Here is a 72,089-nt window from a genome sequence, read left to right as displayed (position 1 = left end):
TATTTGAATTTTTTAGAAGACCAGTTATCCTTACGGGGGATCTTTCCCTCCAGAGGAGAATGGTGGGAGGTGGTGAAAAAACGGACGCGTTTCCTTTTCATGGGACAGGCACGGAGGAGGGGAAGGGAAAGGACACGTTTGGGGATGGCCTTGAAGCAAAGGAAGGATTATTTGATTTCCAAGGGAGGGAGGAAAGAGGATATCCAAGAATTACAGTCTCTGTTAGAGAAGACTCAATACGATCGGTATTCCTCTTTAGTTTATGAGAGGGACTTTGGTAAATTGATTAGCCCAGATCCCTTCGTTTGTTGTAGGGAAAGAAGAGAGCATAGGGTGGTGGAGGGTTTTAGGGATACTAGGGGGGTGATGCAGGATTCCAAAGAGGGAATATTGAAGGTGGTGGAAGAGCACTTCAGGGGTTTTTTTTTCGGATCAGCACTTGGATGGGGGGGAGGATGGATCAGTATGTGGAAGGGACTCCGGGGGTGGGGAATTGGGGGTCTCATCTCCAGGCCCTTTCGTGCCCCTGGACACTGCAGGAGGTTGAGGAGGCTATAGGGGCCCTGAGAAAGAGGACATCTCCGGGGCCGGACGGGCTGCCGGCAGAATTCTATCATACGTTTCGCAGGCGCCTGGCTCCGATTCTATTGGATCTCTGGGAAGAGGCACGTCAGAGGGGGTCTCTTCCAAAATCCTTGTTGGAGTCTGCATTGATTTTGTTAAGTAAGGGCAAAGATCCGCAGCTGTTAACTAACTGGAGGCCTATTGCGCTACTAAACTGTGATCGTAAGATCTTTGCGCAGATGCTCTTCAAGCGTATGCGGCAATTCTCGGGGGACTTGTTGGCAGCCTCACAGGCTTGTGGGGTGCCGGGTAGAGGGGTTCTGGAGGCTGCGACATGGGTGAGGGAAGGTTTAGAGCGGAGTCGGGAGGAGGGGTCAGGGTGGCTGATGGTGGCGCTTGACCAAGAGAAAGCCTTTGACAGGGTCCAATGGGAATTTCTCTGGCGGGTTTTAGAGTATTACGGGTTCCCTAGGGATTGGGTGGCACAATTACGATTGTTATATTCTCATGCACATGCATTTCCATTGATCAATGGGTGGAAAGGGGGGGAATTTGAGCTGACGGCAGGGGTTCGGCAAGGGTGCCCTTTAAGCCCTTTGCTGTATGCATTTTCTATAGACCCTTTTATTAGGCGTCTGGAGCAGGGTGGGGTGGGAGGATTGAGGGGGGTGGAGGTAAGCACGGGAGAACAGTTGCGGGTGGTGGCATACGCAGACGATATTACTGTGTGGGTGGCGAACAAAGCAGAAGGGGATAAACTTTTGGAGTTCATCCACGATTTCGCAGGGGCTACAGGGTCACGGGTGAATATCCACAAATGCAACAGTTTGTGGTTGGGGCCAGGAGGGGAGCAGTTTGAATTAGGAGGGGGTTTCCCGGGGGTGGTGGATAGAATGAGGGTTTTGGGGATTTACTTTGAGATAGGAGATTATGCTAAATTCAACTGGGACAGGTGTCTTCAGGAAGCAAAGGGGCGGGTGGACAGGTGGAAGAGGTGGAAAATGTCCATGGAAGATCGGGTGAAACTCATCAAGACCCATTTGGTGCCCCTCTTTTTGTTCATCAGCTACATTTGTTTGGTACCTGAAAAGTGCTATGCCTCGTTGTATAGCATTTTCTTCCAGCTGCTGTGGGGCAATCGGTTGAATCCAGTTAAACGAAACACCACATATCTATCTAGGAAGGAGGGGGGGGGGGGGGTAGGGATGATCAATCCGGTTTTGTTTTTTAGTTCTTTGTTTGTGCACTTTAATCTAGGGAGAGCGGTGGGTCAGGCTCCTCCAGGGTGGGCGAGTAGTGTGCTGGGGTGGTGGGAGAGGGTTTGGGTGGGGTGGAGGAGAGGGGGAGAGGGTAGGGGTATTGCGGAAAGGGGCTCCGGAAAGGGTAGGGTACTATAAAACGTTAGTAAAATTAGTACGGGTCTGGGGGATTCTAGTGGGGGAGATTAGGGATGGGAAGAGAGGAATCTGGGTGGAGAGAGTGCACTCCCAGATGTTCTCTTCCCCTCTGGTACTTAGGGATGCTCCTAGGGAAGTGCTGAGGCAGGGGCTACGGAATATCAATTCGGAGAGGATTCCGGCTAAATATCGGGACATTGCCTGGCTGTCCCTACACGGCAAATTATATGTCAGAGAGAATCTGAGAGATAGGAAGATCCAGGACAGGAACTGTCCAAGGGGGGAATGTGTGGGGAAGTTAGAAACCATGGACCACTTTTTGAAGGACTGTCCCTTTTCCCGGGGGGTGGGTGACAGGGTTTCTGCTCTCCTCCAGATCCCCACGTTCCGTTCCTATACGTATGCGGACTGGGTGTATGGATATCGATTCAAGAGAGGTCAGCTGGATCCGGGGACAGGGTTCTTGATTTTGCTCATTCTCCGGTTCTGTCTTTGGATGGCTCGTTGCCGGGTATCCTTGCACCAAGAAGATAGATCCATTGAACAGGTCAGTTGGGATGTGGTGCGGGCGGTACAGCAAGTGGCGCAATGGGAAAGAGTGGAGAGGGATTCACCGATGGTGTCCTTGTGGTGGAAGCATGTGAGGTTAAAGGCCTTATGATTATAGTTACTGTGATGTTGTGTTGGTTTTAATTGTAGGGGGGGAATAAGGGGGGGAAAGGGAGGGGGAGGGGTGTATATACGTATAGGGGAAGAAGGGATTGTTTTGGTGATAGAATGGTTTGTGTTAGGCATGTGAATAGTGGTATTTATATGATTTCTGTATTTTTGTTATTCGTTGCTGTAAATAAAGAAATCTCCAAGTATCCACCACTCTCTCCGTGAAAAAAATACTTCCTGACATTTTTCTTGCGTCTGCCCCCCTTCAACCTCATTTCATGTCCTCTAGTTCTACCGCCTTCCCATCCAATGGACTTACTAGGGTGACCTCAGAAGTTACTAAGGAGGTAGTTCTATAACTGTTTATCAATAAGTGTCCCCGCTTGTCCCTGGGATCAGTAGCACCTCTTACTCTCAAAGGATTGAGGACTTCAGCTCAACAAGCTTCCTACATGGACCTCTCAACGGCAGGAAGGAAATGATAAAAGAAGATCATAATGGAGATACATAAACTTTTATTCATGCAAATAGTAATCTCCTGAAGTGGAGGAGTGGCCTAGTGGTTAGGGTGGTGGACTTTGGTCCTGGGGAACTGAGGAACCGAGTTTGATTCCTGGCACAGGCAGCTCCTTGTGACTCTGGGCAAGTCACTTAACCCTCCATTGCCCCATGTAAGCCGCATTGAGCCTGCCATGAGTGGGAAAGCGCAGGGTACAAATGTAACAAAAATAAAATAGATACTATTGGAGATTCTACATGGAATGTTGCTATTCCACTAGCAACATTCCATGTACAAGGCTGCGCAGGCTTCTGTTTCTGAGAGTCTGACATGCAGGACGTCAGACTCACAGAAGCAGAAGCCTGCGCGGCCACATTGGTGATCTGCAAGGGCCGACTTCTAGTGGAATAGCAACATTCCATGTAGAATCTCAAATAGTAGCAACAGTGGAGGAGTGGCCTAGTGGTTAGGGTGGTGGACTTTGGTCCTGGGGAACTGAGTTCGATTCCCACTGCAGGCACAGGCAGCTCCTTGTGACTCTGGGCAAGTCACTTAACCCTCCATTGCCCCATGTAAGCCACATTGAGCCTGCCATGAGTGGGAAAGCGCAGGGTACAAATGTAACAAAAAAAAAAAGGCAGCCAGGAAGGAGGGTCACAGACATGTTCTCACAGGCAGCATGTTGGTTGTGTAATACCAGGAACATGAAGCAATATGAGAAAAAGAGGACAGCTGCTCAAGATGGCACCCCAGTGACATGCAAACAGGAAGAAGTAGGAAAAGAAGCCAGATAGGATGATTCCTTCATGACAGCCGGAAGGGGAAGGAAGCTGGAGAGAAGGTGTAAGTGATGGCTCCCTATGGAAAGCTGAAGGAGACCATATAAGAAGAAAAACCACAGACTACTACTACTATTATTTAACATTTCTATAGCGCTAAAAAAGCGTACGCAGCGCTGCACAAACATAGAAGAAAGACAGTCCCTGCTCAAAGAGCTTACAATCTAATAGACAAAAATAAAGTAAGCAAATCAATTAATGTGAAGAGGAAAGAGGAGAGGAGGGTAGGTGGAGGCGAGTGGTTACGAGTCAAAAGCAATGTTAAAGAGGTTGGCTTTCAATCTAGATTTAAAGATGGTCAAGGACGGGGCAAGACGTAGGGGCTCAAGAAGTCTATTCCAGGCGTAGGGTGCAGCGAGACAGAAGGAGCGAAGTCAATGGTTCCCTGATGACAGCTGGAGGGGAAGGAGGAAGGAGATAGACTGCTTATCATGATAGGATGAAAGAATCAAACCTAGATAAAGAATGATTTTTCCCAAGTTACCTGTGTAGTTATCAATGGTTTCAAATTGGCAACTCCACACTGTATATCTGAAGTGATGCTGCCACCTGTTGGCCTCTAAGTGCATCACAATCCCCAAGTTTGCACAGGGGAACTTACCTAACAGAAACCTTTATATTAAGGACAGGACTAATATAACGTAAATATTAAAGTGTGGACATTGCCCAACAGACCTCAGCAGTGACTCATTTCACACTGGGAACACTGCCCAGTGACTCACTACGACGTCATCGGTCTTCCAACTTTAATGAATTCTAGAAACTTTTTATAAATTTTTAATTTTCAATAATATGCTACTTAGCTTTATTTGCAGCGTAGTCAAATGTAAGCGGACCCACACTGGCATGGTCCATGTTTCAAAAACCTACTTCAGGGTTTGGTCCTGCAAAACAATTAACATAATCAAGGGATCTGTTTCCCAGTCTGAAAAATTTAAGGTCTCACCTCAGTCACCACAGCTGTTACTTACTTTTTAAAACCAGCTGCCTGTAAGGTGACATCCTGTGTCCAGGACACCACCCAGCTTTTGAGAGATGTTGAAAAGATCTACTTACTTTGCTACGTTGGACATCAAATCTTTATATACTCAAATTTCTCAATGAGATGCATCGGAAACTATTTCTACAGTTTTGCACAGGCGAGAGAGGGAAACCTGAGGATTCCAACTTCTTTTTTGATGGAACTGGCACATCTGCTTATTACCAAAAATTATTTCTGGTTCCAAGGGACATTTTATGAACAATGTCAAGGTGTGACCACGGGGGCTTCCTTGGTGCCTTCAGTTGCAACTTTATTTGTAGCAGATTTTGAAGAGCAATTTATTTATCCTTCTTAATGGTTTCCAAAAATATGATTTTTGGAAAAGATTTTATTTTTCCTGCGTTTGGGTTCAGAGAAAGAATTGAGAAGGTTTCTGGATTGGATAAATACCCTGACCAACCATCTCCAGTTTATAATGACCTTTCACAACACTGTCATAGATTTTTGGGATGTGATCTGAGCAAACCACACGAACTCTCGTCCATGCTCTCATTACCTCTCGCCTTGACTACTGCAACCTACTCCTCACCGGCCTCCCACGTAGCCATCTATCCCCCCTTCAATCCGTTCAGAACGCTGCCGCACGTCTTATATTCCGCCAGAACCGATATACTCACATCACTCCTCTCCTCAAGTCACTTCACTGGCTCCCGATCAGATACCGCATACAATTCAAGCTTCTCCTCCTTACCTACAAATGCACCCGGTCTGCAGCTCCTCACTACCTCTCTACCCTCATCTCCCCCTATGTCCCCGCCCATAACCTCTGCTCACAGGACAAATCCCTCCTGTCAGTTCCCTTCTCCACCACTGCCAACTCCAGGCTCCGCTCATTCTGCCTTGCCTCACCCTTTGCCTGGAACAATCTTCCTCAACCCCTACGCCAAGCTCCCTCCCTACCCATTTTCAAATCTCTGCTTAAAACTCACCTCTTCAATGCCGCGTTCGGCACCTAACCTCTCATGAAATATAGTATCACCTACCAGACGGACTCTACACTTGTCTTTAGATTGTACACCTGTCTCTTAGATTGTAAGCTCCTTGAGCAGGGACTGTCCTTCCATGTTAAATTGTACAGCGCTGCGTAACCCTAGTAGCGCTTTAGAAATGTTAAGTAGTAGGAAATTTCGACTTTACACGTGTGCTTTAAAGAGCATCGTTTAATAGCGTGCCAAAGAGGAAAAAACGTTGGCGACATACTTACTTCCAAGTGCATAGATGTCTCCTGGCTTGTGTGCTTTTAGGCAAAGACGGATAAGGAAAATAGGTTGCACCTTCATCGTGAATTAACCTATAAACAATGGTGCATAATTTGAATAAACTAAAGACTCGATGATGAGGAAGAATTCCCTAACTTGCCGACTTGCACATTCACTATCAAGGGTATTCTCAATTATAGACACACTAATGTTTAAGGAGGAAAAGCCTCGAGAAGCTCCTAGATTATTGACATAGCTGGACTTCTTCATCATCGGCGAAAACCTCCGTGAAATGGTAGTATGACTCGTGACTTAATAAACAGTTCTAAATAATGAGAAGAACTTAACTTAGTCAGTCGATCTCTGTATCGGTCTCTGTGTTACTCTGTATCTCAACCTTGATCAACAATGGCCAGCGTATGGAATCTCAGCTTCTGCTTCAGGAGTCAATATATCATATTACCATTTCACGGAGGTTTTTGCCAATGATGAAGAAGTCCAGCTCCTCATGTCAATAATCTAGGAGCTTCTTGAGGCTTTTCCTCCTTAAACATAAATGTGTCTATAATTGAGAATACCCTTGATAGTGAATGTGCATAATTTGAATAAACAATGCACACGAATGGAAAGCTAGTGAAGTTTGACCAGGAGACAACGCCATGCAGCAAATATCAACCTATCAGCTGCATTCTGTAAGATTTGAAAATGATGAAAAAAAATTCTTTCAGTGCAACCAACACATAGAAGGTTGCAATAATCAAATGTGGAAAGAATAATTGATTAAGAAGCAAAGGCTCATGTGTAGAGCAGTGTTTAACTCACCTAAGTACTTTCAGCATTATCTGCCCAATATTGTGCATTATTTAACCAGACCAGGAACGGTTCCTGGCCAGTTAAATAGCCTAAAACTGGCAATCTCGGCTGAATATTAGCATTTAGGGGGGAGATTTTATATATGGCACCTGGAAAATCTGTGCAGAAATCATTTTCGCTTAAGCGTATTCTATAAGATTTAGGCGTGGTATATAGAATACACTTAGATGATGTTCCCAGCGCCTAAAACTACTCGCATTCATTTACACCAACAAAAACATGGCGTAAATCCCTGCGCGTAGATTTGCGCAGACTGGGCCATATTCTAAAACAATGTACCTAAATTTGGGAACGGCCATAAAACACCCATTTCCCTTCCAGGGACGTAGCCAGACATCTGCGGGAGGGGGGTCCAGAGCCCGAGGTGAGGGGGCACATTTTAGCCCCCCCGCCATTTTTACCCCCTCCCCGCCGCTACCACCAACAACTTTGACCCCCCCCTGCCGACGACCCTCTCGACCCCCCTTCACACCGCCAACCCTCCCCCGCCACAGCCATCGCCATTGGCTACCTTTGCTGGCGGGGACCCCAAACCCCGCCAGCCGAGGTCCGCTTCTTCTGGCACAAGGCTTCGTTCTGTTTCTGTGAGTCTGACGTCCTGCACGTACAACATGCATGACGTCAGACTCACAGAAACAGAATGAAGCCTTGCAGATTAGCCAGCAACGCAGCCGCTGGCTGCTCTGCAAGGCTTCCTTCTGTTTCTGTGAGTCTGACGTCGTGCACATTGTACGTGCAGGACGTCAGACTCACAGAAACAGAACGAAGCCTTGCGCCGGAAGAAGAGGACCTCGGCTGACGGGGGTTGGGGTCCCCCGCCAGCAAAGGTAGCTGACGGCGGCAGCAGGGGAGGGTTGGCAGCAGGAGGGGGGGTCGAGAGGGGGTTCAGGGCCAAATCTACGGGGGCCCAGGCCCCCGTGGCCCCACGTAGCTACGCCACTGTTCCCTGCCTACAGGTACCCCACTTTTGAACTGCATGTAGTTCATTACAACATACGCTTAGTGAGTTATGCACATAAATTCTAATTATTGCCAATTAGTGCTCATTGTTGCTTGTTATGTGCTGTTAACAATGCTGATTGGCTTGTTTAGCCAAATTAAGTTATGTGCATTATTATGGAATACGCTTAGATTTAGGTGCGGAACCGCTAGGCGCGATATATAGAATCTCCCCCTTAGCGGTTAACCTGGTCACCGGCTATGTCCATTTCTGGTGGCCAGCACTGAATATCCGGTTTAACTTTGGTCGGTCCAGTTTTAACCGGCCACGCTGATATTCAGCACTTTCCGCTTAAAGTGAGATCGGCCAAAGTTATTCCACCTATTGTGGTGGCCATATTTTGGCCAGCTGGTTTTTAAAAATCGAGGGATAGCCGGTTAGATTGTGCAATACAGTAATACCTCGGTTTTCGTTGACTTCGGTTATCGTCGGTTTCAGTTTTCGTCGATTTTTTTCGTGAAAAATTTGTCTCTCGGATTTCATCGGCGTCCCCACGTGACCTCGCTGCTAATTTTGCGAAAACAAAGGGCAACCCATGCGTTCTCCTGCTCGGTGTGGCGTTGTTTCTTGTTGTGTTGGCATCACCCCGCGCGTCTAGCCAAACAATTCCATTGCTTACCAGTGTTTTTGTGCTCAAATCTCATTGCCTAGGTTTTCGTCGGTTTTGGATTTTGCCAATTGTTTTCGGATGGATTATCGCCGAAAACCGAGGTATTATTGTATAACCGGCTATCTTTAAGCCGCTTTCCAACGATATTCAGTGTTGGACATCCGGATATCTGGCGCTGAATATGGTCACTTAAGTGCCGTTTTTGTGGTCTTTTTGTTTTAAATATTGGGTGGTACATTTTCAGTGGCCAAAAAAAAATGGAAATTCAAAGCTGGTCACTGGATACAGCCTGGCATTGTATTTCTGGTTTCGCCGCCGACCATGGGACGCAGACCAGCTAATTCCCACAGTCTGAATATCAGGCCCTATGTCTGCAATTGCCAATTAATGGTACCACTCCAACGCGTATGTGATACGCAACACATAGAATTTGTTGTTTATTGCTGACTCACTGTAGGAACAGTTTCTGTTGCGTTGCTCTTTGACACAGATGTATCCTGGGAACCCTCTTTCCCACTGCTGTGCCGGCCAGATGAATCAAAATGTTTTACAGGAGTAAAAACAGCACAAGCTGTAAATTGCAATGAGTCTTAAATCAAATGGAGTCGTTCAGGCATTATTTTTTTTTCTTATCCTTCAACGCTAGAAGCAAGGTGGTGGTATGCATATTAATTCAGCAGAACTTTCCAGTTCTGATCGGCGCACTCTTTTCAGCTGTGTGGGTGCTGAGCACCCCTAACTCTGAGCAAGTCCCTTCGTTGTTGTGTTTTGAACCTGAAATATCTCTCAGTCTGCATCGAATCTGTAGTAAGTTTTCTCCCTTTACAAACTTAAAAAGAATTGGACCAGCTAACTTACCAACCAGGAATTCTAAAAGATCATCACGTACATTCCTGAATCTCCACTACCCCAGCTGCAAAGGACTAAAATATAAACTAACATATTTAATTTTTTTTGTTACATTTGTACCCTGCACTTTCCCACTCATGGCAGGCTCAATGCGGCTTACATGGGGCAATGGAGGGTTAAGTAACTTGCCCAGAGTCACAAGGAGCTGCCTGTGCCTGAAGTGGGAATCCAACTCAGTTCCCCAGTTCCACTTGACCAAAGTCCACCACCCTAACCACTAGGCCACTCCTCCACTGTTGCTACTATTTGAGATTCTACATGGAATGTTGCTATTCCACTAGAAGTCGGCCCTTGCAGATCACCAATGTGGCCGCGCAGGCTTCTACATGGAATGTTGCTAGTGGAATAGCAACATTCCATGTAGAATCTCCAATAGTAGCAACATTCCATGTAGAATCTCCCATAGTAGCAACATTCCATGTAGAATCTCCAATAGTATCTATTTTATTTTTGTTAAAATTGCATCCTGCGCTTTCCCACTCATGGCAGGCTCAATGCGGCTTACATGGGGCAATGGAGGGTTAAGTGACTTGCCCAGAGTCACAAGGAGCTGCCTGTGCCTGAAGTGGGAATCGAACTCAGTTCCTCAGGACCAAAGTCCACCACCCTAACCACTAGGCCACTCCTCCACTCCAGCTTCTAGCTTCTTCTACATAAGCACGCAACTATGGAATGCACTACCAAAAGCCACAAAAACAACACACGACATAACTAATTTCCGAAAACTACTGAAAACCAACCTGTTCAATAAGGCATACCACAATGATCCATCCTAAATACCAGACAACAAAACTCATACCAGAACTGTACAAAACGGAACTCTCTATTCTGGACTGCTTAAGTTACTCTATCACGACCGAACTTTAATGAATTACCTTTTTATTTTTATTATGAAAATGAATTCTCTTTACTTGAATGCCTAATCCACTCTGTCACCTGCAATATAACTCTGTATTTCTCATTCCGGAATTGGCGATCGCCAACACGGAACAATGCAAGCCACATTGAGCCTGCAAATGGGTGGGAAAATGTGGGATACAAATGCTACAAATAAATAAATAAATAAACTTACACCCAGATAGTCAGTGCAGGCTACATCCAGGTGCTGACATTGAGCATTATGCAGGTGCATCCGATATTCAGTGCTTCACCCACATAGTTAACTGGGGGACACTAGATCTGCTATTTATGAGGTCCCGTTGGTCCAGTTGGCTATACGGGTACCAACAGTGAATATAACCAGTGCCTGTAAAGCTCTTGGCTCTGCCCAGACTCTGCCCACCCCCCCAGAAAGCCCCAGCACTGTCCATACACTGCCCAGATAGGTGCCCCTGAATATCCCCTCCTGACCCGCTCAGCATGATTTACCTAAGCAGGACCCTCTCCTGCCCTGTTAAATCATTTTGAATATCAGGCAAATACGACTAATTGAGGCAGTGGTGTAGCCATGGGTGGGCCTGGGCCCACCCAGCTTAGGCTCAGGCCCACCCAAAATCCTGGCACCTTTGTTATAGCTGGAAGGTCCGCCAGCTGGAAGAGGTCCTCTGATGGCCAGAACAGGTCATTCTCTTCCTTGCTGCAGCCGGTAGCACTGTCTATGTGTTGCCACTGTACCACAACCCTCCACCCACCCACCAACCCCCGCCCCCACACACACACACATACATGTGTGAAAACTGAACATGTATGGGAGGGGAGAGGCCAGCACAGCAGCAGCAAGTAGTGAAAAGAGGACCTCTTTCAACGGCCGGGGCTTGGGGATTCCTGCCAGCTCGGGTATTTATTTTTTTGGGTGTTGCTGGTGCTGGATCAAAGGTGGGGGCAGAAAGTGCGAGGGGGGGGGGGTGATTGTGTGCACTTTGGGCACAGGCCCACCCAAAATACCATGTCTGACTACACCTCTGGAATGAGGTAGCCCTAGACCAGAAGAATCAATATACAAAATTTTAATCTGTCTCCCTTATTATATTTATTACAGCATCAAACTATATAAAGGTTCGAAGGAAAGAGTTTTATTTAATGAAACAATATTTTTCATATTAAAATAAATGGCAAAAAGCAGAGGTTGGATGGCCTCGCCCAATGCAGAGGAATTTAATGGGCTGTGAATTTGGCTTCTCTCAAAGTATGGATGTATCTCTCTGACCTGTCTTCAGGGTGATCAATCAAAGGAGCTTTCTTAGAAGGAGCAGGAATTGTTAACACGATTGTTTATGGCTTTTCACTGCTTCTAGTCCACAGAAGCAGTTACAGTCTAGGCAAAAAAGGTGCTGGTACTCAAATGCCAGGCCACCCTTCAGGGGTGGGGTGATCACTGAGGGACCCACCCCATAACAGCCAGGCCCCCTGCAACCAGTCACAGAATCTATGACAAGGCAGAATTGGTGCATAGACCCTGAGCTCTTTCATTAAAACTCGGGGACCATGGCTCAATTTTAGCAGACAATGGAAAAGGTGACGGTACGCAATACCCCCAAGTACCCCCTCAAAAAAAGCCCTGAGTCTAGGTAACATGGCAGCTGTTTACATTTAGGCATCTAGGTAGGGATAAGTCTCTGGTGAGGTCCCATTTAGAGTACTGCGTGCAATTCTGGACACCGCAACTATGGAAAGATATAAACAGGATGGAGTCAGCCCAGAGGGCGGCTACCAAATTGGTAAGCGGTGTCAGTCATAAAAATTATAGCGATAGGCTCATGAACCTTAGCATGGATACACTGGAAGAGAGGCGGGAGAGAGGGGATATGATAGAAACGTTTAAATACCTCAGTGGCGTTGATATACAGGAGGTGAGCCATTTTCAAATGAAGGAAAACTCTGGATCGAGAGGGCATAGGATGAAGTTAAGAGGAAATAGGCTTAGGAAGAATCTAAGAAAATACTCTTTCACAGAAAGGGTGGTGGATGCGTGGAATGGCCTTCCGCTGGAGGTTGTGGAGACAAGGACTGTGTCGGAATTTTAAAAAGTATGGGACAGGCACGTGGTATCCCTTAGGAAAAGGAGGAGTTAGTGGTTACTGAGGATGGGCAGACTGGATGGGCCATTTGGCCCTTATCTGTCTGGTGTTTTACTGTCAAGCGTCTTAAGACTTGTTAACTGTAAAGTCTCAATATCTTGAAGTATAACCTTAGCACACCAGCACACACCTGAAGTCTCTTTCTTTTCTGAAATTTCCTTTATTGAATAAATATAGATAATTTACTCACAGTCAGATGTTCAGAAGTGTTGCCCCAGGGCACAGAGACTCCAATGATCTGTTCCTAGCCAGATCCAAAGGTCTCTATTCTATCCTCATCCTTCTCGATCTACCTGCTGCTTTTGACACTGTTGATCACAGCCTACTCCTTGATACGCTGTCCTCACTTGGATTTCAGGGCTCTGTTCTTTCCTGGTTTTCTTCTTATCTCTCCCAGCGTACCTTTAGTGTATACTCTAGTGGATCCTCTTCTACTTCTATCCCACTGTCAGTTGGTGTACTTCAGGGATGTGTCCTGGGACCTCTTCTCTTCTCCATCTATACTTCTTCCCTTGGTACTCTGATCTCATCCCATGGTTTTCAGTATCATCTTTACACTGACTCCCAGATCTACCTCTCCACACCAGAAATCTCAGCCGAAACCCAGGCCAACGTATCAACCTGCCTGTCTGACATTGCTGCCTGGATGTCTCAGCGCCATCTGAAACTAAACATGACCAAGACTATCTTTCCCCCTAAACCAACCTCTCCTCTTCCCCTATTCTCTATTTCTGTGGATAACACTCTCGTCCTTCCTGTCTCATCAGCTCGTAACCTTGGGGTCATCTTCGACTCCTCCCTCTCCTGCACATATTCAACAGACTGCTAAAACCTGTTGTTTCTTTCTCTATAATATCAGCAAAATTCGCCCTTTCCTTTCCGAGCATACTACCAGAAACCTCATCCACACTCTTATCACCTCTCGCTTAGACTATTGCAACTTGCTTCTCACAGGTCTCCCACTTAGCCATCTGTCTCCTCTTCAATCTGTTCAAAATTCTGCTGCACGACTAATATTCCGCCAGAGTCGTTATGCTCATATTAGCCCTCTCCTCAAGTCACTTTACTGGCTTCCTATCCATTTCCGCATACAGTTCAAACTCCTCATATTGACCTATAAGTGCATTCACTCTGCAGCTCCTCAGTACCTCTCCACTCTCATCTCTCCCTACATTCCTCCCCGGGAACTCCGTTCACTGGGTAAATCTCTCTTATCTGCACCCTTCTCCTCCACCGCTAACTCCAGACTCCGTTCCTTTTATCTTGCTGTACCATATGCCTGGAATAGACTTCCTGAGCCGGTACGTCAAGCTTCATCTCTGACCATCTTCAAATCTAAGCTAAAAGCCCACCTTTTTGATGCTACTTTTAACTCCTAACCCTTATTCACTTGTTCAGAACCCTTATGTTATCATCCTCACTTTAACATTCCCTTATCTCTTGTTTGTCCTGTTTGTCCTAATTAGATTGTATGCTCTGGGCCCCCGTAGATTTGGCCCTGGACCCTCTGCCACCGACCCGCCTGACCCCTCTCCCGCCGCCAACCCGCCATCGCCGTCGCCTGCCTTTGCAGGCGGGGGACCCTAACCCCCGCCAGCTGAGGTCCTCTTCTTCTCGCAAAAGGCTTCCTTCTGTTTCTGATGTCCTGCAGGAGGACCTCGGCTGGCGGGGGTTGGGGTCCCCCGCCAGCAAAGGTAGGTGATGGCAGGTTGGTGGCGGGAGGGGGGGTCGAGAGGGTCGGCAGCAGGGGGGGCAAAGTCAGCAATAGCAGTGGGGAGGGGGCTAAAATGTGCCCCCTCACCTCGGGCTCTGGATCCCCCTCCTGCCAAAGTCTGGCTACGCCCCATAGGGAGGTTGCTGAGCTCCATTCAGATACTTAGGATATGGACAGACTTTGGAAAAGGGACCATAATATTTTGAAATTATAATTTGATCACTGCTGCACACATACAGATTCCTACTTTCTGACCATAAAATTCATTTATTGATAATTTTAGTTTTTAAAACATCCACTGTGAGGGGGTTTATAGAACATTGCCCCTCACCCTTCAGAACAGTCCCTCAGATAGCCTGGTCCTGCCCCAGAAGGAAGTGAGCCGGGAGGGATGGAGTCAGAACCAGGGAGTAGAAAAGGCAGGACCGGACTGAGGTTAAAGAGGCCCAGGACAGGAAGAAGGGGAGCCCTCAGCATATGCCGTTACAGCTTATGTCTACTGATTGTGACCTGGCTGATGTAAGCCACTTCTGTTTCCTGATTTGAGATCAGCAAGCCTTGCTCTGAGGTCTGGCTAGAGCTAGACCTGGACCTCAGATGAAACCGAGAAGAACTTACAGGTTGTGTTTGGGACGTGGCACAGACTGTGTTTTGGGCCTGCCAGCCAGAGGCCTGCTTGAGACTGTATTTATTGAACTACAGAGACATTTCACCTTGTGTTCCCGGCCCTGTGACTGCCTTGGTTGTTTTCTGCCTTTAAAATAAAGAGCGGGAGTGGGAGCTGGACTTTCCCAGCTGCACTTCTCACCCTCTACCACTAGATGCTGCTCATGTCATGATAATTTATGTTGTCAACAGCTTACAGGCAGACTGTGGGCACTGGGCATCTCCAGATGTACCCACTGATGGGCTGCTTGTGTAGGTACTCCAGGGATGCCACCAAGAGGCAAGGTCATCCCAAACAGGCTGATTCAGTCCTGGCTTGTGAATCAGACTGTTTGGGGCAACCTTGGTGAGGTGGGAGCCATGTCAAAAAGAACTTCATGAGGCATTACTGCAAAGACCACAACTTCTGACCTTGAAAACTATCTCAAAAGGACACATCTGGACAGTAAGCTACCTTCCAAAGGCGCATCTGGACAAAGGCACTTTCCGCTTAACCTCCTGGTGGACTGGGAAAGGGTTTTCATTTGCAATGTCAATGACATATCCCATGTCGTTAACAAGTGAAAGTCAGAAATTATTTAGGTACTCAAAAAATCTATTACTTCAAGCAAGTACTCTTTATCTTAAAGAGGAAAAGGCCTCGAGAAATCCCTTGACAGCTGAAAAAGTCAAACTGGGGTTGGACTTCCTCATCGTCGGCCCAAAAACCTCTACGTACAGACTTAAATTGGCTAAAGAGTATTGAAACAAAACTTAGCTCAAGGGCGAGTCAGTCTCTGTGCTCCCTTGTTGATTAACAAGTGAAAAACATTTGCGTGTTATCAATTGTCAAAAACAGCGCACACTCTTTCGAGAGAGGATGCCCATTGTGCAGGTGCAAATTATCAGATGTGCGAACCCTTGCACGTGTGTATATAGTGTGGAGTCTTTCCGGAACGGTGCACCCTCTTTGCGTATAGTGCACTGTCTTTCACAAGAATGCAACACTCAGGGCCATTTTACTTGTAAACCGCTTTATTGCTACGGTCTAAAGGGCAGTATATCAAGTATGTGAAAATAATAAATAAATAAATAAATGGTACCAAAAGGTAGGCACCAGGAAAAATTCACGCTCAGCGCTATTCTGTGAAGGGTGCTCCAGGCTGAGTGCTTTTATGAAACAGCGCATAGCACGTATTTTGAATACCAACTTTGCTTGCAAGGACTTAAACTGACTGAAACCTGCTATAAGTCCAGGCAGGCAATTTGGGCGATCAGCCCCCACATTCGATAGCGCTGCTTGTAATTCTTAGGAATGCGTCAGACCTACCCATAGCCACACCCCCTTTTTGGGGTTGTGCGCGAGAGGATTTGGGTCTGGATATTTATAGAATCACGAGCGGCCAGATCTGTGCAAATCCAAATGAGATCCAATTAATGTCAGTAATTGATTGATAACAGCCAATTATTAGAACATGAGAATAGCCAGACTGGGTCAGACCGATGGTCCATCTAGCCCAGTATCCCGCTTCTAGCAGTGACCAATCCAGGTCACAAGTACCTGGCAGAAACCCAAATAGTAGCAATATTCCATGCTACCAATTCCAGGGCAAACAGTGGCTTCCCCCATGCGCATCTCAATAACAGACTATGGACTTTTCCTCCAGGAACATGTCCAAACATTTTTTTTAAACCCAGATACGCCGCCGTTACCACATCCTCCGGCAGCAAGTTCCAGGGATTAACTATTCTTTGAGTGAAAAAAATATTTCCTCTTATTTGTTTTAAAAGTATTTCCATGTAATTTCATTGAGTGTCCCCTGGTCTTTGTACTTTTTGAAAGACCCCTGCTCCAAACCACTCAGGATTTTAAAGGCCTCGATCATATCCCGTCTGTTTTCCAAGCTAAAGACCCCTAACCTCTTTAGCCTTTCCTCATGTGGGAGCAGTTCCATCCCCTCTATCATTCTTCTGTTCTTCTTTGAACCTTTTCTAATTCCACAATATCTTTTTATCAGATAAGGCGACCAGAATTGAACGCAATACTCAAGGTGAGGTTGCACCATGGAGCGATACAGAGACATAATATTCTTGGTCTTATTTTGCATCCCTCTTCTAATAATTCCTACTATCCTGTTTGCTTTTTTGGCTGCCACCGCACACTGGGCAGAAGATTTCAGCGTTTTGTCTACAATGACACCTAGGTTTTCTCTTGAGTGCTGACAAATGCATCACTTTGCATTTGTCTGGATTAAATTTCATCAGCCATTTGGATGCCCAGTCTTCCAGTTTCCTAAGCTCTCCCTGCAATTTTTCACAATCCACATGTGTTTTTACAACTTTGAGTAGTTTTGTGTAGTCTGTAAGTTTAATCACCTCACTTGTCGTTCTGATTTGCTGATCATTTATGAATATGTTAAATAGCACTGGTCCCAGTACAGATCCCTGTGGCACTCCACTCTTTACCCTCCTCCACTGAGAAAATGGCCATTTATTCCTACCCTCTATTTTCTGTTCAAGAACCAATTCCTGATCCACACCAGAACATTGCCTCCTGTCCCATGACTGTTTAATTTTCTCAGGAGTCTCTCTTGAGGAACGTTATCAAAAGCTTTCTGAAAATCTAGACACACTACATCAACCGGCTCACCCTTATCCACATGTTTATTCACGCCTTCAAAGAAATGAAGCAAATTGGTGAGGCAAGACTTCCCTTGGTTGAACCCATGCTGACTCTGTCCCATTAAACCATGTTTGTCTACATGTTCTATAATTAACTAATTTATTTGTGTCTGGATCGCAGGATCACGCGCCATTTACAGAATCTGGGGGTCAATCATTTTGCTCCTGTGATGAAAAAGAAAAAGGTTAAATGAAGCAAATGAAACAAACATTCTCAGAAAAGACACAGGAAACAACATGAAACAAAAATCTTCCGGCTGCTCATTCCAGGTGGCTCTAGAAAAACCACGGAAAGTCACCGCAAGCAACGACGTTAATGTTAAGGATTATTCATAACAGCTTATACTTAACAAGCAACAAAGCCCGTTTCGTGAAAAATGAAATGGCCCTACGAAGGCTCTCGTCTAAACGATTTCTCCTCTCTCCCCTGCCCTCCCCTCCATGTCAAGCGATTCTCCCCTCTCCTCCCATCCCATCCAGTGATTCTCCTCTGCCCTGCCTTCCCCTCCCATCTGTGTCCAGCGATTCTCTCTGCCCTGCTCTCCCATCCATGTCCCGCGATTCTCCCCTCACCTCCCATCCCATCCATGTCCAGCGATTCTACCCTCCCCTCTCCTCCCCTCCATGGCCAGTGACTCTGTCCTTCCTGCCGCCCTGCCTTTAAGCCGTTCATCTTACCTCAGGTCACAGTGGCGGCAGGCTCAGCTCTTGTCGCCTCCAGCCTTCCCTTGCCTTCTCTCTCAGTGTCCCGCCCTCCTCTGATGTCATTTCGTCTTTCCGCGAGGGCGGGACACTGAGAGAAAAGGGAACACTGGAGGCGAGCTGACGTCAGCATGCTGTTACGAACCCAGCCAGCCAGCCATCCAGGGAAGCACAGTGACCAATTATTATACAGATTGTTGTTATTGAGCTGTTCTTTCGGGAACTGTTGTTTTAAATAGTGTGTGTGATATCTTTTGTACTATGCAAATATGTAAACCATTCTGCAGCCCTCTCTGTGAGACTAAGGTTCTCATTTTCAAAGCACTTACACTTACAAAGTTCCATAGTTTACAAGAAGAGGGACTGTCCTTTCACTTGGGCAGCTCTGGTACTAACAGATGGAAGCTACCAGCATATATACAGAGTGACTTCTGCATCCCTGTAATCACCAGGTATGGTTTACTCAAAGAGAGACATAAGCTAAACTTAAAGCTTCTCTGGAAATCAGGGCTCTAATCCCAGCATAGCCTTTGTGGCTATGTATGATCTCGGGCAAGTTCCTTCCTCTCCCTGTGTCTCAGTCACTGACTCTCTGTGTGACCCTGGGGAGTCACTTTCTCTCCCTGTGTCTCAGTCACTGACTCTCTGTGTGACCCGGGGGAGTCACTTTCTCTCCCTGTGTCTCAGTCACTGACTCTCTGTGTGACCCTGGGGAGTCACTTTCTCTCCCTGTATCTCAGTCACTCTCTGTGTGACCCTGGGGAGTCACTTTCTCTCCCTGTGTCTCAGTCACTGACTCTCTGACCCTAGGGAGTCACTTCCTCTCCCTGTGTCTCAGTCACTGACTCTCTGTGTGACCCTGGGGAGTCACTTTCTCTCCCTGTATCTTAGTCACTGACTCTCTGTGTGACCCTGGGGAGTCACTTTCTCTCCCTGTGTCTCAGTCACTGACTTTCTGTGTGACCCTGGGGAGTCACTTTCTCTCCCTGTGCCTTCATATTCTCAGCTATAGGAAAATAATAAAAATTTTTGCTCTTTTAGGTGTTTTGTATTTGGTTCGATCTTCTCCATTTTATTTGGGAATGAAATACAACCTGCCACTGGTCCGCAACATTCATCTCAAGCCCAGCTCACCTCTGATTCCCATTTCTGATCCAGTTCATGATTTCTGTTCGTGTGTCTTGAATCTGCTCTACCAGGGTACAGCCCGTTCAAACCTTACTAATAAGTGAACTGAAATAGGGTCCTTGGAAGTTGTATCTGGAACAGGGTCACAGCACCTCCCATTCCCCAGTAATAAGATTGACAAGGCCTCTGTTCTGTTCGTTATCTGGCATTCACAAGATGTCACCCTCCAACCCAGGGGTGGCTGCCATCCTGTTTGTGAAGTGCTTTGATTGTGAAGCAGGCTTAGCATCCCTTCTTTGGACGGCATATAGAAATGCTAATTGTTATTAGTATTATTAGCTGTTATTCACATCTCCTGGCCTCATTAGCCTTTGAGCTGAGAGGCAGAATTGTTTGTGGTACAGGAGGCTGCAGGCTGCTCTCTTGGAAAATGCAACCCATTTCCAGCCCATCAATTATTCCCCCGACTGGCAGAGCAGCCTAAGGGCCACTTCACCCACTCTGCCATTCTCCGGGGCCATCTCTGCCTCCTGACATCTGCTCCCTCTCCCCACCCCTTTCACTTTCCCTCAGACCCCCTTTGTCTTGTCATCTGCGCCAGGCTGCTCGGAATAGTAGCTGGACTTGGCATTCCCTTCCGCCTTTCTATGACGGAATGTCTCTCTCATGAGTGGCCGTCTGGGCTTACAGGCTGCAAGCCTTGTGTCTGAGTGACTGTAAGGCCAACCAGTTCAGAGGGGACCGAAGAGCACTAGGTCATGGCTTTGAGGGTCCTGCACTTCTTAAGGGTAGCTGAGCAACACAAGGGAGAAGACTGGAACCTCCTTCATTATTTATTTTATTTAGATTTTGCTCACACCTTTTTCAGTAGTAGCTCAAGGTGAGTTACATTCAGGTACTCTGGATATTTCTCTGTCCCAGGAGGGCTCACAATCTAAGTTTGTACCTGAGGCAATGGAGGGTTAAGTGACTTGCCCAAGATCACAAGGAGCAGGAGCAAGATTTGAACCAACCACCTCTGGATTGCAAGACCAGTACTTTAACCACTAGGCCACTCCTCCACTCCAGAGAATCTTGTTACTCTTTGGGGTTCTACATGGAATGTTGCTACACTTTGACATTCTGCATGGAATCTTGTTATTCTTTAGAATTGTAGAATCTTTATTTATTTGGATTTTGCTCACACCTGTTTCAGTGGTAGCTCAAGGTGAGTTACATTCAGGTACTCTGGATATTTCTCTGTCCCACGAGGGCTCACAATCTAAGTTTGTACCTGAGGCAACAGAGGGTTAAGTGACTTGCCCAACCTCACAAGGAGCAGCAGTAGGACTTCACATTTTTTTTGTTACATTTGTACCCCGCGCTTTCCCACTCATGGCAGGCTCAATGCGGCTTACATGGGGCAATGGAGGGTTAAGTGACTTGCCCAGAGTCACAAGGAGCTGCCTGTGCCTGAAGTGGGACTCGAACTCAGTTCCTCGGGACCAAAGTCCACCACCCTAACCACTAGGCCACTCCTCCACTGTTGCTACTATTTGAGATTCTACATGGAATGTTGCTATTCCACTAGAAGTCAGCCCTTGCAGATCACCAATGTGGCCGCGCAGGCTTCTACATGGAATGTTGCTAGTGGAATAGCAACATTCCATGTAGAATCTCCAATAGTAGCAACATTCCATGTAGAATCTCCAATAGTATCTATTTTATTTTTGTTACATTTGTACCCCGCGCTTTCCCGCTCATGGCAGGCTCAATGCGGCTTACATGGGGCAATGGAGGGTTAAGTGACTTGCCCAGAGTCACAAGGAGCTGCCTGTGCCTGAAGTGGGAATCCAACTCAGTTCCCCAGTTCACCAGGACCAAAGTCCACCACCCTAACCACTAGGCCACTCCTCCACCTCTGGATGTCAAGGTGCTCTAACCACTAGGCTACTAAGAGAGGGTCAGATGAAGGGAGATCGTAGCATAGGCACCACTATTTCAGAATTATTGGGGTGCTAAAAACAATAGAAATGACCTCTATCTGAACACAGTGAAGAAACTTGCTCATTCTTGGGGCTGTTTCTTGGCAGCTACTGGCACCCACACAGGGGCATAGCCAGACTTTGACGGGGAGGGGAGCCGGAGCCCAAAGTAGGGGGGGCACATTTTGACTTCCGCCTCCCTGCCACTGCCCCACCGTGTTGCCCCCCTGCACCACTGCCGCTTGATGGTCCCAACCCCCACGAGCTGAAGAGTTTGTCCCGCGCTGGTCTTGCGTTGCCTGCCCTGCTCTGTTCTCAGTTGCGCCAGGCGCGCTCATTTTAAGGAAACTGAGCATACGCGCAGTGTCGCACATGCTCAGTTTCACTAGAATGAGCGTGCATGGTGCAACTGAGAAGAACAGGGCAAGCAATGCAGCGAGACCAGCGCAGGACAAATGCTTCAGCTGGCGGGGGTTGGGGACCCCTGCCAGCCAAACTAGGGGCCCCAGAGCCAATTTTGGGGGGGCCCAGGCCCCCATGGCCCCCTGTAGCTACACCACTGCGCCCACAGAGCTGGATGTAATGTTTACCTAAAAGCAGAGGGACAGTGAAGATGATCCTCTTCTTTGATAGGGTTATGGATTCAGGTACAGCAAAGGCAGTAGCAGCAGCGCAAGGGTCTCTCTCTCTGACATGTACAAACAGACAAATGCATATGCACACATATACACACATACATGTAAACAAATACACATAACACACGCATACAAAAAAATAAACATACACACCCACACCATACATAGCACATGCACAAAAAATACACACACATGAATAAACACATAACACACACATACAGAAATACTCACCACGCATAACACATGTACATACAAATACACACAGAGATACATGCACACAAATACACATAACACACACCGAAATATATACACACACCATGCATAACACACACACATGAATATACACATAACACACACAAACACATAACACACATACTGAAATACACATACACCATGCATAACACATGCACACACAAATACACACACACACACATATACTCACAACACACCCACACACTACGCATATGTACACACAAATACACACACATGTATATACACAAATACACATAACACACACACATAGGTGCTAGCATTTCAAAAAGATTGGGGTGGCAAGCCAATACAAATTGCCCCTCCCCGGACACAGTGAAGGAGTTTGCTCAACATCATGCCAGCAGTCAAATGTGGGTGTTGGTAGCGTGATGCTGTGGGGCTGCTTTGCTTCCTCAACGTGTCATTATGGAAGGAATCATGAAGTCTGCACCGTACCAGACAATTCTTAAGGAGAATGTCCAGTCCTCTGTCCGTGAGCTGGACCTGAAGCATAACTGGGACATGCAGCGAGACAATGAAGGCAAGACTACCAGGAGAAACAACATCACCTTTTTGGACTGGCCTAGTCAAAGACTTGACTTGAACCCAGAAGAGATGCTACGGCAGGACCTGAAACGAGCAGTTCATGCACAAAACCTAGAACTATCGGGGTGCTCAGCACACAGTCACTGCTGACACCCACAGAGCTGGCTCCTCTGCACACACATAACATGTACATCAACACACACACACACACACATACAGAGCCTCATGAGATTTAACCCCCACCAGCTCTCAGATGTCCTTTCCCCACTATTCCCTGTATCATGACAGATAGCCATAGATTCCAGCTGCCAGAGACTGGTTCTATGTCACAGTTGTAGTCCAGATGTTTTTAATATAAAAGTTGAACATTTCTTATTAGTGATATAGAAATACAGAATATGATGGGATGATACAAACTGCCTCTTTCCTTCCTACTGTAGTATCACGGACCCTCTCTGGCTTTATCTGCACAACATCCCTGGTGCTCTGGATCCCTGCTCTGAACTGAAGCACAGGGAGAGAAAGTGACTCCCTCAGGGTCACAGAGAGTCAGTGAGTGACTGAGAAACAGGGAGAGACAGCTCTTGTGAGCTCTGATTCTGTTTCTGCCAGCACAACCATTCACACTTGGGAGTATTTTGCATGGCCATGGCTGCACAGGAGTGCGAGGGAGCGGGTGCAGAAGATTGTTCCCTGTTCATTGTCTCCCCTGAGGTGACCGTGGTGCAGTGGGCGAGGTGGGGGTGCTAGAGGGGTGTCGCACAGGGCACTGTTCTGACCTGGGCATGTCACTGACACTCTAGAACCAGGGGACATAAGATGAAGCTAGAATGTGGTAGATTTAAAACAAACAGGAGAAAGTTTTTCTTTACTCAGCGCGTAGTTAGACTCTGGAATTCGTTGCCAGAAAATGTAGTGACAGCAGTTGGCCTTGCTGAGTTTGAAGGGGGTTTGGACAGATTCCTGAAGGAAAAGTCCATTGAACATTATTAATTTAAATTTTTGTTTTGTTTTGGGGGTTTTGCCAGGTTCTTGAGGCCTGGATTGGCCACTGTCGGAGACAGGATGCTGGGCTTGATGGACCCTTGGTCTTTTCCCAGTATGGCGGTACTTATGTACTTATGTAGACCTGTCTAACAGTCAGTGTCGACTCCAGAGCAGTCTCTGATGGGCTAGAAGAGTCCCTGATGAATCAGGGAACCTTTTCAACCTCAGCAGACTTCCAGGCTCAGGGATGTGTTCTCAAATGATCAGTTCAGTTTATGCTTACCCATCTATACTTGAGTTTCCTTAAAATGGTGCAACTGGGAAGAGAGGGGTGGCAGGGTCAGGTTAGAAGTTGCTGATTCTTTAAAACTAAGAAAAACAAAACGAGAAGTGTGCATTGGAAGTGAAAGCTGGCAGGCCCCCCTCACCAGCATCAGGCATCCGCTTTCAGACGGTGCAGCTTCCAGACACTTCCTAAGACTTTGCTCGCCTGCTCTCCACAGCACAGAGAACTGAGAAAGCATAGCGGACAGCTCAGCCACACTCCGTACAGGTAAGGGACTCTCCAATTCAGCAGCCGGGCATGTCCAAGCTCACCTGAAATTCACACCCTGCACGCAGGCACCTCAGGGATGGAGTCAGGAGTCTAATGCACCAGAAGGGGGGGGGGGGGGACATACATTTGTGCATTTGGCTGTGTAGTTTTAGTTCTTTTTCCAGTGTTAAACATGTTATACTATAAAAGACAGGACAGTCGTTGCATTATAGAAATACTGAGGTACACAGCACAGATAAGCAATGAATGTCATGGCTTTGCTCTTCCCATTGGATCCATTCTTGCTTTCACTGTGTGTTAGCAAGAGAACGAAAGATTGTTTCCTATTACTGCGGAATATCTCAGAGGGAAGTCTCAGGAGTGTATAGCATAAGGAAATATTTCAACACAGCAATTGAACCCCTCAGGAGAGGTGGTGAACCTATAGGTAGCAATCAAGAAAGCCCGGGCTAAGCACAGAAGTGAGGGGAAAGCCAGTGTCTGTGAAACTGGTCAAACTGGGTGGGTCTTGCTGTTCTCAGCTGCCCGTCAGGTTCTGGGCTCCTGTAAGCTCTTGGCTCCAGTTGGGAAGCTTTGGGACACCTGCAGAGGCCAAAGCCCACCCTGTGGCCCATGCAGGGCATGATAACATCTGGCAGGTATCCACTGAAAGGGACCAGAAACCGAAGAAACAAATGAGTAATTTTCGGAAAATTTACCACTGTTATGTTCATGTTTCTGTTTACAAGAAGGATTTAAACACCCAACGTGTTTACATTAATATTACATTTTGTTTATATTTATATTTACATGTTTCTTGATGTGCTGATATTGATATTTACTTTATTTATGACATTTATATCCCACTTTATCCCAAAGAAGTTTGAGTTCAATGTGGCTTACAAAAAACAGTATAGGATGCATAACAAAGATTAATGCATAAGAAAATAATTTGTTGTAAGAATCCAATTTTACAATACAGCAGGGCTTTTTTTGAGGGGTACTTGGGGGTATTAAGCACCGGCAGCTGTTCCATTGTCTGCTAAAATTGACCCATGGTCCCCAAGTTTTAATGAAAGAGCTCAGGCTCTACACACCAATTCTGCCTTGTCATAGATTCTGTGACTGGTTGCAGGGGACCTGGCTATTATGGGGTCGGTCCCTCAGTGATCATCCCATCCCTGAAGGGTGGCCTGGCATTTGAGTACCAGCACCTTTTTTGCTAGAAAAAAACACACTGTTCTTTAGGATTCCAGAATCTTGCAATTCTTTTGGGTTCTACATGGAATGTTGCTACTCTTTGAGATTCTGCATGGAATCTTGTCACTCTTTAGGATTCCAGAACCTTGCTATTCTTTGGGGTTCTACGTGGAATGTTGCTACTCTGAGATTTTGCATGGAATCTTGTCACTCTTTAGGATTCCAGAACCTTGCTATTCTTTGGGGTTCTACGTGGAATGTTGCTGCTGTTTGAGATTCTGCGTGGAATCTTGTCACTCTTTAGAAGGGCTTTTTTTGAGGGGGTACTTGGGGGTACCGGCACCTTTTCCATGCTCTGCTAAATTTGACCCATGGACCCTAAGTTTTAATGAAAGAGCTCAGGCTCTACACACCAATTCTGCCTTGTCATAGATTCTGTAACCGGTTGCAGGGGGGCTGGCTATTATGGGGTGGGTCCCTCAGTGATCACCCCACCCCTTGAAGGGTGGCTTGGCATTTGAGTACCGGCACCTTTCTTGCTAGAAAAGATGTACTGCAATACAGTATCATCAATGTACTGGGATAGCTATGGATGTTTAACATTTAGAAAATCTATTATGAATGAGAAATTGTACATGAAGCAAAGAGAAAGTTAATGGTAAATAGAGTAATAACCAATTCAGGTAATAATTAGTTGTTTGAGATATGGTTATTCTTTGAGAGGGTTTGTTTGAATAGGAACGATTTGAGGATTTTGCGGAATCTAGTCTGTTTCAGTATTATTGCCTTTCTTGCCTGTTCAATGCTTGTGGAGAGAGACCCTCACTTTGCGTTAACCCAGGGGCGTAGCTATGTGGGGCCACGGGGGCCTGGGCCCCCGTAGATTTGGCCCTGGACCCCCCTCCCACCGTCAACCCGCTGTCGCCTACCTTTGCTGGCGGGGGACCCCAACCCCCGCCAGCCGAGGTCCTCTTCTTCCTTCGTTCTGTTCTGTACCGTGCAGGACGTCAGACTCAGAAACAGAACGAAGGAAGAAGAGGACCTCGGCTGGCGGGGGTTGGGGTCCCCCGCCAGCAAAGGTAGGCAACGGTGACAGCAGGGGAGGGTTGATGGTGGGAGGGGCAGTCAAGAGGGGGTCAAAGTTGTTGTTGGTGGTGGTGGTTGTGGCGGCGGTGGGGGGGGGGGTGTTGGCAATGGCGGGGAGGGGTCGGCAGCACAGGTCGTGGGGCTAAAATGTGCCCCCTCACCTCGGGCTCTGGACCCCTCTCCCGCCGAAGTCTGGCTATGCCCCTGAGTCCTTTTCCCAAACCACTTTGTTTGATACAGCCGTAGGCATCAAAATTTCTTTCGGTTTTGGTCTGCAGTTTCCAGAGCAGGGAGACCCATTGTCTGTTGTGCAGTGCTGTGTAATCCCCTGGTGCCTCATACTAGTGAAATAACAGCAGCGATCAGCAAATCAAGGTCAGGGTCAGTTCCCAAAAGGTACTGGGGGACGTCAGACCTTGCAGTCTCCAGATATTCCCTCTCCACATGTGATCGCCGGAATGGCCTGTTGATAGGAATTACAGGTAGTTCCCTGAGAGCTCTGACAAATTGCCCGAAATTCTATAGATGAGTAATCAGTGGAGGGTCACGTTTTGATCACGTGACGCCTCTCTTAAAATCCCTTCATTGGTTGCCTGTAAAATTCCGGTTATCTTTCCCCAATACTCAGCGCCACTCTACGACATTACCAACCATCACGCTCTCTCCGGTCCTCGCAATAACAATGGCTTGAGATTCCCTCTTTTAAGCACATTTAGAGGTTCTTTTACTAAGGTGCGCTGAAAAATGGCTTGCGGTAGTGTAGGCACGGGTTCTGGGCGTGCGCCGATCCATTTTTCAGTGCACCTGTAAACAAAGGCCTTTTTAAACATTTTTGCCGAAAATGGACGTGCGGCAAAATCAAAATTGCCGCGCGTCCATTTTGGGTCTGTGACTTTACCACCAGACGTTGACCTAGCGATAAAGACTCACGCGGTAACCGGGCAGTAATGACCTATGCGCATCAAATGCCACTTGGTGTGCGTATCGGATGCACGCCAAAAATTAAATTACCACAAAAGCCACGCGGTAGCCGGGTGGTAACTCCATTTTGGCAGGCGTTGGGCTCGCGTAGATGCTTACGCGGCTTAGTAAAAGAGCCCCTTACCTAGAAGAATATTAGGTCTTCTCTATTCAATGTTAAAGGCCCCCTAGTTGTGGAATGCATTGCCCAGGGAACAGTGGCGTACCAAGGGCGGGGCGGTGGGGGCGGTCCGCCCCGGGTGCACGCTGCTGGAGAGTGCAGAGAGCAGCCACGCGCCTGTCGGCTCCGCTAATTCCCTGCTCCCTCTGCCCTGAAACAGGTTACTTCCTTCCTGTTCCGGGGCAGAGGGAGCAGGAAGCCAGTGGAGCCGACAGGCACGTGGCTGCTCTCTGCACCCTCCAGCAGCCAAGAATGCGCTGGGGAGGGGGGTGTCATTGCGCCAGGGGGGGGGGTGTGTCATGCTGCACCCTGGGGGGACGGACACCACTGCACCCGGGGGGGGGGGGGGGGGGTGCGCAGCGGCGATCCGTCCTGGGTGGCAGCCGACCTAGGATCGCCACTGCCAGGGAACTTCATTGTGTGCAAGAAATTACTCAGTTTAAGAAAGATTTAAAGACCCACATGTTTAGTTGTTCATATAGATCCTCAGACGAATGATAAAGTTTCATTTTAATAGGGATTGATGGTTTGTTTTTATTTTCACAGCCTTGTGTAAGTTTCTATTAGTTATTACCATGTCTGTTTTTGTTTTTGTAATTAATTATTTTTGTTAATTTGGATTTTATTATGTATTTGTTTTATAGTAACATACATAGAGTAACATAGTAGATGACGGCAGAGAAAGACCTGCATGGTCCATCCAGTCTGCCCAACAAGATAAACTCATATGTGCTACTTCTTGTGTATACCTTACCTTGATTTGTATCTGTCATTTTCAGGGCACAGACCGTACAAGTCTGCCCAGCACTAGCCCCGCCTCCCCCCACCGGCTCTGCCACCCAATCTCCGCTAAGCTTCTGTTTTATGTTCCCTGCTTTGGATTGTTGAGATATAGTGGGCTATAAATTAAAGTTTTTTTATTATTATTATTATTATTATCAGCTTCAAGAACAGTCAAATGTTTCTCATAGGTTTACTCTATCCAGTGCAGGTGAAAAATGAAGCTACCTTGTAGGGCACATTTGACATTTTGTCCTTTCCTGATCACCAAGAGGGTCCAAGAAAGAGAAACAACATAAGAGCAAGTCCTAAATTTCTCTACAACTGTCAAAAAAAAAAAAAAAGAGTATTTCAAATGCACCGATCATGGCCACACCCTGCAGACAGCAGTAGAAGTCACTGTGGGGCTCATTTTCAAAGCACTTAGACTTAGCTCCTATGTAACTTTGTAAGTCTAAGTGCTTTGAAAATACTACTCCATAGGAAAGAGGATGTCCGGATAGGAAGACCCTGGCCCCTCCCGAGAGTCAGTACCTGAGCACATGGAGTCAGAGAGTGCTGGAGATACCATTTGACCTTTGGCCTCCACGGCTGCAAAGTCCAGGCTGGACTGCACCTTAACATGCATTTCTGGATACGACTAGAATGAAAAGAAACTTTGCTGCACGGGATATATAACAAAAAATTGTAGCACATTTTTCCAGTCCTCAGGTTTGAACCACAGCCCAGAGCCAAAAAAACGCAGTCCAAGAAAGGACCATAAGCCTCACACAATGAGGCCCCCAGGGTCACACAGAGACTCAGTGATTGAGGCACAGGGAGAGAAAGTGACTCCCCCAGGGGTCACACGGACAGTCAGTGACTGCAGAACAAGGAGAGAAAGTGACTCCCCCAGGGTCACAGAGAGTCAATGACTGAGGCACAGGGAGAGAAAGTGACTCCCCCAGGGTCACAGAAAGTCAGTGAATGAGGCACAAGGAGAGAAAGTGACTCCCCCAGGGTCACAGAAAGTCAGTGACTGAGGCACAAGGAGAGAAAGTGACTCCCCCAGGGTCACAGAAAGAGTCAGTGACTGAGGCACAAGGAGAGAAAGTGACTCCTCCAGGGTCACAGAAAGAGTCAGTGACTGAGGCACAATGAGAGAAAGTGACTCCCCCAGGGTCACAGAAAGAGTCAGTGACTGAGACACAGGGAGAGAAAGTGACTCCCCCAGGGTCACACACAGAGTCAGTGACTGAGGCACAGGGAGAGAAAATGACTCCCCCAGGGTCACACACAGAGTCAGTGACTGAGGCACAGGGAGAGAAAGTGACTCCCCCAGGGTCACAGAGAGTTAGTGACTGAGGCACAGGGAGAGAAAATGACTCCCCCAGGGTCACAGAAAGTCAGTGACTGAGGCACAAGGAGAGAAAGTGACTCCCCCAGGGTCACAGAGAGTTAGTGACTGAGGCACAGGGAGAGAAAGTGACTCCCCCAGGGTCACAGAAAGTCAGTGACTGAGGCACAAGGAGAGAAAGTGACTCCCCCAGGGTCACAGAGAGTCAGTGACTGAGGCACAGGGAGAGAAAGTGACTCCCCAGGGTCACAGAAAGTCAGTGATTGAGGCACAAGGAGAGAAAGTGACTCCCCCAGGGTCACAGAAAGTCAGTGACTGAGGCACAGGGAGAGAAATGACTTTCCCAGGACTATAAAGATAGCTTCTAGCACAGGAATATTTGGAACCCTGCTTTTCAGACTGCTGGGGGTCCCACTTCACGCCAGTGCTCTCCCGTTAAACCCAACTCATTTAGGCTGCAAATCCGAATGTGGCGAATACTCCAGCCCAGTCTTTTTCTTTTGCAGCAGAGGAAGGTAACCCTGGGGCTCTGAGTTCTCAGATGCATCAGTGCTTCTGGCTAATTCTAATCTTTCTCTGGTAACAACTTCCAGGATTATCACTAGACCTTGTGCTCTGGTTGCATTTACAGGGGAAGATGGAGGTCGGAGCCTGGTTGGCTGCTGTTGCCCTGCTAGTGATTCTGGGCACCGCTGCCCCTCAAAATGCGTGCTCTACCCAGAAAGGTCAAGATGGGTACGCTGGAGTCCCAGGTCGCGACGGGAGACCAGGACAGAAAGGTGACAGAGGAGATCCAGGTAAGGGTTTATGGAATGTGAGTCCAGGTAGATCTACAGATGTTTAACTTCTGTTCATTTCAGCAGGATGCTGAAAGGTCAAAGAAACAGGTAATGTCTCAGAATGAGAGTCCATGAGTTTCACTCTCTCCTTAGGAAGGTGTCAAGGGTGGACCTGTTACAAGTTGTTTAAATACGTTTGTGTAAAGGTTCAGAGTGAAAATAACGCAAACTGAGGGGTCCTTTTACAAAGGTGCACTGAAAAATGGCTTGCGGTAGTGTAGGCGCGGGGTTTGGGCGCACGCCAGTCCATTTTTTAGCGCACCTGTAATAAAAGGCCTCTTTTTTTGCCAAAAATGGACGTGCAGCAAAATCAAAATTGCCGCACGTCCATTTTGGGTCTGAGACATTACCGCCAGCCATTGACCTGCGGTAATGATCTACGCGCGTTACATGCCACTTGGCGTGTGTCCGTTACGCACGTCTGAAAATAAAAAAATATTTTTCAGACGTGTGCCAAAAATGAAATTACCGTAAGAGCCAGCAGGAACTCCATTATGGCACACGTTGGTCGCGCATAGACGCTTAAGCGGGTTAGGATTTATTTACTGCCTTATTGAAGAAATATACTCAAGGCGGTGTAATTTTCATAACTACTAATATTCCCTTGGTCTTTCTCGTGGAATTTCTGAAGTCCACTGCAGTGCCCCCTAGGGTGCCCGGTTGGTGTCCTGGCATGTCAGGGGGACCAGCGCACTATAAATGCTGGCTCCTCCCACGTCCAAATGGCTCGCATTTGGACGTTTTTGACATGGACGTCTTTGGTTTCGAAAATCGCCGAAAGTCAGAAACGTCCCTGTCTAGGGACGTCCAAATCTAGGGACATCCAAATTTAAGGATTTGGATGTCTCTGACTGTATTTTCAAAACAAAGATTTTCAATAGAAATCAAACAAAATAAAACATGGAAAAGAAAATAAGATGATACCTTTTTTATTGGACATAACTTAATACATTTCTTGATTAGCTTTCGAAGGTTGCCCTTCTTCCTCAGATCGGAAATAAGCAAATGTGCTAGCTGACAGTGTATATAAGTGAAAACATTCAAGCATTACTATGACAGTAAAATAGATACTATTGGAGATTCTACATGGAATGTTGCTACTGTTGGAGATTCTACGTGGAATGTTGCTATTCCACTAGCAACATTCCTGTGCAGGCTTCTGTTTCTGTGAGTCTGACGTCCTGCACGTACGTGCAGGACGTCAGACTCACAGAAGCAGAAGCCTGCGCGGCCACATTGGTGATCTACAAGGGCCGACTTCTACATGGAATGTTGCTAGTGGAATCACCCCACCCCTCACCTACCCACCCCCATCCTCCCACCCTGTCAGACTTTCATAGTAATGCTTGAATGTTTTCACTTATATACACTGTCAGCTAGCACATTTGCTTATTTCCAATCTGAGGAAGAAGGGCGACCTTCGAAAGCTAATCAAGAAATGTATTAAGTTATGTCCAATAAAAAAGGTATCATCTTATTTTCTTTTCCATGTTTTATTTGGTTTGATTTCTATAGATTCTACATGGAATGTTGCTATTCCACTAGCAACATTCCATGTAGAAGTCGGCCCTTGCAGATCACCAATGTGGCCGCGCAGGCTTCTGCTTCTGTGAGTCTGACGTCCTGCACGTACGTGCAGGACGTCAGACTCACAGAAACAGAAGCCTGTGCAGCCTTCTACATGGAATGTTGCTAGTGGAATAGCAACATTCCATGTAGAATCTCCAATAGTAGCAACATTCCATGTAGAATCTCCAATAGTATCTATTTTACTGTCATAGTAATGCTTGAATGTTTTCACTTATATACACTGTCAGCTAGCACATTTGCTTATTTCCGATCTGAGGAAGAAGGGCGACCTTCGAAAGCTAATCAAGAAATGTATTAAGTTATGTCCAATAAAAAAGGTATCATCTTATTTTCTTTTCCATGTTTTATTTTGTTTGATTTCTATTGATAACCTTAAGAGTGGACTAACACGGCTACCACACTCCTCTACTCAAAACAAAGATGGATGTCCATCTTTTTTCGAAAATACAGGTTTCCCCGCCCCTGGATTTCGCCGTTTTGCAAGGACATCCAAATCGTAACTTGGACGTTTCTTTCGAAAATGCCCCTCAGTGTCAACACAATACATAATAAAACATTTTAATAAACAGCACAGGATTAAGCAAAGATGGACCACGTAGACAAATAAGAAAGAAAGAGGACTTAGAAACTAAGGGACCCTTTTACCAAGCTGCGGCAAAAGGGGGCTGGCGTTGGCATCTGCCCTCTCTGCGGCCCTGGATTTATGTACCACCATTATGGAGTGTATATACATACTTTACTATAGGGGGGGGGAGGGATTTGATCTGAAGCTTGTGTTTATCAAAATAGTTTTGTTCATCTGTCTGCCTGCTTTTTTTCTGATCAATCTCTTATCCATCATCACAAGATCACCTTTCTCAGCTCATTTGGAACTTTCGTATTTTCAAACTCCTCTTATCTACACGGTACGTCTTTGCTTACACCCTATGCTGTCTATTTAAATGTTTTATTGTGTATTGTGTTGACATTGTAACGTAGTATATTATGCCATACTTTTTTTTATTGTTGTTTGAATATTTTTACTGCTGTGATTGTCTATTGCTTATGTTTAATTTATTCTTCCTGTACACTGCTTGCAGGAATTCCTTCAAAAAGATGGTAAATAAATCCTTATAAATAAATAAACACACGTGTATATAACTGTGTTAGAACAGGTGTAAATTTGTGTGAGAGCATTTGTGACTGTCTCTGGGAAAAGGTGACTAAACTACAGATCCAAAATGTTGACAGTGGCTGATTTTTCATGTCAGCCTGAAAAAGTGACATGTTTGAACTTGTGTAACATTTTTTTATTTTTTCACTTAAAAGGCCTCTCCTGCCCAGTTAAATCACTTTGAATATCGACCCCCCCCCCCCTTAATTTTCAAAAATATTTATGTACAATAGAGATGTTGCTAGTCATGTATTTTACATCATCATTTAACAGCCCTTAAGTGTATGTGAGTAATGTAGGTGGGTACCTTGAGTCAGGGCCACTGAGAGGGGGGGGGGGCAGGAGGGGCAAAATTCCCTGGGCCCAGGCCCCCAAGAAGGGCCCATCACCGGGGTCTCTCTCTCCTGCTCCAGACGGGACCTGGGTGATCACGTCCCAACAGGAGCAGGAGAGAGAAAACTCCGGCACCAGGCCCCCTCCCTTGGAGGCTGGACTTTGGGCCTCTGATTTGGCTGGTGAGGGACCCCCCCCCAGGCCATGACAGCAGAAGAGGTCTTCCTCCACCACTGCTCTTCTTCACTCTTCCGCCTTGCCTGCCAAGCGGCAACTTTTCTCCTCAGGCCGCGCACGCTTGGTTTTAACTGACGTGAGAGAAAAAAGCAGCCGCAGGAGCAGGCCAGGAGGTAGTTGCAGTTGTGGCGGGCGGCAGCGGTGATCCTGGAGGGGCGTCTCAGTCTCTTGGAGGCCCTGCCTTGAGTTTGAAAATAGCGCTGGGATTCAGTGGGCTAAAGTTCTACCATTTCCTATAGGAGAAAAGTTACATTAACACCTGCCTGTGTCTGTCTTTTTCAGGTTTGCCTGGTAGAAGGACAGGAGTGCAGGGCACGAAGGGTGACCCTGGGGACCCTGGACCCTTAGGTGAACCAGGTATGCTTGGCTACAAGGGACCTGTTGGCCCTCTAGGGCCCCCAGGAGAGCCAGGGCAAAAAGGACAGAAGGGGACCGTAGCGGATATCAGCAATCAGAACCGCCCTGCGTTCTCCGCCATGATTGATCCTGCTGCCATAGTTAAGATCGACAATAACGTGCTTCTGTTCAGCAAAATCATCACCAACGAGGAATCCTCTTACTATCCTAACAGCGGCAAGTTCCGCTGTCGAGTGCCCGGATATTACTATTTCACCTTCCACGTCATCTCCAATGGTAACCTCTGCTTGTATATCGTGAAGGAGCACAAAGGGAACGCTGAGAAGCTCGTGGCTTTCTGCGACTTCAACATGCAGTCACATCCTCAGGTTAACTCTGGGGGCACTGTGCTGAAATTGGAGGCCAGCAACATGGTCTGGATAGAAACCAACGCCAACAACAATCTATACGACCGGTCCGATGCCAACAGCGTCTTCAGCGGCTTTCTGCTCTTCCCCGAGAAGGCTTAGCTCAGATTGTGCGCCAGGGCACCCCACCCTCACAGCACTGCTAAACTCCCCCTCCCGCCTGCTGGCCATAATGTTGACACCTTCAGTACAAATTTTCCATGCTAGCTCATGAAAGAGTTGCTACCATATAACATAATCTGAAGTGACTGTTCCCGTTCTGATGAATAATTTGCCTTTAATTTTCTGCACAACCAAATTGATTATGGATGGTTTGAACAAAAGGTTGGACTCTGCCGACCTTAGATTTTCTGTCTGCTATCAGAAGGCGTCTCTGCTCAAGGACTTTTTTTAGGTTTTGCTTTACCAGCCTTGCCTTTTAAAACTGATCAGAGAGACCCCCACCCGCTCAGGCTGTGTGGCTGGAGGCCTGCCTTGAGTCTCCTGGTTAATGAGTGTGTTGTAGAGGTGAAACACTCGGCTGCCGGGGATGGATGGAAGGAAGGCAGTGGCTGGCTAGAAGCAACCAGAGGGTAGGTTAGGCAAGAGAATCCCTCTGGTTCTTCTGATTAAGCAAGGGATTGACATCTGGGATGGGTATGATGAGGGTCTTAAAAAACTGAGGGGAAGCAAGGGATTTTAATAACATCGATTATAATGCACCAATATAAATCCAAAGAATCAAATTACTGTGCTGGTTAACATAACCCCTATACGTGCTTTCAATAGATTGCTTCCTTGTTCCATCCTACTTCAGGTGGGAAGAAGGGGCAGATTTTGTTTGTTCAAGAAAGTAATTTGTAGAGCACCTAAAATCTGAAACTTGTCGATGCTGGATAAGTCAAGATGTGTAACGACAATCACTCTTATTCCAGAAATGCCAAGTTACCCGGCTCCAGGCTGGAGATTTAGGGACAGCGCTGGATTTCTGACCACCCCCGTCCTGGTGCATTATGGGAGTTGCAGCACTGATTTCAATAGGCAGGATCAGGCACTACAAATCCCACAGTGCTTTGGGATATAAATTCAAAACCAAGACTGACTCAGAAACTCCGAGCTGGAACTGGGTAACTTGGCGTCTCTGTTACTCCATCAAAAGAGAAACAGAGAAAATAATGGCAGATGAAGACCATATGGCCTATCCAGTCCTCCCCATCCACACTGCCTACAATCCCTTCCTCTCTCATCCATAATACTGACCTGGTAGCTCCCAGACGTACCTATGGAAAGCAGGGACTTAGCCAGACAACAGATTTTGGGTGGGCCTAGGGAAGAAGTGGGTGGGCACCAATTGTTCTCCCCCTCCCCCAACCACCACCCAAAAAATATCTCAGCTGGTGGGAAAACGCTTCTTTCCACCTTGGCAGTCTGCAGCAGGCATGCGCTGAAAACTGAGCATGCGCAGGTGCCATATCATGGAGAGTAGCGTTTTCTTTACCATCAGGGGGAAGTCTTCAGCTGGCCGAGCTTGGGATCCCACCAGCTACCACTAAATGTGTGCTACTGTTGGGTGGGCCTGAGCCCTAAGTGGGTGGGCCCCGGCCCACCCAGGCCCACCTGTGGCTACGCCACTGATGGAAAGACTCCGCCTCTGCGTTTCTTATTCACTTTACTGTAGAACAGTTGCATATGGCCCTGATTCCAAGGTGGAAAACAGAAAGATCAGTAGTAGATGTTTATAGTCTGAAGGTACATGCGAGCCGGTTGCTATAAGTAAGGTCGTTCCTCATTTGGAGGATTACGACCCGTACTGGGTTTTATTTCAAGATTCAGGTGATCGACATCAATTGTTGGAATATACGACCTTTTTACAAGCATCCTACAATACAGTTTATTCAATAGCCCCCTGACGCAGCCCTGCTGGGCGAAACACGGCCTGTGTCGGGCAATATTCTTGCATGCAATACCACTATTAAAGCCTATATGTATCCACTACTGATCTGCTTTTCTGTTTTCCACCTTGGAGTTTGCGGATCGCTTGCCTTGCTGTTTCTTGGAATCTGCTTTTGACTCTGTAGGACTCCTATAAATATGAGTTTTTCAGCTATGAGCCATTTTTATTGTAACTCTTTAAGTGATGACGACCTAGCACGACCTAGCACGTATGAAAACGTTTTAGGCAAAAGGGAAAACCCTCTCCCCCCCCCCCCAACTGCTTTTCCTTTTGTCCTGCTAAGATATATTGCTAATTTCCTGCAACAAACTACCCTGCAGCCTATTTTAAAACAATACTGGGAAAAAAAATACAAATTAGTGACCCCCCTCACCCCCCCTGTTCCCAAGTCACATGTTTCTGGTACAAACTTTGTTCCACTATGGATTGGCCTGTGCTGTAGCTGGACGTTTCTTGCAGGTTCATTTGCTGGAAAAGGGCTTAATTCATTTTTTTTTCTTTGTAATCCTCTGTTACTGTATAGGTGCAGCAGTGCTAGATTGGAGCATCTATAGGTGAATCCATTTGCAGTTAAATAAACCAAAGTCACTATTCAACTAACCCATGTTTTTGCTGTTTTTCTTTATTTTTATTTAACTTTGGAAGTGATATTACTACTACTACTACTACTATTTAGCATTTCTATAGCGCTACAAGGCGTACGCAGCGCTGCACAAACATAGAAGAAAGACAGTCCCTGCTCAAAGAGCTATGTAATAAAAGTGAGCCAAGTATAGGACAATCAAGCCATTGTGACATCACTGATGAGGTTGGCTCTTATTGGTGGCCTGAGGCATTATGACATCACAATATCACCTCTGGTTACAAGAGACTACTACTACTACTATTTAGCATTTCTATAGCGCTACAAGGCGTACGCAGCGCTGCACAAACATAGAAGAAAGACAGTCCCTGCTCAAAGAGCTTACAATCTAATAGACAAAAAAATAAATAAAGTAAACAAATCAAATCAATTAATGTGAACGGGAAGGAAGAGAGGAGGGTAGGTGGAGGCGAGTGGTTACAAGTGGTTACGAGTCAAAAGCAATGTTAAAGAGGTGGGCTTTCAGTCTAGATTTAAAGGTGGCCAAGGATGGGGCAAGACGTAGGGGCTCAGGAAGTTTATTCCAGGAGTAGGGTGCAGCGAGACAGAAGGCGCGAAGTCTGGAGTTGGCAGTAGTGGAGATACAGAACTTACAGAAGGATTTATCTATGGAGCGGAGTGCACGGGAAGGGGTGTAGGGAAGGATGAGTGTGGAGAGATACTGGGGAGCAGCGAATGATACGGGGATGGGGATGGAGACAGAACCCACGGGGACAGGGACAAACTTTGTCCCTGTGTCATTAAAAGCTTGAGACTAGCCTTAAACAGGCTGCTCCAACTGGATGGAACAGCATCTAAAAAATGCTAGTATCAATATGTAAAAACTTAACACATCTTAGACATCAGAATTCAATGATAAAAACCTACAGAAGCTGGTGTTGGATTTAAGTGAAGCAGTGTTAAATGGCATCATTTGTGTCTTGTCTGCCTCAGGGGCGTAGCCAGACAACAGATTTCGGGTGGGCCTAGGCAAGAAGTAGGTGGGCACCAAGTGTTCTCTTCCCCCCCCCCCCCCCCCCCCAAACCTCCTCAAAAAAAATATCCCAGCTGGCAGGAAAATGCTTCTTTCCACCTTGGCAGTCTGCAGCAGGCATGAGCTGAAAACGGTGTTTTCATTACCATCAGGGGAAAGTCTTCAGCTGATTGAGCTTAGGATCCCCACCAGCTACCGCTAAATGTGTGCTACTGTTGGGTGGGCCTGAGCCCTAAGTGGGTGGGCTGGAGCCACGCCACTGGTCTGCCTTTGATGTGGCAACAAGAGTCTCACCTGCAGATCAGACTCCTACAATCTGCAATGTCCTTCCATCACCTACCCAGTTGCTCAAGCATCTTACTGTTACTACAACAGAGGATGGAGATGGGGCGGGAACGTGGACATGGACAGAGCCCGTGGGGGATGGGGACAAGCTATTCTCCAGTCTCCACTGCTTAGCTCTGTCTGCTATTTTATAGCTAAGCCAGTTGGGGGAGGTGGTGGTAGTGCTGGCGGGGGGGGGGGGGGGGGGGGGGGGGGGGGGGGGGGGGGGGCATGGAAGTTATGACACAGAGGTTGTAAGATACACACACAGGACCTGGGAAAGATGATTTAAAAGGCAACACATGAAATGTACTGAAACAAATGAGAAAAGAGATCCAGGTATAAATAAAAGAGTGGAAGTGATAAGACCTGGAGGTTGGGAGGCGGGGATAGTGCTGGGCAGACTTATATAGTCTGTGCCAGAGCTGGTGGTGGGAGGCAGGGATAGTGCTGGGCAGACTTATACGGTCTGTGCCAGAGCCGGTGGTTGGGAGGCGGGGCTGGTGGTTGAGAGGCGGGAATAGTGGTGGGCAGACTTATACAGTCTGTGCCCTGAAGAGCACAGGTACAAATCAAAGTAGGGTATACACAAAAAGCAGCAAATATGAGTTGGCTTGTTGGGCAGACTGGATGGACCGTGCAGGTCTTTTTTCTGCCGTCATCTACTATGTTACTATGTAATAGCAAAACTGAGCTTGAAAAGAATTTGGGCTATGCCTACTACTTTAAACCAACGTTAATCTTTGAGGATTCTCCGCATTGGCTCAGCTTGATCAGAAATCACCAGGAGGGTTCCGAGAAATAGGGCCGGATTTAAGATTTTGGCTCCCATAGGCAAGTCCAGGCAGCGCACTTGGGGGAGGGAGGGGAGGCAAGGGGAGGCGTTAGACATCCCAAAGATTGGAGAACCAGAAGAGGAGCAGAGGAAGGCCATGGTGAAGCAGCGTCTGCACCTGGCCAGAAAGGAAACAGGAGCAGGCTCTTCTTAGGCCTGGGTATTTGGTGACTTGAAAATGTGGTATCCTAGGCAGTTGCCTACGCCAAATCCAGGCTTGAGGAGAAAGGATTGTGAGAGACACCCGCAGGCAGAGCATGCCACCGAATTCTGGGAAGGCCCCTGCGTAGCACATTGGCCAAGTAATTCCAACACAAACACCATGAGGAATGCTCAAAGCAGCCACATAGGCACAGCAGGGGTTAAATACAGCTGAAGGGTGGGAATAGGAACCCTCTTACCCAGCTTTAAGAACTGGAAGGTGCTGTGTTTCTTTTCATCCTTCCCCTCCCTCATATCAGCTGGCAACCTCCAAAGACTCAAAGGCTGGCACATGGCACCACAAGCATTGAGATGACAATGAGGGTGAGACACGGCCAATGTGATTACTCTAGAGGAGACAGACGCAAGGGAAGAGAGACTGCAAGAGGCGAGAGACAGGTGGAATAAAAGGGGAGAGGCCACAGCATCAGCAGAAAGGGGGAGAGTTCTCCAGATTAGGGTGGCATCAGGGGAACAGTTGTCAGTCTGAGCAAGGTTCCTCCAAGTCCTTTGTACAGGGTGAAGCTCCACTGAAATTGGAGATCTGCTCTGTTAACCAGTGCCATTGCTTTAATACACTCCTCCCCTCACAGACTGCTTTCAAACTCTTTGCTCAGCAGCTGAAGGCCTGGCTGGGGGCCACCAACCCGCCTTTAACCTTGATGACATCCTGGGTCTCCCTGTCTTGGAATTGTTCAAAGCCTGTGCAAAGTGTTAATTCTCTATCAGGCATCTGCACTTGTATTATACAACAGCTGGACTATGTGGAGAGGGGCAAATATATAAGAAGGAGGTGCCTGCTTCAAGCTTATCTTTATAAAATACTAATGTGTAAGTATGACAGGCACACCCACACACACACACACACATGCAGAGACATGTGTACACACACACATGTAAGCAAACACATACATGCACACACACACGCATGCACAGACACATGCACACGTGCCCACAAGAGCACATACACACATGCAGAGACATGTGTACACACACACGTAAGCAAACACACACATGCACACACACATGCATGCAGAGACACATGCACACGCACCCACAAGAGCACATACACACATGCACACACGCACACACTCACACGTAAGCACACACATGCACACACACACGCATGCAGAGACACATGCCCACAAGTGCACACACACACATGCACACACAGATTCGCACGCACACATGTGCACACTTGTGCAGACACATCTGCGCAGTTACACACACAACAGCTTTAGAACAGGTGTAAGTGCCCTTGACTACATTTCTGAAAAAAAAAACACACAAATGATAAGATTTATAATCTGTGCAAGTAATTGTGCAATCCTCCTTCGTGTACACTCACATGGTGCAGTAAGCACCATTGTAGTTATAAAATTGCGCCCAGGAGAAAGAGCCCATTCAATATCACCATTTACCTGCATTCTTTGCACCTTCCTTATGAATGAACCTCTAGAGGGCAGCAGCTAAGACCCATTTGCTCTACTCACTCTGCCCAGTTACCCCTGATTGCTATTCTAGCTCTAATTACCCTCCCCCTCATTTTGCCCTTACACAGATAACTCCTTGACCTAAGGCAAAAGTTATCTCCTGGTGGTCACCTCTACAAGTGTGACCTCCTGGAAGAGACAGCCCCCTATTCTGCTTTTTCTATTCACTGGGGACTAAACCCAAGCTATTTTGCAATTCCTCTTGCATGGTCTTGCCTCTTTCTCCATAGTATCTCAGAATATGTCAGACCCTACTGCTGCTCCATGCTGGCTCAGCTTGCAGTCTCTTCCTGGGTTCCTTCTGTTGTCACACATTGCACCAGTCAGTTGCCTGTTTTTGGTCCACTATCATTATGGATAGATTAACACAGATGTTTTAAATCCAAAATCTAAAACCTAGTCCCCACTCTCACTCCCTTTCCTATTTTGGAAGCTCTTCTCTTAACTGTTTCTGTTCCCTCATAGAAAAATATAGAAATATGTGTGTCCATCCCCTGATCCCTGATCTCTGCAGTCAAGGGCAGACTGAGGGTGGTCTGGGCACCCCGCCAGACCACTGCCCAACACCCTCCCTAATGCCCCTGCTGCTGCAGCTAACGCCCCCACCGCCCCGGTCCTACCTGAGGGGTCCTGGTACTCTGGTGTCCTCTGTGGGGGGGGGGGGGAGGCATGTTCTTTCCTGCCCGCTGTGCTGCTGCTATTCCCCCACCTGCTGTTTTCAAGATGGTGGCCGAGACTTCCCGCTGTAGTCTCACAGGTCTTGACAGTTTCGCGAGACTTCCGCAGGGATTCTCAGTCACCATTTTTTAAATACGGTGGTGCCGGGAGGGGGGGGTGGAATAGCGGCAGCCCAGTAGACTGGGCAGGAAAGATCATGTTCCCCCCCCCCCCACTGAGGCTACTAGATCACTAGGGGTGCACCGGGCATCCTGGCAGACCCTCTGGGCCTTCCCTGGTTGTCCAAATGGTCAGTCCACCCCTGATCTCTCCAGTCCTGGCAGTGACATGCTCTGTATCCCTGTGTCCATCCCCTGAACCCTCCAGTCCTAGAGGTGACAGGCTCTGTATCCCTGTGTCCATCCCCTGAACCCTCCAGTCCTAGAGGTGACAGGCTCTGTATCCCTGTGCCCATCCCCCAAGTCCTCCAGTCTTAGAGGTAACAAGATGTGTTGTCTTATGTTAACCCCTTGAGTCCTGGATCTGAAAGGCTCTGTATCAGCAGACCAATCCTCAGAAGCCTGCGGAATCCCTGAGTTACAGGTACTCGAGTTCTTAGTTTTGTGAGTTTTCTGTCTTTTGGTTCGGAAAATCGTTTGGAATAGAAAAGGCGGAAGCTCCTGGCTCTCAGCCAAGCTGTGTTTCATAGACTGATGATTGCCACGCTCCGCTGCCTTTTATATTCATAAATTATAACTACAGCTGCTTAGCAAAATGTAATCAATTGTCACAATTAGCCCGATTACATTTCCACAACTGTAGTTGTCCCAAAAATTGACCCCCATGCCTGAAACACAGAAGCCTACAAGGGCTGAAGATTGGCTGAACGAATTGAAAAAGACAAAGGTCTAATGAGAGAGCCTGGGAAAAGAGAGAGGCTTAAACGCTAAAAAAGGAAAGCTCTGAACATTTCTCCGAATAAGAACTTCAGACCACAGGCAAGAACGGAGCCTGACACAGGGAGCAACTGTACAACCGGATGCTGCGAGTTAGGTGCCTGGTTTCATTGCGCAACAGCATCTGGGCGCCAAGATCCCATTTTAGAACACTAGCGTAAATCGGCATCAACACACCTTGGAGTGCAGGAGTAGCCTAGTGGTTAGTGCAGTGGACTTTGATCCTGGGGAACTGAGTTCGATTCCCACTGCAGCTCCTTGTGACTCTGGGCAAGTCACTTAACCCTCCATTGCCCCAGGTACAAAATAAGTACCTGAATATATGTAAACCACTTTGAATGTAGTTGCAAAAACCTCAGAAAGGCGGTATATCAAGTCCCATTTCCCTTTCCCTATTTGAGATTCTACACGGAATGTTGCTATTCCACTAGGAACATTCCATGTAGAAGCCTGCCCTTGCAGATCAGCAACACATCCATGCAGGCTTCTGTTTCTGTGAGTCTGACGTCCTGCACATATGTGCAGGACGTCAGACTCACAGAAACAGAAGCCTGCGCAGCCGCATTGCTGAATATATGTAAACCGCTCTGAATGCAGTTGCAAAAACCACAGAAAGGCAGTATGTCAAGTCCCATTTCCCTTTCCCTATTTCAGATTCTACATGGAATGTTGCTATTCCACTAGAATAGCCGCGAAGGCTTCTGTTTCTGTGAGTCTCACGTCCTGCACATATGTGGAGGACATCAAGACTCACAGAAGCAGAAGCCTGCGCAGCCGCATTGCTGATCTGCAAGGGCAGGCTTCTACATGGAATGTTGATAGTGGAGGAGTAGCCTATTTGTTAGTGCAGTGGACTTTGGTCCTGAGGAACTGAGTTTGATTCCAACTTCAGGCACAGGCAGCTCCCTGTGACTCTGGGCAAGTCACTTAACCCTCCATTGCCCCTGGTACAAAATAAGTACCTGAATATATGTAAACCGCTTTGAATGTAGTTGCAAAAAACCTCAGAAAGGCAGTATATCAAGTCCTATTTCCCTTTCCCTTATGACATCACAATATCAGAAGTGAGCCAAGTATTGGGCAATCAAGCCATTGTGACATCACTGATGAGGTTGGCTCTTATTGGTGGAATGAGTGGAGGAGTAGCCTAGTGGTTAGTGCAGTGGACTTTGGTCCTGGGGAACTGAGGAACTGAGTTTGATTCCCACTTCAGGCACAGGCAGCTCCCTGTGACTCTGGGCAAGTCACTTAACCCTCCATTGCCCCTGGTACAAAATAAGTACCTGAATATATGTAAACCGCTTTGAATGTAGTTGCAAAAAACCTCAGAAAGGCGGTATATCAAGTCCCATTTCCCTTCCCTACATGAAGCTAGCTGCCATGTCTGCCATGTGAATAGTAGGCGCAAATGCTCCAACTAAATGCAGCATTTTAGCACATCATTTAAAGTCTTCTGTTAGTTGCGTGCATCAGTGGCGTAGCCACAGGTGGGCTTGGGTGGGCCAGGGCCCACCCATTTATGGCTCAGGCCCACCCAACACTAGCACATGTTTAGTGGTAACTGGTGGGAATCCCAGGCTCCGCCAGCTGAAGATTTTCCCCTGATGGTAACAAAAACGCTACTCTCAATGACACCGGCACCTGCGCATGCTCAGTTTTCAGTGCATGCCTGCTGCCAAGGTGGAAAGAAGCATTTTCCCACCAGCTGAGATAATTTGGGGGGGGGGGGGGGGGGTGCCCACCCAATTCTTGCCTAGGCCCAACCAATATTTGTTGTCTGGCTACGCCCCTGGCGTGCATGCTTCTCCCCTGTGAACACCTCCTTGCATTTACGTGATAAATGAGTTGAGCACGTTGTTTATAGAACAGAACGTACACACTCACATACAGAAGTGCTGGTGTTCTTTACAATTAATTGTGCAAATGGTGCTTCCATTTGGTGCTAAAGTTGGAAAATGAGGGTCTTATGCAGTGCATTTTTTCTAGTTTAAAAGGTGCCAGTACTCAAATGCCAGGCCACCCTTCAGGGGTGGGGTGATCACTGAGTGACCCACCCCACAATGTCTGTGCCCCCTGCAATGAGTCACAGAATCTATGACAAGGCAGAATTGGTGTGTAGAGCCTGAGCTCTTTCATTAAAACTTGGGGACCATGGGTCAATTTTAGCAGACAATGAAAAAGGTGCCGGTACTCAGTACCCCCAAGTACCCCCTCAAAAAAAAGTCCTAGGCTTATGTCAAGGAACGAATCAGGTGCTCCTGTAGACTGTGATAACTGTTCTATATACACACTTAGTAGCAGACATAACATAGTAGATGACAGCAGAAAAAGGCCTGCACGGTCCATCTAGTCTGCCCAACAAGATAAACTCATATGTGCTACTTCTTGTGTATACCTGACTTTGATTTGTATCTGCCATTTTCAGGACACAGACCGTAGAAGTCTTGCCCAGAACTAGCCCCACCACCCAAACACCAGCCCCGCCTCCCAATCTCGGCTAAGCTTCTGAGGATCCATTCCTTCTGCACAGGATTCCTTTATATTTATCCCACACATGCTTGAATTCCGCTACCGTTTTCATCTCCACCACCTCCCGCGGGAGGGCATTCCAAGTATCTACCACTCTCTCCGTGAAAAAATACTTCCTGACATTTTACTTGAGTCTGCCCCCCCTTCACTCTCATATCATGTCCTCTCGTTCTACTGCCCTCCCATCTCCGGAAAAGGTTCGTTTGCGGATTAATACCTTTCAAACATTTGAACGTCTGTATCATATCACCCCTGTTTCTCCTTTCTTCCAGAATATACATGTTCAGGTCCGCAAGTCTCTCCTCATACGTCTTGTAACGCAAATCCCATACCATTCTCGTAGCTTTTCTTTGCACCACTTCCATTTTTTTTACATCCTTAGCAAGGTACGGCCTCCAGAACTGAACACAACAATGGCGTTCCTAGGGGCGCTGACACTCAGAGCGGATCGCCGATGCGCCCCGCCCCCCCCCCCCCCCGTGCAGCGCGACCCCCCCCCCCTCCGGCGTCGTTCGTTTCCATGCTTCCTCTGCCCCGGAACAGGTTACTTCCTGTTCCTGGGCAGAGGGAGCATGGAAACGAATGACAGACCGGCACGCGGCACCCCCCCAGCGGCATGCACCCGGCGGGGAGGGGGTTCTTTCGCCGGGGTGGGGGGTGTCCTTTTGCCGGGGGCGTGCTGCACGGGGGGGGGCGCTGCACCCGGTGGGGCGGGGCACATCGGCAATCCGCCCCGGGTATCAGCGCCCCTAGGGACGCCACTGTTGTGTTCAGTTCTGGTGAATTCATGAAACGGCTTCCCAGTGGAGGTGGTGGAGCCAAGGACTGTACTGGAAATCAAGAAAGCCTGGGACAATTACATAGGGTCTCTGAGAGCAAAGGTTGATATGGTCTTTATCTGTCATCATTTTCTGTATTTTGATGAGTATTATTCTTAGTGGGGTAGTTTTAAAACTGAAAACATTGCATACTTTCCCTTTGAAATTGGGGTGGCCTACATGAGTTACCTGACACACAGGTTAGCTGAGTGTAACCAATTATCCCTTATAAACCACAAGAGAAAAGGCTACTGACCCTGAATTACCAGCACACATCCCCCCCCAAAATGCTGGCTGTGTCTTTTTTGGTAAGGAAGTTGGGGATGAGGAAGAAGTGTTTTCCTGTGTTTGTTAACAGCAGGAGGACATTGCAGACATGAGAAGAAATGGCCACAAATGGGGATCTAAAACTTGGCCTGAATCCTGAGATAGGGAGCGAGGGGGGGCAGTTAAGGATTATTTTGGGTGATCTCGTTGCTGGCCTGAGCACTTCCCCGTTCATGGTAGTTTCAGCATGTGACTGTGTCACTGTGGAGCTGCTCATCGCCTGCCCTGCCACAAGCTTCCCCTGAGCAAAGAGCCGAGGACCAGCGCAGCAGGATTGAGGTAAGAGATCCAGGTTCCCCAATAATCAGCTGAAGATCCCCACAGGTTGTTCTTTCTCTCAAGAGGGGCTCCTGAGGAGATGAGGCTTCTGTTAGTCCTGAAAAATCTAGGACAAGGGCATTTATGTACAGGAAGAGAGACGTTTTCAAATGAAGGAGAGCTCTGGAATGAGGGGGCATATGACAAAGTTAAGAGGGAATAGGCTTAGGAGTAACCTAAGGAAGTATTATTTCACAGAAAGGGTGGTGGAGGAGTGGAATGGACTCCCGGTGGAGGTGGTGGAGTCGAGGACTGTTCCAGAATTTACAAAGGCATGGGATAAGCATGTGGGATCGCTTAGGAACAGGAAGAATTAGGGGTTACAGAGGATGGGCAGACTGGATGGGTCATTTGGCCTTTATCTGCCGTCATGTTTCTATGTCTAAGTCATTTTCAACTGTAAGTTTCATAACTGGATCTATCAGATTCCTGAGAAAGCAGTGCCAGAAAATAGAAGTGAACTGTGCTATTTTGGATGAAAAATGAAATGATTATGTTTTCAGCGGTATTTTTCACAGTGTAAATATACTTGGAGCTGGATTGTTCGATAACAAGAAACTGTTTATCTGATGCGCAATCCTTTTTAAGTTCTGTTTTCAAACTTGATCCGAATCTCCGGGTCCCTCTTTTTCTTTCTTTCTCTAATCCCCCCCCCCCCCACCCCTCCCCACATCTGATCTCTCCCGTGTACTTTTCCTCTCACCCTTCCTCTTGCATTTCTCCCTTTTCCTTTCTCTCCCTATTTCCCCTTTGGAATGGTCTTTGTACTGAAATGTTTCTCTATTTATTTTTTTTTACTCTCTATAAATCTGTCTCTCTGCGTCTCCTCCCCCCCCCCCCCCACCCCCATCTGTCCTATAAGGGCAGGCTCCAAAAAACTCCATCAGATAAGATGTTCAGACTGGGGAGCTTAGAGGCAGGGGCTTGCAGGAAAAAGAGGGGGACATTTTCAGCATAAAGGCTGGAAACATCTGGGATGCACCAGCCTGAAATCGGGGGAAGTTGGCTCAGTACATCTCATCTTTTTGCTGTAGCACATAGGGCTGAAATGTAAGTGTTAAAGGTTGGACAGGCTGAATGAAGGGCTACAGGGCAAACTCAGATAAACCGAGAGCGGCTTTGCTTGGCAAGATGAAGCCACTTAACCTAAATGTCGCTCCTGAAGTCACTCAAATTCAGGCTTTAGGAATATTTCCTGCCAGACTGTTCTTGCTAAGTTGGGATCTGGCAATAATTGCTCACCATTTTCTGATCGGCTGCAGCTCATGACCTGTGTAAATGCATCGGTTTCAGCCCATCTCATTGCTAGGTTGGGTGTCCATTCTCTTCTGCTCCCTCCCTCCCCCCCCCCCCCCCCCCCGAGTACAATGGGATAATTGCTTATTTATTTTTCTGCATTTATATCCCACATTTTCCCACCTCTTTGCAGGCTCAACGTGGCTTACAAATACCGTAGTGGCGATCGCCATTTCCGGAATAAGAAATACACAGTAATATTCCAGTTAAAATAGAGAATACGCAATATAAATTGGTAGAAAAATCGATAAACAGTACAATTCAGGTATTTAAGAACAAGGGTAATGAAAAGCATTCAGTAATAACAATGTGGTAAAGTAACCAAACGAGAATGATTCCTATTATGACAAAGATCATTCCACTCCTTAAAAATAGTCGGTCCCAACATTTCCCAGTAATACGTTTTTAACAGTACCATAACTAAAGTGACGATACAGCTCCATGTCCAGGGTTACAGGCTGAGCTGGTCCAGGTTTTGGAAGATGTAGCCCTGTTTTCCTTAACAGACTCAACTGGGAATTGCGAACTCTATTTTCGTGCAAAACCAAGACTGACTAATATTTTCCCTTCCCCCTCCCCCATAAGATGGAGTTAATAACTCACCCTAAGTATATAACACCTCAGAATGTGAATTATGTAGACACCCTGTAGTAAGTTATCATGTGAACAATGTCCCCCATAATGCAAGAGATTTCATCTCACCTTGATTACAGCAGCTAGAAAAGGTCTTCAGTTTGCAATCCATTCACCCTTTCAGCATGAAGTGAGACCTCTTGTTATACCATAAGAGACTTCTCACATGCCCACTGACTTATAGAGCAGCCCTCGCTTAACTTTCTCTGAAATAAGTTTGCATTTCAGACCTATTGAGGAAAACATGTTGGAAACCAAGTGGAATCCGTTCCCTGTTCGTTTGAGAGTAAATGCAGGTTGTACTGTAGCATGTGTTGTATCCGGTACTTACCTCGCTTCCTGTTCCAGCCTTTAGAGCTCCCTAGTCCGAGCTGATAGAAGATACATACCACATCCGCAAACGTCCAGTTCACTCCTTACTTCTAAAGCAGGTGTCAGCTTTTCTCCTGTTGTTCCCTTTCTTTTTAGGATAAAGATGGGAAGAAGCCTTACGATGTTCCTGGGCCTGGTTCTGCTTCTTCTGAATCTGGTGACCTGGGTGAGAAGTGACACCTTTGGGATCCCAGGGCTGCCGGGTGTTCCTGGGATGCCAGGCAGAGATGGTAGAGATGGCCTGAAAGGCCCTAAAGGTGAACGAGGTAAGTGTCCTCATAGCATCAGATTCCTTTGACCGAATGAAGACATTCCCTACCCTTGAAGCCAACTTTTCAGTAGGATTCGGGGTGCTAAACTTAATGGAAATTATCCTTCCCTGGAAACAGTCAAAGAGTTTGCTCAATGTTAGGGTGCTGAAGCACCCACACAGCTGGCACCTATGTTCCCTACAGCAGTGTTTCCCAAGTCCGGTCCTGGAGTGCCCCTTGCCAGTCAGATTTTCAGGATATCCACAATGAATATGCATGAACTTGATTTGCATACACTACCTCCAGTCTCTTTCATGCTCATTCATTGTGGATATCCTGAAAACCTGACTGGCAAGAGGTACTCCAGGACCGGACTTGGGAAACACTGCCCTACAGTTTCAGCTGGAGGAGCCACCTAGTGCAGTGCTTCCCAAACCTAGTCCTGGAGGTACCCCAGCCAGTCAAGGTTTCCAGTATATCCACAATGAATATTTATAAGATAGATTTGCATGCAGATCTCTCTCATGAATATTCATTATGGGTTTCCTGAAAACCTGACTGGCTGGGATGCCTCCAGGACCAGGTTTGGGAACCGCGGACCTAGTGGTTAAAGCAGAAGGCTGATAACCAGGGAACCTGAGATTAAAATCCTACTGCTGCTCAGTTAACCCTTCATTGCTTGAGGATGGTAAAGCCCTCAAGGGGGCAGTGAAATACCTAGAGGGCCTGAATATTAGTCACCTTGAGCTACATCTGAAAATGTGTGAGCTAAATCTAAAAGACAGCTTCTACCCACTAAACTCTTAAAAGCCAAGAACGTATGCTGCCTGTTCTTGCAAACCACTAAATCTATAGCTCCTCAATGCATAGCTCGTTCATCTTCCATGAAATTTATCTGAAGACACTCAGACATTTCCCTCAACCATCTAGAGCTTCTCAACCCTATGCATTCTGGGATTCTATTCATTTTCCCCACACATAGCTTTCCTGGTTCTCCTTTTTGTCTCAGGGAAATGCGTACTTGTGACTGGAATGTTCTTACAGGATAAACAACTATGGTCTGGAAAATTATCCAACCCAAATGGTTAGATCTCTTTCTGCTACCCAGTATGTGGAAAGGGAAGCCACCGATAGTTCAGGCCCTTATACCTAAAAGCCCTGTTGATGGGTTGAAGAACGTTCAGAAGGAAATACCCAAAACTGAGTGTGTCATTCAGGAGTTGGGCATTTTCAAATGATTTTCAGCAATCGAATCACAACGTTTCAGGTTATGCTAAGATAGTACAGTGAAGGCAGCTCTAGTTTTGGAGCTGCCTCCAGAGTCCTTAACGTGAGCGTTGAAAAGGGGCTGCCAATGTGAAGGTCTCATTCTAGATACAGTAAGAACTTCATGGCAGTGATGGCATCCAAGTGACTCTTATTCAATCCCACTTAGGTACCACTGTCATGACCACCTGTGGAAACCAGAGGAGAGGTCTTATGCTGCTAAGGTTTTAGTGGACCTCTGTGACTTCTCAGTAGGCTGAGGTTCCCATCTTGATGGGTGCCTTGCTGGTTGGGCCTTTCTCCTCCCAGGTCAATAATAACAAAAAGCAGTGATGACTATCTGGTGCCTTGTTTCATCGATTCCCACAAAAGAAAATCATCACAATTGACACCCATTGAATGTCTGGTTGGTGCCCCCTGCAAACAGAGAAGCAATAATGGGCATTATGAGGGGGTTTATAGAACACTGCCCCTCACCCTTAGGAAAACTTCCTCTCTGAATAACCTGGGCCACCTTAAGAGCACCAGTCCCGCCCCGGGAGTAAGTGAGCTGGGAGGGGTGGAGTCAATATCTGGGAGTTTAAAAGACAGGGCTAGGCTGAGGTTGAGGAGATCCCAGGGAAGGAAGAACCAAAGCCCCAGCAGACACCTTTTATGTGAGGATTTGTGAGCCTCATTCTGAGGTCTGGCTAGGGCCAGACCTGAAATTCCAAAGAGAGGAACAGAGAAACTACAAATTGTGCATGGGGAGTGGCTGTCACAGGCCGTAGACTGTATTTAGGGCCCTGTGTGGGTACAGGCCCAATGCTAAGACTTTTTTTCCCCCTCTGAAGATAAGAGACCTTACCTTTGCCTGTAAAGCAACATGCCCCAGATTTAAGTTAATAAAACATTTATTTCATGTTCACAACCTTGCCCAGTTGTGTTATTGTGAAGGCCTACTCCCACCCTCACTCATGGTATCATAGGCGTAAAGACTGATTTCATTTCTCACTTTGGGACTGTGCCCTCAACAAGTAAGACCATTGGTGTGGGAATCTGGAGACACTGTTGTTCAATATGTTATTAACCAACCTCTTTGAATCCAACAGGTGCCCCGGCCACTCCTGGAACCAGTGGCGCAAAGGGTGAGAAAGGAGAGAGAGGGGTGCCTGGTCCACGAGGAAAGAATGGTCCCATGGGGCCTCCTGGCCTTGCAGGGCAGAAAGGAACCCCTGGTCCTAAAGGAGAGCCTGGCGAGCCCGGAAGTCATAAACACCGATACCAATCAGCATTCACTGTGACCAGACTGACAGCAGAATACCCCGCCAAGAACTCCCCTGTCATATTCACCCGGGAGATCAGCAACATAAACAACCATTATGACAAGACCACGGGCAAGTTCACCTGCCACATCTCTGGTCTTTACTATTTTGTATACCATACCTCACTAACCTACAACCTCTGCGTCATCCTATACGTTGATGGTGAGAAGAAGGCCACCTTCTGTGACCATAGGTCCAATGAGCAACAGGTATCCTCAGGTGGGGTGCTGCTGCGCCTGGTTGAAGGCCAGCAGGTCTGGCTGGCCGTCAATGAGTTTAATGGGATGGTGGGCAAGGAAAACGCTGATAGTGTTTTCTCTGGGTTTCTTCTCTTCCCTGACTAGCGGAAAGGCTCTGTCTCCTTTTCTCCTGTTTGGAACATCACTCGCTTATGTGACAGCTTCAATGGCCCATGTACAAGTAGACCTTCCACACAGGTCATTCTAAAACTACTCCTTAGAAAGAGTCCGCCAGTGAAGTGTATCTCATATTTTTCATTATCCACAGGGCACCGTTTCACACACTTATAGTTAACCAATGAAACAGAAGGCCAGACAAGCTGCCCGAGCCATCCAGAGACCTCAATGGGGCAGAGTTACCAACTGGCTCCATGTCATAAGGAGCAAGCTAACCCAGTCCTGGTTTTCCTCTCAACCCCCCCCCCCCCCCCCCCCCCCCGTTGCATTCTGGTACTTGGAGTTACAATTTTCCCATCGAGTTTCCTAAGAAAATCAAAATTACAAATTCCCGCATACGGTGGGGCAGAATGAAGATTGGGTTAGCTTATTCCTGATGATCCAGAGCCAGCCGGCACCCAATTCATAGAGAAAACCTTAAACCATGGAAAGAGCGAGAGCACCGAACGCCCATCCTCTGCTGACCATTTAACTGGGGCAGCCGCTGCAGTTAAAATAAAACCTGATATTCAGGGCCGGTTGGCAGGAAATGCAGCTATTGTTCAGCCGGTGTTAAATATTCGGTTTCTGCCCCAACCCAGAAGTGCTCTGCAGTTATGGGCTTCGATTGCACCCATTGAAAGGTGCTACGTTAAATATTTTTAAGCATAAACATATTCAGACCACTAACCGGAGAACAGGTCAGATAACGTTAGGGCAGCCAATTAGGTATCTGTCCGGCTCCACCCAAGCTCCGCCCATGGCACTGATTGGGTGGTACCGAGGCAGTGAGAGGACGTATTTGGTGGCACGATCTAGTGAGTTAAAACAATGTGGCAGACCTTGCAAAAAACAGTGTCTTTATTAGTGGATTAAACGCTCCCAGATGTTTAACATAAAATGCACGGCGTGGCCATGTTTCGCCAGTATAAAAATGGCTGCTTTAGGGGCAGTGGGTCACCAGCTGATTTAAAACTTCAAAAATAGCCAACAGCTGGTGTGGCTGTTAAAACATAGAAAAGCTGGATTCTGGGAATAGTCTCTCCAAAAAAAACGCTGTGGTTTTAAATCAGCTGGTGACCCAGCCGTTTTTATACTGGCGAAACATGGCCATGTCGGGCATTTTATGTTGAACATCTGGGAGCTTTTAATCTACTAATAAAGACATTGGGGGGTTTTTTTATAGGTCTGCCTCACTGTTTTATCTTCCATAGTGGATCTGGCGGACCAACGGCCTTGTTGTTTGTTTGACAATCTGGTTAGTTCCACTGTTTATCCCTCTCACCACTCTTATCCAGAATATCGTCCCCTTTGTTTTTCCTGTTACGTAGCGAAGTGTGGTAGCTGTGTTAGTCCACTTTTAAAGGTAATCAATAGAAATAAAACAAAATAAAAACATGGAAAAGAAAATAAGATGATACCTTTTTTATTGGACATAATACATTTCTTGATTAGCTTTTGAAGGTTGCCCTTCTTCGTCAGATCGGAAATAAGCAAATGTTGGTAGATGACAGTATATATGAGTGAAACATCAAAGCATTTCAGTGATAGTCTAACAGGATGGGGATGGATAGGTGACTACCTGTTAGACTATCACTGAAATGCTTTGATGTTTCACTCATATATACTGTCATCTACCAACATTTGCTTATTTCCGATCTGACGAAGAAGGGCAACCTTCAAAAGCTAATCAAGAAATGTATTATGTCCAATAAAAAAGGTATCATCTTATTTTCTTTTCCATGTTTTATTTTGGTTTATTTCTATTGATTACCTGTTACGTAGAAACATAGTAATCCTGCTTGTGGATCTCTTTCGCTTCCTTTGAGTTCTGAGTTTTTATCATATTCGCATTTGGACTCCTAACCTAGCTCGTGTACTGTAAGCGCCCAGAAATGAGGAATTGCGGAAGGTGGTGGTCTTGACCTAGGGAAGGAGAGGGCCATCGCTATTATTTCATACTCAATGTAAACTATAAACTCCTTGTGATGGGCCACAGATATTGTACATGTATTTTGTCTGTGTATCGTCAGTTAAACTCTACAATACTCATTCTTTTCATAAATACGAATAAAGTTTCTCAGTATACTGAAAGAGATGTGGTTTTTTGGGTAGTCTGGGTCACAAGTCACAAACCTTTCTTGGAGGGAGGCTGTCCAGCATTTATCAGGGTTCTGCTGTGGGAAAGACGCAGATGGGATAATTATTTGAAGTTCCTGAGCCCTGAGGGTTTACTGGAAATAACTTAATCTTCCCACTGTTCTACCCTACAAACCAAGTCACACTTTTACATTTCATACTTCTGAATAACTCACAGGAGTGGCCTATGAATCAGGGAAGAGTAATTCACATTCCACTGTGGTGCTGTGTGATTTTGACCCAGTCACTTAACCCTCCATTGCCTCAGGTGCAAATCCTTTGTGGACAGGAAGCTTCCTAAATATAACTCACCTTCAGCTACAACTAGAAAAGGTGTGAGCTACATCCAGGGCTATTTTGAGGGGGTACTTGGGGGTACTGAGTACCGGCACCTTTTCCATTGTCTGCTAAAATTGACCCATGGTCCCCAAGTTTTAATGAAAGAGCTCAGGCTCTACACACCAATTCTGCCTTGTCATAGGTTCTGTGAGTGGTTGCAGGGGACCTGGCTATTGTGGAGTGGGTCCCTCAGTGATCACCCCACCCCTGAAGGGTGGCCTGGCATTTGAGTACCGGCACCTTTTTCGCTAGAAAAAAACACGCTGCTCTTTAGGATTCCAGAATCTTGCTATTCTTTGGGGTTCTAAGTGGAATGTTGCTACCCTCTGAGATTCTAGAATATTGCTATTCTTTGGGGTTCTACATGGAATGTTGCTGCTGTTTGAGATTCTGCATGGAATCTTATCACTCTTTAGAAGGGCTTTTTTGAGGGGGTACTTGGGGGTACTGAGTACCGGCACCTTTCCCATTGTCTGCTAAAATTGATCCATGGTCCCCAAGTTTTAATGAAAGAGCTCAGGCTCTACACACCAATTCTGCCTTGTCATAGATTCTGTGACTGGCTCCAGGGGGCCTGGCTATTGTGGGGTGGGTCCCTCAGTGATCACCCCATCCCTGAAGGGTGGCCTGGCATTTGAGTACCAGCACTGTTTTTGCTAGAAAAAACGAACTGGCTACATCCAAAACTGACAGTATTTACTTAGATTTGACTCACCCCTTTTCATTGGTTTCTCAAGGCACATAAGTATTGTCACACAGGGACAGACCAAAGGTCCCTCAAACCCAGCATCCTGTTTCCAACAGTGCCAATCCTGGTCACAAATACCTAGCAAGATCCCAAAAAAGTACAAAACCTTTTATGCTGCTTATCCCAGAAATAAGCAGTGGATTTTCCCCCAAGTCCATTTTAAACTTCAGAACATTGCATTCAAATACAGGAAGCATTTCCCTGCTCCAGGGGCTACAGTTGGCATTAATGCAACTTAGCACAGGCCTCATCATTGTCATTTGGCCTTACTTACTAATGGATCAATGGTCAAAAGGGATTTAACCCAGCAGGACGGCTCCTACCTGATTAAATCCTGCTTCTGTCTCCCCAGCTAATATTCAGCAGCACTTAACAGACCGTGACACTCATGGTGGTCTGGGGAGGAGCCGGGCAGTGTCAGGACTTAGTAGTTTACTAGCAATATTCAGTCCCACTACCCAGGTAAATGCCCAGATAAAGTTAGGCCAGCAAGAAGGCTGCCTAACCAAAAGGTTTGACTGACAGGAGATGGCATCATGTGACAATGCTGAAGCCGTCTACACCCAAGGAGGTTTAATTGCTCCCCTATGCACAGCCGCCATCTTGATACACTCAAAATACATTACTTTATGTGACAGCAAGCTCCACCTACTGGCTTCAGATAATGGGCCAAGTGTGCTCCCACCATTTCCTGTCAATTAAACCTCCTTGGTCCTAACCTTAGTTGTCCAGGCACCAGACTGAATATCGGCCAGTACTCTGATAATTCCCAGTGGCTGGACATACCCAGATATTCTTTGCTGGAAGGTGGGTAAGGTCCATCACTGAATATTTGGATAGAAAAAGCCTTTGGCAGCCAGCATTTAAAAAAAAAAAAACACCAACTAACGTAAGCTAAATATTAACCCATATGAGCATCACTTGTGTTACTAAATCAGACCCTAATCACCTTGTGCCTGAGACAACAGAGGGTGAAACAACTTGCCTAACTTCAAAGAGAACAGGAGTGGGATCTCTCAGCCCTAGTTTCCCCTGTTTTCACCACTAGATTATGGGCTGGTCTGCATGTGCTTCTGCGTCTCACTATATCCATCTTAGAAGATAGCACCGGTGGGGGGGGGGGGGGGGTTTGAAGTCCAGAAGACAGAATATGTCAGAGGAAAGCATATTTCACACTCAACTACAGTCTTGCATTGCAATTGTTTATAATTCAATCAACCCCTCACTGGTTGGCAATAATATTCCCTTCCCTCTCCCCAGGCCTAGTGGTTAGGGTGGTGGGTTTTGGTCCTGGGGAACTGAGGAACTGAGTTCGATTCCCACTTCAGGCACAGGCAGCTCCTTGTGACTCTGGGCAAGTCACTTAACCCTCCATTGCCCCATGTAAGCCGCATTGAGCCTGCCATGAGTGGGAAAGCGCAGGGTACAAATGTAACAAAAATAAAATAGATACTATTGGAGATTCTACATGGAATGTTGCTATTCCACTAGCAACATTCCATGTAGAAGGCTGCGCAGGCTTCTGCTTCTGTGAGTCTGACGTCCTGCAGGACGTCAGACTCACAGAAGCAGAAGCCTGCGCAGCCACATAGGTGATCTGCACGGGCCGACTTCTACATGGAATGTTGCTAGTGGAATAGCAACATTCCATGTAGAATCTCAAATAGTAGCAACAGTGGAGGAGTGGCCTAGTGGTTAGGGTGGTGGACTTTGGTCCTGAGGAGCTGAGTTCGATTCCCACTTCAGGCACAGGCAGCTCCTTGTGACTCTGGGCAAGTCACTTAACCCTCCATTGCCCCATGTAAGCTGCATTGAGCCTGCCATGAGTGGGAAAGCGCAGGGTACAAATGTAACAAAAAAAAAATGGAAGAACCTCCAGGATCCTATTGAAGGCTTGGAGAAGGAGGTTGGACATGGGTGCGTAGAAAAGGCAATTGCATGTCTCAGCCCAAGTTGAAACAGACCCCCCCCCCCCCCCCATGCAAACCACACACACTAATCTATCTCCTCACTCAACTGCATTATAAGGAACCAAATAGAATCAAGCAAGGCAAATTTGGAAAAACTGAAGCTCGTATTGCCATGAAAAGACGAGTGACAGTTTCAAGATAAACTCATTCTGTACTGCCAGTAGAAACAGACTTACTGCAAAGGGATTCATTCCTCATATACCAGTTTACACATTTCTGCTATATGACTGAGAGGTGTGGTAACTGTGTTAGTCCACTCTTAAGGTTATCAATAGAAATCAAACAAAATAAAACATGGAAAAGAAAATAAGATGATAACTTTTTATTGGACATAACTTAATAGATTTCTTGATTAGATATATGACTTTATTTGCAGAGTAAATGTGGGTCTTATAAGTTAACTAGCCGTTCAGCCCGTAAAAACGGGCTAGTACAGGAGGGGGGGGGGGTTGAAAGGCCCCCCACCCCGCCGCCGAGTTAGCCGCTGCCGCTCCCCCTCCGAGTTTGTCCCCCCCCCCCGGATCCGTCGCCACCCACCTTCCACCCGGTCGGGCCCTCGCTCCGCTATTGAAACAGCGAGGGCACGCAGCACACAGCTCTACTGCTGAGCTGCCGTGGCCTTTCTTCTTCTCTGCCTGTGTCCCGCTCCTCGTATGACGTAACGTCGTCGAGGGCGGGACACAGGCAGAGAAGAAGAAGGAAGGCCGACGGCAGCTCAGCAGTAGAGCTGTGTGCTGCGTGCCCTCGCTGTTTCAATAGCGGAGCGAGGGCCCGACCGGGTGGAAGGTGGGTGGCGGCGGCGACTCCAGGTGGGGGGAGCGTTTGCGACGGCGGTGTCCCTCACAAATGCGCAGTAGAGACCCTCTCTGTTCTGCCCTCGTCATCACGTATTGACGCGGGGGCGGGGCAGAGAGGGTCTCTACTGCGCATTTGCGAGTGAGTACGACACTCGCCATTTATATATATTGATGTTTGTTGCCAATAATCATTAAATCTGCATCACTTACAGAAACTAAATGGTTATTGGAGAAAGGAGCACTTCAGGGACAATCTAAGAAAAGAAACATTAAACAGGAAGGTATTTGAAGAGAAAAACCATATTTTGAACCACCCAGCGCTGTCCTGTGTCCACATTACACACCATTACATTATATTACAATATACCTTCTATACTGCTGATATATTCAGGTTCTTAGTTTATAATAATTAAAAAAACAAGAGAATCTTATTCAAGAGTTAATAAATACATAAGTAATGCCACACTGGGAAAAGACCAAAGGTCCACCGAGCCCAGCATCCTGTCCACGACAGCGGCCAATCCAGGCCAAGGGCACCTGGCAAGCTTCCCAAACGTACAAACATTCTATACATGTTATTCCTGGAACTGTGGATTTTTCCCAAGTCCATTTAGTAGTGGTTTATGGACTTGCTCTTTAGAAAACTGTCTAACCCCTTTTTAAACTCTGCCAAGCTAACCGCCTTCACCACGTTCTCCGGCAACGAATTCCAGAGTTTAATTACACATTGGGTGAAGAAACATTTTCTCTGATTTGTTTTAAATTTACTACACTGTAGTTTCATCGCATGCCCCCTAGTCCTAGTATTTTTGGAAAGCGTGAACAGACGCTTCACATCCACCTGTTCCACTCCACTCATTATTTTATATACCTCTATCATGTCTCCCCTCAGCCGTCTCTTCTCCAAGCTGAAAAGCCCTAGCCTCCTTAGTCTTTCTTCATAGGGAAGTCGTCCCATCCCCGCTATCATTTTAGTCACCCTTCGTTGCACCTTTTCCAATTCCGCTATATCTTTCTTGAGATGCGGCGACCAGAATTGAACAGAATACTCAAGGTGCGGTCGCACCACGGAGCGAAACAACGGCATTATAACAAACTTCTTTAAAAAGAAAGGTTTTTACTTTTATATTTAAACATTTTTTTATTGAACAGCAATAAAACATTACAACCATATTTTTGACCAAGTGGTTCATTTTCTTTGTCCCCCCCCCCCTCCTTGAGTACCCTCCACCACCCCCTCAACCCTCTCGTACAAAAGCAGTGTCCAACCTACATAGATGGTATCAAGTCCTGACGAAGTTCCCACTTGAAGGCCAAAATAAGTAAATACATTGATGAGGAGTTCGAAGCGCTGGACCCTCCCCCAACATATCATGTTAGTCCCCGTTTGGAACTAAGTAACTTAAACGTGTAGTGTATACCATACTTTGTGTTGCCATATGGCTGGCTCTTGTCCTCAACGTATTCATTCTCTTCAGTGATTCCACCCCCCCCCCCAGCCTCCCCTCCTCCCTCCCCCAGTTCCACCCATGCCGGTGACTACCCCAGTCGTCTACCATCTACTACAGCACCTTAAGGATTAAATTCCCACTCCTAGGAGTCAACGAATCCAAGTAGCCGCCCCATATCTTCAGAAATGCCATTCTTTTTTGGGGGGGGCCACTCCTAGCTTCTTTTGCCTCCCACACCACCAATTGATGCATTAGGTTCCGCCAGTGCCAATATTCGGGCCCCCGTATCTGTCGTCCAGTATAGCAGAATGCACTTCTTCGCCAGCAAGGTCAATTTACAGAATAATATGTTGCCCCTTGATAACGTTCCCCTGCCTGATCCCGGGAGGTTCAGCAATAGCTGCCCAGGTGTGCATGCTACCCGCTGACCCACGAGCGTAGTCATATGAAAGGTTTTTACTTTTTTCTTAAATAAGAAAAAAAAGGTAACTGAGCAGCAAAACAAATATTAAAATCACACCAGGACCTTGTTATTTGACCTGCAAGAAGTGTGTCAAACATTTTAAATCTCTTTACTCCCTTAATAGATGGAAGGATGAAGTGAATTGTGAAATGATTATCTATCCCTATTATTGGAAATAAATTCCATATGATCCATTAAATAAATTGGCCGTTCACCATTTATATACTGAATGTTTATAAAGCAAAAGAATTTGAACTTAATCCTCGCCTCTATAGGTAGCCAATGTAATTCAACAAAAATATGAAGCAATTTTATCCTGCTTCTGTAGTGAGCCACCCAACCACCAAAAACTCAGTACTGTCCTGTGTCCCCACTACACATCATCCAACCACCAAACACCCAATTCTGTCCTATGTCCTCAATACACACCACCCAACCACCAAACACCCAATTCTGTCCTGTGTCCTCCTACACACCACCCAACCACCAAACACCCAACACTCAGTCCTGTGTCCTCACTACACAACACTCAACCACCAAACACCCAATTCTGTCCTGTGTCTTCATTACACAACACTCAACCACCCAATTCTGTCCTGTGTCCTCACTACACAATACTCAACCACCAAACACCCAACTCTGTCCTGTGTCCTCACTACACACCACCCAACCACCAAACACCCAACACTCAGTCCTGTGTCCTCACTACACAACACTCAACCACCAAACACCCAACTGTCCTATGTCCTCACTACACACCACCTAACCACCAAACACCTAGTACTGTCCTGTGTCCCCACTACACATCATCCAACCACCAACCACCCAACACTCAGTCCTGTGTCCTCACTACACAACACTCAACCACCAAACACCCAATTCTGTCCTGTGTCCTCACTACACAATACTCAACCACCAAACACCCAACTCTGTCCTGTGTCCTCACTACACACCACCCGACCACCAAACACCCAACACTCAGTCCTGTGTCCTCACTACACAACACTCAACCACCAAACACCCAACTCTGTCCTATGTCCTCACTACACACCACCCAACCACCAAACACCTAGTACTGTCCTGTGTCCTCACTACACATCATCCAACCACCAACCACCCAACACTCAGTCCTGTGTCCTCACTACACAACACTCAACCACCAAACACCCAACACTCAGTCCTGTGTCCTCACTACACAATACTCAACCACCAAACACCCAACTCTGTCCTGTGTCCTCACTACACACCACCCAACCACCAAACACCCAACACTCAGTCCTGTGTCCTCACTACACAACACTCAACCACCAAACACCCAACTCTGTCCTATGTCCTCACTACACACCACCCAACCACCAAACACCCAACACTCAGTCCTGTGTCCTCACTACACAACACTCAACCACCAAACACCCAACACTCAGTCCTGTGTCCTCACTACACAACACTCAACCACCCAACACCCAATTCTGTCCTGTGTCCTCCTACACACCACCCAACCACCAAACACCCAACACTCAGTCCTGTGTCCTCACTACACAACACTCAACCACCAAACACCCAATTCTGTCCTGTGTCCTCACTACACAATACTCAACCACCAAACACCCAACTCTGTCCTGTGTCCTCACTACACACCACCCAACCACCAAACACCCAACACTCAGTCCTGTGTCCTCACTACACAACACTCAACCACCAAACACCCAATTCTGTCCTATGTCCTCACTACACACCACCCAACCACCAAACACCTAGTACTGTTCTGTGTCCTCTGTACATATCACCCAACCATGAACCCGGTGCTGTCCTGTACCTTTAATACCCAACCACCCAGTACTGTCCTGTGTCCTCACTACACAGTACCAAACACCCAATACTCAGCGCTGTCTTGCTTCTTCATCACATACCATCCAACCATCAACTCCTAATGCCATTAGACTGACTCCTCACTGCAAACCATTCAACCATCTGTCACCCAATGTCCACCCAACCGCCAAACACTTAATGTTGTCCTGTGCCCTGACTGCACACCATCTGACTACCAAACAGCTAACGTTATCCAGTATTCTCCCTAAATAACTTCCAACCACCAAACACCCAGGTTGCTTCTTTTTTTGTGACCTTAAAAGTACCCACGTACTTATGAAATCAGGAACTTTATGAGAAACTGACCCCTGTCATTCACAGAAATGTGAATTGAACAATATTGTTCCCGTAGCAGCTGCTGAGAGCTGCAATTTTTCAAAATATCATCACCCTGTGTTGGCAAATCCAGATTGGAAAGTTTCCAGAAAAAAAAAGGGGAATCTGAAACTGCCTGTGTGCTGAGAAAACGAAGAGAAAATGTGTTTTTTTGTAGCTAACACGAATCTTCCCTCCATCTGTGCTTAACTTCCCTTTCTCTGCTGCCCTGTGATTGTACTTCCCACTTGTGTAAGGAGCTTTTTTGCAGCATTGTAGGGAGCTGCATGATTCCAGTTGTTGTATTTATCAACCATCAGCTTCAGGGTGACAACAAGGTAAGAATCAGTATTGCAAATACAGTAAAGGCAGGACAGGGACGTTGTTCAGTAAACCAAAGAAATACTAGCCAGAAAGAATTTTTTTAAAAAAATTCCTGTTTACTCTTAAATTCTGGGGTTTCTTGTCCCTGAGAGGTAGGTTAACGTCTCAAATGCAAAATGTATTTTCTTTGCTTCGTTGCTTCTGATTTCATGTGGACTGTCCAGTGTCTCCCTCACTCTGTAGGTCCCTGATGTTTCTTCATATGCTGCTGGGTCGTCATACATGATTCAGCGCCCGCTAGGGACAGGTTCCTGCTTAGGTGCTGCAATTTCTCAAAATCTCGGTGCCTGGGTATTTAACAGCCTCTGGGATCTTGGGCTCCCTCAGGGCAGACTTGAAAAGGTAGACTAAAGTTCCAGAGCACTATTTCAATTAGGTTTGGGGGGGGGGGGGGGTTCTTTTCTTTTTCCCCTGCCTGGATGTTGCAGGGAGTTAAATCCTTACTAGAAAACTGACCTTCATGTTTCTCATCTTCCTTAACCTCATCAAAACATCTGTCTCAGAATATCGAGTCTTTACTTTAGGAAATTTTTGCTAAAGAAAAACAAATGAACTACTTCTGGACAAGTCATATTCATCCGTCTATCTATGACCAGGGCTAAAATTGACCCATGGTCCCCAAGTTTGAATGAAAGAGCTCAGGCTCTACACACCAATTCTGCCTTGTCATAGATTCTGTGACTGGTTGCAGGGAGCCTGGCCATTGTGGGGTGGGTCCCTCAGTGATCACCCCCACCCCTGAAGGGTGCCCTGGCATTTGAGTACCGGCACCTTTTTTGCTAGAAAAAACGCACTGTCTATGACCAACTATCAATGACGAAACAGGTGGACGGATTTGGACAAAATCTGAGATGTGAGAGGTGGTAGACCCTAAGAGAAGATGGAAATGATTCTTTTAATATGAAGACTGGATCAGAGGAACTACTGGGGAGAGGGAGGGGAGGGGATACAAAGAAGTAGAGGGTAAGAGGTAGAGGCAATGCACTTTTCTAATCTTGCTTTTTCTTCAATCTCGAAATAGCATTTGGATTGAAATAATGCCGGCTTTCTAACTTCAGCTGGTGGGTGCTCTTGTCATTTTTTCAGTTTTCATCTATCAGACTAGTAAGTAACAGAATTCAAGCAGGATGTGCATTTGAAAGCAAAGCAAACAGTCCCTTGAAGAAAATCACTTAGGAACTAACATGGCTGAACAGGTTCCAGACTGCTTTGAGATGGAAGTTGGAAAGTCAAGACCAGGAAACAATTTGACAATAACTTAGAAGTTTGCATTTTAAAAACGTGTTCCTTCCGTGACTTCCATGTCGTAATTTCTTAATCCCATGATCAAAACGCAATTTTCTTGACAAACTCCATCTCTGGCCATCTTCAAATCTTGGCTAAAAGCCCACCTTTTTGATGCTGCTTTTAACTCCTAACCTTTACTCATTTGTTCAGTACCCATGTTTTATCATTCCCATCTTAGTAATTCCCTTATCCCTTATTTGTCCTGTTTGTCTGTCCTAATTAGATTGTAAACTCTGTTGAGCAGGGACTGTCTCTTCATGTCCAGTGTACAGTGCTGCATACATCTAGTAGCACTATAGAAATTATAAGTAGTAGTAATAGTAGTTGTCTTTGAGATTCCAGAATCTTGCTACTCTTTGGGATTCCGGAATCCTGCTACGCTTTGTCCTTATCCCTTGTTTGTCCTGTTTGTCTGTCCTAATTAGATTGTAAGCTCTGTCGAGCAGGGACTGTCTCTTCATGTCCAGTGTACAGCGCTGCATACGTCTAGTAGCACTATAGAAATGATAAGTAGTAGTAATAGTAGTAGTCTTTGATATTCCGGAATCTTGCTACTCTTTGACCTTATCCCTTATTTGTCCTGTTTGTCTGTCCTAATTAGATTGTAAACTCTGTTGAGCAGGGACTGTCTCTTCATGCCCAGTGTACAGTGCTGCATACGTCTAGTAGCGCTATAGAAATGATAAGTAGTAGTAGTAGTGTTTCGGATTCCAGAATCTTGCTACTCTTTGGAATTCTGCACGGAATCCTGCTACTCTTTGGGATTCCGGAATCTTGCTACTCTTTGTCCTTATCCCTTATTTGTCCTGTTTGTCTGTCCTAATTAGATTGTAAGCTCTGTTGAGCAGGGACTGTCTCTTCGTGTTCAAGTGTACAGTGCTGTGTACGTCCAGTAGTGCTATAGAAATGATAAGTAGTAGTAGTAGTGAATTGTCCCTTTTTCTCTTTGCCAGCAACCTCACAGTCCCTTTTGTGGGGTAGGTTTTATGGGGAAATGCTCTAGGTCTGTTCTGTACCCATTGATGGATGAAGGGGGAGCTTCAGTGGACACACAGAATATGGGCTTACATTTAACACCATGACAGTCCAGTGTGCAGGGTCAGGGTTCATTATTTTTATATTTCAGTTTTAGATTATATAATTTAACTGGTACAATATTTGCTGAGTATAACCAAGGATTGCACGATTTTCTTTATTCTATTATATATCCTGGGAATATATAAGTTCTATTCTTTTTTTCTTGGGGCAACTGTCTGCCCAGTGTTTGACGTGGGAGGGGCCCCTTCCCACCTCATCCCTGACCTGACCTGAAGGGAACCCTTCTCCTTTTTGGGTACCTTGGTAGAAGTATTACTTTAGCGGAGATTGGGTACTTAGCGGAGATTGGGTGGCAGAGCCGGTGGGGGGGGGGGCTAGTGGTTGGGAGGCGGGGCTAGTGTTGGGCAGACTTCTACAGTCTGTGCCCTGAAAATGGCAGATACAAATCAAGGTCAGGTATACACATAAAGTAGCACATATGAGTTTATCTTGTTGGGCAGACTGGATGGACCGTACAGGTCTTTCTCTGTCATCATCTACTATGTTACTATACCTTGCCTCAGGCAGCAGAATGCCATGAACTAACCCATTTCCAACAAGTTGTAGCCTACTGGTACCAACCCAGCAAACTAATTTACACCCCTTAGGGCCAGTCCCCTGATTTTTTCCCCCTTTAAATTGAATCAGGGTTATGAAAACTAATCACATTAATTTTTATAGTAGTTAACTGAGGTAATATGATTTAGAACTCACAGGAAGGACACCAACTTCTACAACCCCATTTTTATCAAATGATTTATTTTACCTGATCCAAGGTGTGGGTGGGGTTGGGAAACCCCTAATATCACCAAGAAAATGCTCAAAACCAAAAAGCATTTTTGTTAAACTAAAAAGCATCAAAGTGTTCTCGTCTGAAACTGTGTTGAATTCCTCTTTCCTTGCTGCTTTGGTTTCTCTTGTGCAGTCCCAGAGCGACCGGGAATATGTTTGAAAGAGAGAAGATGACAAGAGTGATGATAATCCTCCTGGCTTCGGTCACAGTAGCTGCCACACAGACCTGCAACAGTCCCCCAGGCATGCCTGGTATTCCAGGAAGGCCAGGAGCACCCGGAAAAGATGGCAAAGACGGAGTTGTAGGAAGCAAAGGAGACGTAGGTAAGGGGGGAAACAGCCAGGGAAGTAAGATTATCTGTTAACATATTAACAACAAGTGAAAACAGGAGAAAATGTGCCGAACGTGTACTGGGCAGTGTGTTTGATTCGTTTCCTAACCGTGCATTTTCCTGCTCATTTTATAACTGCCTAAAGTTAAACATCGTTTAGGCATGTTGTGGAATACTAGAACAGAGGTACATATACCCCCACATTCTAGAAATTTTATTTACTGTTTATTTATTTATTAAGATTTATTTACTGCCTTTTTAAAGCAATTCACTCAAGGCAGTGTACAGCAAGAATAAGGCAAACATAAGCAATAGACAATTACAGCAGTAAAAATATTTAAACAACAGTACAAAGTATGGCATAATATAATACATTACAATGTCAACACAATACACAATAAAACATTTAAATAGCATAGGGTGTAAGCAAAGATGGAATATATAGACAGAAAAGAAAGTAACAGGAGTAAGAAAATAAGGGACTAATGTAAAGAAAGTTGCAAATGAGATCAGAAAGGTGTTTGAACATTATCTTAGCTAGGGTAGGAGTGCATAAGAACATAAGAGTAGCCATGGGTCAGACCAGTGGTCCATCTAGTCCAGTATGCTGTTTTCCAAACAGTGGCCAAGCCAAGTCACATGTACATGGCAGAAACCCAAATCGTAGCAACATTCCATGTAGAATCCCAAAGAATAGCAAGACTCTGGAATCCTAAAAAGTGACAAGATTCCATGCAAAATCTCAAAGAGTAGCAACATTCCATGTAGAACTCCAGAGAATAGCAAGATTCCGGAATCCTAAAAAGTGACAAGATTCCATGCAAAATCTCAAAGCGTAGCAACATTCCATGTAGAACCCCAGAGAATAGCAAGATTCTGGAATCCTAAAAAGTGACAAGATTCCATGCAAAATCTCAAAGAGTAGCAACATTCCATGTAGAACCCCAGAGAATAGCAAGATTCCGGAATCCTAAAAAGTGACAAGATTCCATGCAAAATCTCAAAGCGTAGCAACATTCCATGTAGAACCCCAGAGAATAGCAAGATTCCGGAATCCTAAAGAGTGACAAGATTCCATGCAGAATCTCAGAGTAGCAACATTCCATGTAGAACCCCAGAGAATAGCAAGATTCCGGAATCCTAAAAAGTGACAAGATTCCATGCAAAATCTCAAAGCGTAGCAACATTCCATGTAGAACCCCAGAGAATAGCAAGATTCCGGAATCCTAAAGAGTGACAAGATTCCATGCAGAATCTCAGAGTAGCAACATTCCATGTAGAACCCCAGAGAATAGCAAGATTCCGGAATCCTAAAGAGTGACAACATTCCATGCAGAATCTCAGAGTAGCAACATTCCATACTACAAATCCCAGGGCAAGCAGTTGCTTCCCATGTCTGTCTCAATAGCAGACTATGGACTTTTCCTCCAGGAATTTGTCCAAACCTTTTTTTTGTCCAAACCTTTTTTAAACCCATAACCGCTGTTACCATATGGCTAAACATGTCCTGTTATAGTATGAGAAATGGCAACCAAAGTTAGATGCACAATGGGGCATACAGTTACAGAATAGGGTAAGTTCAGCATGTAACTTAAGGCACTTAATTAGCAATAAATACCAATAATTGGGCTTAAGAAGCACTAATCTGTACTTCAATTAACTGCCATTAGTTCCCATTCTAAAAGCTGAAGGTCCAGAAACCATCACTTGCAAGTGTAAGGGGTTGTGGACCTGGGAAGAACATGGGCGGGTGGAGGGTGTGTCAGGCTGGTACATAAGAATAACCAATGGTCCATCTAGCCCAGTAGTATCCTGCTTCCAGCAGTGGCCAATCTAAGTCAGAAACCCAGGTGCGAGCATTTGAGCTAGCGTAACTGCTCGCTCCTAAAGTTAAGTGCATAAATGTGGACTTATAATCTATTCTATAAAAGCAATTCCATGTGCAATCCTGGTGCTTAACTTTATAGTTACCTCCATAATGCACAATTACACACCTAAGTGTGACTTGTGCACTCAGAGTATTGTATAATGTAATCACGTAACTGCCTTAGGGTCCTGTTTACTAAGCTGTGGTACGCACTAACGCATGCTTACCACAGTACCATCGGGTGCACTCAGGCATCACATGGTCATTTTTGCATCTGAGCTACCCACACATTAAAGAAAATAATGATTTTTTAGCATTGGAGTCTGGGAGCAGAGAGTGGTCGTGTTCTGCGCTATCAAGTTAACACAGCTACATTTCCAAGCGCTAGCCGAACAACGTGGGGTTAGCGCGTGAGCTCTTACTACCTTCATAACAGGTGACAGTAGGGGCTTACGGGCTAATAGCCATGCGTGAATGGAAAAATTTGCACGTGGCCATTAATGGGGAAAATAGAAAAATCGACCATTTTACCCCTGCAGTTAAAATGGCCTTAGCACACAGGAATGACCTGCATAGGGAAGGGAAGGGAAAGGAAATGGGACTTGATATACTGCCTTTCTGTGGTATTTTGCAACTACATTCAAAGCGGTTTACAAATATTCAGGTACTTATTTTGTACCAGGGGCAATGGAGGGTTAAGTGACTTGCCCAGAGTCACAAGGAGCTGCAGTGGGAATCGAACCCAGTTCCCCAGGATCAAAGTCCACTGCACTAACCACTAGGCTACTCCTCCACTCATTCCACCAATGACCCAACCTCATCAGTGATGTCACAATGGCTTGATTGCCCGATACTTGGCTCACTTCTGATATTGTGATGTCATAAGGGAAAGGGAAATGGGACTTGATATACCGCCTTTCTGAGGTTTTTGCAACTACATTCAAAGCGGTTTACATATATTCAGGTACTTATTTTGTACCAGGGGCAATGGAGGGTTAAGTGACTTGCCCAGAGTCACAAGGAGCTGCAGTGAGAATTGAACTCAGTTCCCCAGAATCAGAGTCCACTGCACTAACCACTAGGCTACTCCTCCACTAGCAACATTCCATGTAGAAACCTGCCCTTGCAGATCAGCGACGCGGCCGTGGAGGCTTCTGTTTTTGTGAGTCTGCTATCATTTTAGTCGCGCTTCACTGCACCTTTTCCAATTCTACTATATCTTTCTTGAGATGTGGCGACCAGAATTGAACACAATACTCAAGGTGCGGTCGCACCATGGAGCGATACAACGGCATTATAACATCCTATGCTTCTGCTGCTATCGACATGGCGTAATTGGGAGTGCCTGAATGTACATGCGCCGATGCCAACTTATGCCGGCATTCTGTAACAGAATCTGGGCGCCCATATACCATTCTAGAATTAACGCGTAGTGCACAGCATCAAGGCACTTAGGGGCCCCTTTTACTAAGACGTGTAGGGTATCTATGTGCGTAGAACACATGTCAAATGAGAACTAGCACCTGGCTACCACGTGCCCCTGGTGGTAATTTTAATTTCTATGCGTGTTCAAGACGTGTGGCAGAACATAATTTTTTTTCTACCGCGTGGTGCTAACCAGGCGGTAATTGGCACTGCCCGATTACTGCTGGGTAGACTCCATCACTACAAAAAGCTGTGTGTGTGATGAAGAAACGAACACTTTAAATTCACATTGCAAATGTTCACCTGAAACTCACTGGCCATTAAGCAAATATTCAGGCCCCATTTACCTGAACCCTGGTCACCTCCTGAGCTACTGAAAGAATACAGAAGCCGTTTAAGGAGGGTCAGTGTCTGACCCTTTGCCATCTCACGGCACTCACCAGGGTGCGGCTGTATATATAATTCCTCTTTCTAACCTGTACCTGTACTGAATTTTTCTCTGCTTTTCCCTTTTATTTTGTAACCAGGTCCTCCTGGGCAGCTTGGTGATTTTGCAGAACAAGGTGAGACGGGAGAGCAAGGAAGCCATGGAAACCCTGGAAAAGTTGGACCTAAGGGCCCTGAAGGTCCACCTGGAGCTCAGGGCCCTGTAGGGCCAAAGGGTGTCAAAGGTGAATCCGGTGACTACAAAACCACCCTGAAGTCGGCTTTCTCCATGTCCAAGGTCGGCTCGATTCTACCAAGAAGGGATCAGCCGATTCGATTTGACCGAGTGATCACCAACGAGAATGGCCATTACAGTCCTCAGAATTCAAAGTTCATCTGCCAGATCCCCGGCCTCTACTACTTCACGTACCATGCTACCTCCAAGGGCAACCTTTGCATAAATATTATGAAGGGCGTAGGGAAAGGTACGAAGGTTGTCACTTTCTGTGACTTTGTGAACAAAATCTATCAGGTCACCACTGGCGGGGTGGTGTTGCACTTGGAAGCAGGTGAGCCTGTGTGGCTAGAACCCACAGAGAAGAATCACCTGGTGGGAGGCGACGGAGCAGACAGCATTTTCTCTGGGTTCCTGCTGTTCCCCGACTCTTAAATTGTAAGCGTGTTTTTGCTTGGCGTGACCCTGTTTACTTCCTTCCTGGGATACACCTGAAGCATCTCCCACGTCACCTGCACAGTCTGGTGTACCCCACTTGCTAACTTGCTATTCTGCTTTCTCACCTGGCAATCCCAATAAATCCATAAGTAAGCTGCACTGCTTCTGTCGCTATAATCCATCCAGGGGTGTGCTGGTAAATTTTTAACAACAGGCTCTTTCTCCGGACGTAGCCAGCTCTGCAGTTGGGCCAAGGGTGGCCGGGTGGAGGGAGGGGGGAGCAACACTTGCCTCTCTCTCTCCTCCCTCCCTTTGTGTGGGCACAATAGGCATACCTTTGCTGGCAACCAATAAATGGACTGCCACCACTCCCAACGTCTTGCTCTGAGCAACATGCTGAAACTTCTCACACATGCTGGAGAAGTCCCAGCCTGCTGCTCAGAGCTGGAAACAAGGAGCTGGGAGCAGCAGCAGTCTATTTACTTGGCTGGCAGGGCTCAGCATCCCCACCAGCAAAGTAAAAGAGAATTCAGCAGGGGGCCCAACCCACATTTTGGGAGCCAGTTGTTAAAGTAGCCATGGAGGGCCCTACTTTAACAACCGGCTCCCAAAAGTCTTAAAAACTTAACAACCGGCTCTTGCGAGCCTGTGAGAGCCTGCTCCAGCACACCACTGAATCCATCCTTCCAAATTCTTTCACTGCCCACCGCAGCTTTGAATCATGGCTTACAGCTCTAGAAATACCATTTGCGAAGAGCGTTAGAGATAACCTTGATCCCTTTTGGTACCTTCCGTAAGTAATTGTACAGCAGATTAAGTCCCCCTTTTACTAAGGCGCGCTCACGTTTTTAGCTAAAATTGTAGGCGTGCTAAATGTTAGAGGCATTCCTATGGGCGTCTCTAACGTTTAGTGCGCTTACAATTATAGCGCGCCCTAAAAACGTGAGCACGCCTTAGTAAAAGGGGGCCTAAGAGACTGTGCAGTCTTCGACTCTGTCCACAGTGGAACACCGTAGAAATGTTTGTACCGTCACAACAGCGGAAATAATTTGGTCATGTGGGCATAATCTCTGTGGTTGCTACTTATGGGGTCCTTTTACTGAAAGATGGCCTGCGGTAATATAGACGCATGTTTTGGGCTCACGCAGAATTCGTTTTCAGTGCACTTACAAAAAAAATGCCTTTTTTACAATTTTTGCGAAAATGGACGTGCGGCAAGATGAAAATTGCCGCACGTCCATTTTGGGGTCTGAGAACTTACCGCAAGCCATTGACGTAGCGGTAACGTCTCGCGCAGTAACTGGGCAGTAACGGTCTACGCGTGTCAAATGCCACTTGACGCACGTAGCTGCT

At 46.5% G+C, this 72,089-nt stretch overlaps 1 protein-coding gene and 1 long non-coding RNA gene across 2 annotated transcripts; one reads left to right on the top strand and one right to left on the bottom strand.

Moving 5' to 3' along the window:
• Nucleotides 1-24,276: 24,276 nt before the first annotated feature.
• LOC115482427 lies at nucleotides 24,277-70,733 on the top strand. Its single transcript, XM_030222174.1, has 9 exons — nucleotides 24,277-24,417; nucleotides 30,574-30,739; nucleotides 34,377-34,959; nucleotides 40,028-40,091; nucleotides 46,744-46,826; nucleotides 49,263-49,432; nucleotides 51,775-52,330; nucleotides 66,147-66,337; nucleotides 70,165-70,733. Exons 2-9 carry the CDS (start codon nucleotides 30,580-30,582, stop codon nucleotides 70,731-70,733), a joined length of 2,376 nt encoding a protein of 791 aa, XP_030078034.1. The 5' UTR covers nucleotides 24,277-24,417; nucleotides 30,574-30,579.
• LOC115456647 lies at nucleotides 53,566-54,470 on the bottom strand. The gene is made up of 2 exons (XR_003939902.1): nucleotides 54,157-54,470; nucleotides 53,566-53,702 (listed from the first exon to the last, which is right to left on the bottom strand). It is a non-coding gene; the product is annotated as an uncharacterized LOC115456647 (long non-coding RNA).
• Nucleotides 70,734-72,089: the final 1,356 nt, after the last annotated feature.

This window comes from Microcaecilia unicolor, chromosome 13 (assembly GCF_901765095.1).
Source record: "Microcaecilia unicolor chromosome 13, aMicUni1.1, whole genome shotgun sequence".
Taxonomy (NCBI): domain Eukaryota; kingdom Metazoa; phylum Chordata; class Amphibia; order Gymnophiona; family Siphonopidae; genus Microcaecilia; species Microcaecilia unicolor.
This window is presented reverse-complemented; position numbering and strand designations above follow the sequence as displayed.

Coding starts and splice junctions, on each gene's coding strand:
- LOC115482427 (XM_030222174.1), top strand. CDS start 30,580: ATGGAGGTCGGAGCCTGGTTGGCTGCTGTTGCCCTGCTAGTGATTCTG. Junction 46,827..49,262: donor ACCAGCGCAGCAGGATTGAG/GTAAGAGATCCA, acceptor CTTTCTTTTTAG/GATAAAGATGGGAAGAAGCC. Junction 52,331..66,146: donor TTTCTTCTCTTCCCTGACTA/GCGGAAAGGCTC, acceptor TCTCTTGTGCAG/TCCCAGAGCGACCGGGAATA.